The sequence below is a fragment of the Sylvia atricapilla genome, chromosome 6 (assembly GCF_009819655.1).
Source record: "Sylvia atricapilla isolate bSylAtr1 chromosome 6, bSylAtr1.pri, whole genome shotgun sequence".
NCBI lineage: Eukaryota > Metazoa > Chordata > Aves > Passeriformes > Sylviidae > Sylvia > Sylvia atricapilla.
The window spans coordinates 55,283,946-55,356,034 of record NC_089145.1 but is presented as its reverse complement, the minus strand read 5'-3'; the positions used below and the strand labels follow the sequence as shown (position 1 = coordinate 55,356,034).

General features: G+C 39.0%; 1 protein-coding gene across 1 annotated transcript; it reads left to right on the top strand.

Annotated features, from left to right (window-relative positions):
• The first annotated feature begins 30,895 nt into the window (after positions 1–30,895).
• Positions 30,896–58,447, top strand: LOC136363121 (neurexin-3-like). Its single transcript, XM_066322208.1, has 6 exons — positions 30,896–30,899; positions 32,861–32,980; positions 39,121–39,502; positions 40,914–41,104; positions 41,606–41,779; positions 57,698–58,447. Exons 1-6 carry the CDS (start codon positions 30,896–30,898, stop codon positions 57,823–57,825), a joined length of 999 nt encoding a protein of 332 aa, XP_066178305.1. The 3' UTR covers positions 57,826–58,447.
• Positions 58,448–72,089: the final 13,642 nt, after the last annotated feature.

Genomic DNA, 72,089 nt, shown 5'->3' with positions numbered 1-72,089 from the left:
AAACTAAACTTTCTGTTTTGGGAAATATTTTCTGATGTACAGCCCATCATGCAGGATAACAGCCATTCCTTAGGCATTCTGCATGGAACTGACATCAGAGATTGGACAGTAGAGGAGGATACAGTTAAATAATTCTTTGGAATGTATCTAGCAAACACAACTTTTCCTCTTTCTCTTTTATTTCACTTCAATTACAATTGTGCGTGGAAGAGAGTTTATCTATATTATATATGCCATCTGCTCTAAGAGAAGAATCCAACTATCTTGTTGAAGTTGACAATTTTGATGTTGTTCTTTAATGCATTTTCTTCAATATTCCTTGGAGGTAAAAACAGAGGTCTGCTCTTGTAGAAAGGAAGAAGAAAGTCCTTTTGCATTCTGTGTTTTACTGGCTCACTTTAAGAGGGAACATGTACAAACACCCACCCGAATCTGTACAATTCTTTTTTGTCTGTTAGAAGAGGAAGAAGGCTTCCCTAAACTGTCTTAACATCTTGTCACATCTCTTGCATAAATCAAATATTTTAACTGTTTTCCCTAACACATAGTCATGTTTGACTGTGGAGTGTATTTTATGTTATCACTTTTTTTGCTAAGCTTTGGATCTCAGCTTTCTTCATTTCATCATCTTGTCTTATTGCCTCTTTTTTCTACTTTTGATTTTGTCAGGTTCCTCTATTTATAGGTCCTAGCAACCATTAGTAATACACTCTGCTACTTTTATTTTTTTGGTATGTTTCTGACTGAGCCAGTAGTTTGTGAAAAGGAATGTCCCTTGTGTTATTCTGCTGAAATCATTGACTATTAACATGCTCATTGATGGCATATGGGACCATCAATGCAAGTTGTGCATCCAAGTGTCTTGCAACTCCTTGGAGAGGTGTGGAGAGCTTCTGTTATGCAGCATATTTGCTTGAGAGCAAAAGGAGGGGTTACAAGTCCTTGAGCAGTAGCAGGGCTGTGATGTCACCAGGATTGTGGAGGCATGGTGGGCTGGCTACATGGTGCAGGGCTATTAGCAGGAGAAACAGCATTTTTAAGGGCAGGCTGGGAAGGCAAAGGAGAGACTTGGCCTTGATATGAGAGCAGCTGTATGCATGGGGTGCTGCTTTGAGACCAGTTAGGACTCAGTCAAATTTATGGGTGAAGACTAGTGGGCAGACTGACGTGGTGGTGTTGGAATGGGTGTCTGTATTGAAAATAGGGCTTAGACTGCCTTCAGACCACTGGAAGAAGAATTTCATTCACAGGCCGTGGTTCTTGGGGAACCTTGACCGCTGTATTTTTTGGGAGGACAACTCTGTATGGCCCAAAGAGATTTCTTGAGTGTGTTCATGACATTTTCCAGACACAGACGATCAAGGAGACAAGGAAGTGTTCTCTGCTGGACTTGGTACTTGCAAACAAGGCAGAAGAGGCCATGGGTGGGAAAGTGGAAGGCAGATTTGGCTGCACTGACCATGAACCAGTGCAGTTCATGTTCCTAAGTGGAGGGAGTAGAACAAAAAGCAGGACACATCCCTGAACTTGAGTAAAACATGCTTCACTCACTTCAGAAATTTCCCTAGAAGAATCCCAAGGGATGCAGCCCTGAAGAGAGGGGTGTAGGTGAGCTGATGGAAATTCTAAGGTGACCTCCTCCAAGCTTAAGCAAGGTCTGTCCCAACAAGTAGGAAATAGAGCAAAACCAAGCAGGAGGCTTGCACAGATGAGCATACAGCTCCTAAGTGATCTCAGACAGGATTTGGGGAAGTAGCAGGGGGAAGGAAGAAGAGCTCAAGAGAGTCAGGACTTGAGAGACTAAAGAAGCAAGGTTTTTCTCAGCAGCACCCAGAGACTTAAAAACCAAAGAACTTTCATGGGAATGCCAGATGAAAAACAATTTTTTTTTATTTCTCACTCAGAGGGTGTTTAAACATGGAAGCAGTTTGCCCAGAGAGCTCATGGAGTCTTCATATATAGACATATCAAAAACCTGCGGGGTTATGGTTGGTAGGGGACAAACTTATACTGGAACTGCTGCAGACTCTTTATGGTGCTGCTTCCCTGGAATTATTATTTAATCTTGCTTTTAGTAGTCCTTTTTTTTGTCCTTTCATAACTTTTTAAATTAGTGCTTTCTCTTTGAAATTACATTTAGTTTTAAGAAGCTGTTTCTTTTGATCTTATCTAAATTTACTTTTATGTAGTTTTAAGGCTATTAGCTTTTTTGTTATGTTAATATACTTAATCAGTCTCTAATTAAAACTTGTTTATTTCAAAGTTCCTTGCTAAGCCACTTTTGGAATTTGGAAAAGAAAAGCTGTGGAATATATCCTTTAGAAATTAAAGGTGTGCCAGCCTCCCAGGATCATCTTCTTCCTCCCACAGTGCACCTTCTGACAAATAAAATGAGTCTTGAGAAAGAGACAGATACGCTTTTGCTTTATGTGGAGATATTTAGTGATTGCCGCTTTCTAAGATCAGAGAAAATTTTTTTGGATGCATATATACTATGGTGACAAAACCAAAAGAAGTACTGAGAGCAATGAGCCACTAATGCATATAAATTCCTAAAAAATTACACTAAATTGGCTGGACATTGTGTATTTGCTGCTTTTTATAGGCGTGGTAAATACGGCTGAGTAGTGGGAGAGAAAGGAAATGGGATTTTAGGTATGAAAAATGGAGCTAATGATTTCGTTATCTATGCATTATTGTTTTGTTGACTTTTTTTTAACACCATATTTAGTTTTCCTCATACCTGAAAGAACAGTCTGAAAGGCATTTTAGTCATGCAGGCTGATCTCAATTTAATATTGATGTAGCTTGGACTATTCTGTCTATTTTTCTAAAATGCCCCAGTGCATTGCTAACTTAATTTTGTTTTCTAGATGTATGAATAGATAAGTGCTTTGAGGGTCAAAGCAGAGGCAACAAGGACTATCATGTCCTGGTGTAGTGGTAAACTGGAGTTATTGACAGAAATCAGAGAGTGTCCACATTGTACAGCATCTGAATAGTCTGAAGAAAACCACGTGTGCTGGTTATGAAAAGCAGACAAAAGGACTGGATGGCAAGTGCTGTCCTAGCCTCCTGCAAGTTTCATTTTTTATACAAGGGTGAATAGACGTCTTACAACAATAAACGTTTGCTTTGGAAGGCTGAAGAGGGAAAAAGTAATTGCCTGTGTATATATAGGTTTCATGACCATTTTAAAAAGACTTCCATTTTGAAGCATAATGGGAACAGGTTCAAACTGAATGTTGAATGCAATAATTGAGGTACTTGTTAGAGAAATGGGCTAATAAAGGGTTGGGGCTACATTTTTTTTTTTTCTCATTTAGTATTCACTACTTTTCAGGAATATGTGCCTTTTTTGTGACGTCTGCATAGGTAAATGGAAAGAAAATGCTTAGGTTGGATTAAACAAAGGAAAGTGAGTGTAGTTTTTGGATAAACAACTTGAACCCTGGAAAGGAGGCCTGTGCAGATTTTTCAAATGCTGAGCTAGGTAATGACACATTTTTATGGTAGATGCATTAAGTGATATTGGTGTATAGGAAGACATTTTGCTGTCTATATGAAATTGTGAGCAGCTTGCAGGTTTTTTAAAGGAAAATTGGCTTTGTGTTTGTGCTGGTACACATTGTGCTATGATGCATTTTTTACTTGCAATGGATAGCTTGGGTCAGGTGAAGCATTTGTTTGCTTCTCTCTCTCCTCACCTGCCAAAATTTTACATTTTTCATTATTTTGAGTGCTTTTGGTTTGGTGGTATTTCTTTTTATTATTTCTTCCAGTGTTTTACTTGACTGGACTGATAGTGTAAAGGTGGTGTCTTGTTCAAAGTAACAAAACCTGCAGCTGGTGTTCCATCCATTGAGCCTCATCCAATGAGATGCTAAAGTTTTGATGAATATAATTTTGTTGTTCATAAGTGGTGGCTTTGCTCCCATTGTTGATATTCCAGTGCTTGATTGAATTTACCCATTCTCTGCAGACTGCTTAGGTGGTTGCAAGGAGTAACTGTGTTTGAGTAGTTTGGGGATTTAGAAACCTGTCATGAATACTTAGACCAGAGATTTTATAAAATACTCCTGAAGAAGGTTGAAGAGTGAGAGCAGAAGGTTGCCAAATACTGATTAAGAGCCACTGTCTGACGTAATGAAATGCATCTGCGTAGCGTTGGAGTAAAGGAGGGAGCAGTTGCACAGATGGTCAATTAGGAAACAATTTCCACTTGTAACTACTGAAATCAGTTGATATTGATGGCAATAAAGCTGGAGTCTCATAAGAGGGCTTGTTTTTCGTGTGTCTGCCATATTGTTCTATTAGATTGTTTGGTCCTGTTCTGATTTTCCGTATTCTTCTGAAGTGCACTCTGTATGGCTGGTAGTTGAGAAGCAGATTGTGCAACCACTCCGTGTAATTTCAGTGCTGAAGTTGGGGAGGGAAAAGGCAAGATGAAGTCTCTGCTAACTTTCTGCAGTGCTTTTCATAACTGTGACAAGTGAGTGTGTGTACATAATTCATTCTAGTGAAAATGTTGTACCCAGGTTAAGTGAGCATGGAATGCACATGTGGAAAAAACACTCATGTTCCTTCATGCACATGAGACTTATATAATGGCACCTTGCCCAGTGGGTGTTCTTACTGGCAAGTGAAACAATAAAAGCAGTTAATACACCAAATGTTCGCATCTTCTAAGTCCTTTTCTAACATTCCTGAGGCGTCAGCAGCTTCTAGAAGCTATTTGAAAACCTTCTGGAAACTTTAAGAGATGGTATAAAATGATGTAGAGCTCTCAGAAATTTCTAAAAACTGGTATTACTTACAAAGTGATCTTTAAAATAAATGTGTATGAATGTCTCAGCAGGGAAGTATTCTGTTTGAGTAGCAAAAATGCTTGTGTAAACAATCTGATCAGTGTACAGTGAGATAATGTATTTTGGAAACTACTGTGAATGTTTAAACAGCTTCAAAACTGGCTTCGAGATCTTGTGATGACTCATCTGCTGAAGTTTTATTTTATCAGTATTTGTAGCAGGTTCGCAAAAGGTTTCTACACAGATATAACCCCCAGAATAACTGAAGAAGTACAACTGAGAGCCTTGCAGCAAGAATACAAAAAGTAGATATGTGTGTGTGTATATGTGTGTACAAATATATAGAACTTGGTGCACTTTTATGTAGAATAAGCTGTCTGAAGGGAGTGAGTTGACATCCTAGGTATGGTGTTAAGTTATGCACAGAGACTTGGATAAAGTGTTGCCTGTGGGTTGTTCAGGCAAAGTGCTTTTTGTGATTTGCACATCAGAAGTGCTATCTGTGGGTCTGTTGAGAATGTCACTGAGCAAATCAGCTGTAAATGACAAGAAAGATGTAGTCTGCAGTGAGTGCTCTGTTGTGATGTGACCTATCTGAGTGGTTGCTTTATTTACCAGATCTTTGCACGTTATCCTCATTTAATTATCTTCAGATGTGTGATGAGAGTATCTTGTAAAAGGTAGATTTTTTTTTTTGTTTTGGTCATCCATAGGTCATTATTCCCAAGTAACTGGCATTCTTTCACCTGATCTGGAGTTGCATGATGTTTAGTGATAGTGGTGGTAATATTATTCAAAAATAGATTATATCCCTGTTTTGAAGATTGTGGTGTACTTGCATACAGACAGACATTGAACTTAGTTTTGGTCACAAAGTAGACATTAATGTCTGCATTTTATAATAATTAAGGATCATCCATCAATATTTGTTATCTAGATTGAGGAACAGAATGTCTTTACATTTAAATAATGTCAATTTGTAATGCTAGAAAAGTAATAGGATAAAATATTTCCCTGCAGTGTACAGAAGCTACTCTGGGACGGTTCCCTTTTCTGTCAGTCATAGGCACATTGCAAATCCTTCTAAATATTCTCATGTTGGACTGCTGTTGATAATAACCACTGACACTATCCTGCAAGTTTGTTCATTGGGGGTTTTTCTTTTTATTTTTTTCTTTTCTTTCCAGTGATTCCCTCTGCAAGCAAAGCTTCTAAGCTGTACTGCGTTTGTGTGTGATGCTTGGCTTCTGTTCACAGACCCTACTGCAGAAAACCAGTCAGTGAAACCTGTAATCCCACCTCAGAACCTAGCATAGGCAAGGTGGGAAAAAGCATAAGGCACTGGAGTGAGACATGGGAGTTTAATTGAGTTCCACTTTGTAGGGGTGGTGTTAACTCAGAGGGGAGATGGTCAAGTGTAGCTGAAAATTGTATTTATAAAGGAGGAATAAAGAGACAGTGGGATGACTCAAGAAGTCTAGTATTTAGTGATACCACAATTTATCATTCTCATCAAAGAAGAATGATGTGAGGTTTCAAAAGTGCATTAGCTTGTTTCCTATGAAGAAGTAGGAAGGTTTTCCTTAGTAAAGTATAGATTTAAACCAGAAACTTAAGTGAAAGCCTATTTTCATTAAGAAAGAGGTTACAAAACCTTTCAGTTATGCATGGGTAGCGACTAATTTGGCATTTTTGTAACAGTTCAAACTGTCGAGAGATCATGACACTTCATCAGCTTTATACTCTGAGTAAGGAAAATTGTCAGCTGTCTATGGGAAGAAGTTGCTTTTCGTTTTTTTCTGTCATTATATGTTACATTGGTAGACAGAGGTTAAGTGGATAAGGGATTCTGTGTTGATCTTTTTAAAGCAGAGTCGTGGAGAGGTAAATATGTGTGATAATTGGCTACAACTCTTCTCCCTCTAATTGCATAGCTTTTTAAACAAAAGGTGGAACCAATGGCAAAATTTCTGACTGGTTTTGTTTGAAGGTCATTCATGCTAATTTATTGATAGGAATTGCACGTTGCTGTTTTCTGCTATTGCTCAGTTTGATCAAATCAGTATTCAAACATATTCTAAACAAAATATTCAACCTCAGGCACATCACTTGTGTGAACTGACGTTTGAAAACTTTCCCTTGGAAAAAACTGTGTTTCTAGTATTTCTACCCAGCGTATCAAACATCAGTGTGAGCTGTCAAAGTGAAAGTAGCACTACAGCAGGGTAACTTTGAAAGGAAAAATTACATAATGTTCCTGTTTCACAGTATCAGATGTAATGGATACTGTGGATTGATATCATTCTGCTTTGGATAATCCTAGATTATGTGGGACATTAAATAGCACTCAGTAGTTGAGCTCAAGATGGGCAGTCAGACACATCAGACTACACACCTGATACCCATGTGTGTGAACATTCTCCAGTACAAGTTTCTCAACGCTGAGGTGCCCACTGATCTCTTACTGAAGAAATCTCTTTGATAAAGGAAGCCTGCATCTTGTCTTTCTTTAGATTCCAAATGCTGTGACAAAAAAAGGAAAAAAGTTTGTTTTACAGTGTAATCAGAAATTGTGATGTGAATTTGTGGTGATGGGACTGACCTAATTGTGCCCTACAGAGATGGTGAAAGGAGTCAGCATCTCTGATCCACCTCATATAGCTGTGGAAGGAGCATAGAGGCTGTGGGCCTTGCTTTTCTTTCATTATTTACAGAACAGCCCAAAGAAAATAATTGTTAAACATGCAGTCAATATGCAGTCTTTTTAAATAGCTACTGCTTCTGTTTTGCAATTTAAATAATCTTACCTCCTTTCAATTGGGGTATACAATTAATGTTAACTCCTTTGGGATCCTTAAGCAGCTCAATTGCAATTTTGATAATACTACAATCTATCATTGCTATTAGTAGAATTGTTGCAACTCTATGAATAGCAGAAAGTTAATCAAAGAGACAGTAATGCTAATTAACTCTGTGTATTCCATATACTGTATTTGTGAACAGTCTCTCCAGTGTCACAGCTTCAGTGGTGAACTGGGGAGTTGCCTTAGAACTAAGCTGATTTACAAGTAAGCAAAGGAGGTTTTATTGGTTATTCACACAGGGAAGCACCATGTACAAGTATCTGATGTTTCTTCAAAGATTAATTTGTATTCTTCCATTCTCAAACTAAACCAGTCTTGACATGTCCCTGCTGTTTTCTTTCTCCTTGAACAGTTTATATACATTGAATAAATGTTGAACAAGACTGTTCAAAGAATGACCATCCAAGGTTTGGTGGGATTTTTTTGTGAAGGCACACTTAAATTCCTTTAATTTCTCTATTAAATGGTCAATATGTTATTACCAAACAAATATTAAATTTGATAGGAATATAGGAATAAAGGCTTTATTCCTTTGGGAAGGAAGTATGTAATATTTAAAGGGCTTCCCTTCCCTTACATTTTATCCCAAAATGTCTTGGGCTTTTACCTTTGAAAGCACTGACTTTTTTTTGCCAGAATTGAGTTGTGTAACAAAGACACATGGATTTAGATTTAATAGATTATTAAAAAAAACCCCAAAAACAAGGCAGTAAGGATTTTGAAACAACTTGTCACTTCTCTGCCATGCTGCACTAAGAGTATTTATGAATCATGTAAGGGTCTTCTGATGAGGGCTTTATGAGGGTAACCTAGAAAAGGATTTTCTGGCTTTGCTGCTACAAGAAATTTAAGAAAAGAAAAAGCCCACAAAGAAAACCAAAGGAAAAAGCACAGCTCAAGTACAGGGTTGTTTAACTTCCTTCAGCCACCTTATATGCTGCATAATATAGTTATTTATGTAGTAACTTCTTCTATTTTAAAAAGGAACACTCTAAGTGGCTCTGGTTATTCTTCTTTCCAGGGGTTTTTTCTCCTGGGACTCTCATTTCTTCATATGTAGGAAGGAGGTGGTACTTTATCATAGTTTGCTTCTATTTGTAATCTCTTTCCAATGCTTGAATTCATTCTTGCTGTCTCATGAAGTTGATGGATACATTTCTGTTACGCTTATTTTCTCAAAACTGTTATAACTTACAGTCATGACTTGAGGCTGTTACGTTTCTTATACTTTAGAGTAATAGTTATATTTTATTCACTGACTGTGTTTCAAAGGCCTTTAGGAAGAGCTCTTCAGTGTCCCATAATGCTTCACTTAATTAATTATTGCTTGCAGGCAATCTTTTGAATTGATCAAACCTGCCCCAAACCAGCAGTTGTGTTATGAACTGTCTCTTTCTGGTAGTCTCAACTGTTATTAACAGACTGTTGTTTGCTTGTTTCTCTGTTTGTAAGGATATGAGGGTTTTTCAGAACCTCTCAGTTTCCTCACATTGTATTCAGAAGGCCTAAAAATGATTCCCATCCATGGTGTGCAATAAGTGTTGTAGAAAGAGAGACTAACGTGTCAAACCCCCTATTTCCTACTGGTGGTGGTAAATGTGTCGGTTGTTTTTTGTTGCTTTTTTTGTTTTTAATTATACCTATTTAGCTTAAACCAGCTCCTGTTCCTCCAAAAAAGATCAAATTGGTACCAGGTAGTGTTAGTAGGTACCATGGAGAGCCATGTTATGCCTGATTATGAGGCTTGGGTTGCATTCAATACCCTTCTGGACTGGATACTTGCTCAGTGTGCAGCTGAATGTGTTATTTTTTATCAGAGATGTCTCATGAGAATTCCAGGGATAGGGAGGCTGACAGGTAAATGAGATTTGCAGGATGAAGTGCTGAAGAGCTCTCAAAGAGTGAACGTGAGAGTTGCATGGAGAGTTGTGTAAAGCCCAGAGATTTGTATTGCTCAGGCTCTTCAATCCTATTGACTTTTGAGGCAGTGCATGTAATGAAGCACCTGCTGTGAAGGACTCTTGGGTCCAAAGATGTGAACATGAGGCAACTTCCTTTGTGCAACACTTTTTTTTTTTGCCTTTTTTCTCTTCATCACTATTGTCTCTCTTTGAGATGTCTCTTTCTGCCAGCAATTTCTTTGGGAAAGGAGACAGTTGCCTTCAAGTCCTGATAGGGATGCTGTCATGTGAGTGTCAAAAATCCTCATGTTTAGCTTCCATTATACTGTGGTGTCCTTTTGGGTTTGGAGCTCCATGGGACATGTTCTGTTGCAGTGTGCAGATGTGATAATTTCTTTTTCTGCTTTCCTTGAGCATTTTAGCATCTCCAGCACGATACTGTAGTCCGTTCTGGATGCAGTTCTGTACCATGTAGATGATAAGCTGCAAGACCTAGAAAAGCTGATGTTAAAAGGTGTTGGGAAAGATTGATATTAAAGAGAAGACCAGATAAGCTTTGCACAAAATCTTAAATAGCCCCTACTTAGCATCTCAAAATGCAAGATACAAAGGAGCTAGTCGCTCAGCTTCATGGCATTCCCAAGGTGTTTGCCTGGCTTGAAAGCTTTGGGCGCTGAAGAGTCTTCAGAATTAAAATCAGCCTATTTGTTACATTTCAAGCACCATGCTATTGTGACTCCTCTTCAATAATATGGTAGCAGTCCAACACTTAATTTGTGTTGATATTGTTGGGTTTATGTTAATTTTGTAGTGGTCCCACAGCATGACTTCATATTTATTTTTGTCTCCTACATTCCAATCCAATCTTTGTTGTTATTGTTCTACCTCTGTATATACTCAGTACTCTAAAGGAAGCCTTTCAATGGTTTCTCAGTGAGGTAAATTAAGCAAGCATACTGTCTGTTCTTCTGAAGTTACCTGTGCCATGGTGAGTCCACTCACATTTTGAAGTTCATTCAATATGGTTTCCATGAGACAAATTTAAAAATAGCAATAGTGGATTACCTAATAGTGGGAAACAATAATTGCTCTTTTTTTCCCTGCTTATTTTTAATGCATAGATCTTTGTGGCCCAAGGAATCAGCACATCTACATTTCTGTTAGAGAAGCCATAGAATCTGCAATGAACATCACAGACAGACAGATGAGTTCTGGGCAAAGTTGTTGCATGGTTCTCTGTGGCATTGACTGTAGGTGCTGTGTCACTTCATGTTTACAAGAGAGATATTGAGCACAATTAATCCTGAATGCAGCTTCACTGAAACTGGAGCTTGATTCCAACTCCAGTATGGTATTTTTGCTTAGCCTGCTGTGGAGAGGCGTGCTGTGTTTCAGGAGGGTTCAGTAAATGACTTATGTTCTGCAGACCAAGTGCTGAAGATGAATTCATGACTGGGTAGTTTGTGGAAAAGGAACAGGAGTTCTAGGTGATTTAAATATATTTTTCATCTAGTATTTTGTGAAAGGGATAAAAAGTTACTACCTCTCAGCAAAAACTGCAGTTGCTTTACTTCTGTTGACTTTTCTCAAAAGTGTGTACCTAGGAAAACAAGTTGGTTTGTCTACAATTTTCATGCAAATATCCAAGTATTTAAATCCCTGCAAATATTGTTAAATAGAGCAGTTAATACAGGATTCTAACTATGTTAGTCTTCTCAATACAACCTTTTCTTTCATTCCTCATCCCAATAAAATACTCATGCTTGTGGTCATGCAGATTTCTGATTATTTAGTTGTTCTTTGGCTGCTCCTGTACATGTGAGAAGGTTACAGTGACTTGGCTATATATGTGTTATGTGAGTGCAAGGGCAGTATTTCCATCTGAGAGCTGATTGAACACTGAGCTGTGCTTTGTGGACCTGCCTAGAAATGCCCAGGATGCTGCTTGCTGTACTCTCCTTTGTTGTTTGGCGCTCTGAAATATTTTCTTTAGAAGACAAGCTAGAGGTTATTTGCAAATGCTATTTTAAGCATGAAGGCTTGCAGTTTGTTGTTCTTCCTCAGCTTTGTTCTTTAAAAAAGCAATTTTCTACCTCTTTGTGTTTATCTTTTTTTTCCTTCCTCTTCAAATACCACGTTTGGACCACGTATCTAGAAAACTATTATTTATAGCAGTCTTTCAGCTGCTTTATTCCCTAGGGTTTTTTCAAATCATGTAGTCTTTTTTCCTGTCACCTATTCCATATCTCTTTTGTATCTCAAAGCCTATCTTTATTGTTTCTTACAGTGATGGTTCTTGCTGTGGGCATGTTCTCCTTTGTTCTAGTTCATGATGTCATTCTACAACCCCTTCTATTTCAGTGTATCATCTCATCTTTTATCTGTCTATCTGCTAACTTATTGTGTCTCTCTTGATTTCCAGCTTCTCATTAGTCTTCTAGATTATCTGTACTTTTTAAAAAAATCATTTTAGTGTACAGGTCTTGGGTTACTGGGGGTTGTGTGCTAGACAGGCCAGGTGGTTCTTCCAAGTGCATGGTGCTGTACCTGGGTTAGGGCAAACACCAATATCAACACCATTTGAGGATGAACAGATCAAGATTGAGGACTTGGAGGTGCTGGTGAGTGAGAGGCTGGACATGACCCAGCAATATGTATTTACAGCCCAGAAAGCCAGACTGGACTGCATCCAAAGCAGCGTGGCCAGCAGGGCCTCTCTGTTCTGTTCTGTTGAGACCTCACTTTTATTAGAGTTCTGTGTCCTATGGTTAGAGCCCCAGCACAGGGAGGACATGCACTTTTTGGGAGCAAGTCCAGAGAAGCATCATGAAGATGATTAGAAGGCTGGAACACCTCTCTTGAGAAAAAGGGCTGAGAAAATTGGGTCTGTTCACTCTAGAGAAGAGAAGGCTTAGGGGTGATCTAACTGCAGCCCTACAGTGCCTGAAGGAGCCTGGGGATGGGGAGGGACTTTTTACAGGGCACATACTGATAGGACAAGGGAGAATTGCTTAAAGCTGAGTAGATTTAGACTGAATATTAGGAAGAAATTCTTTACTTCCTAAAATCCAGGTGAGGGTGGTGAGACAGGAATAGGTTGCCCAGGAAAGCTGTGGATGCCTTATCCCTGGAAGTGTTCAAGACCAGGTTGGGTGGAGGTCTGAGCAACCTGGTTGTGTGGAAGGTGCCCCTGCCCATGCCAGGGAGGTTGGAATTAAGTGATTTTTAAGGGCCCTTGCAACCAAACCATTCTATGATTCTGGGAGACAAGAGAAATTTGAATAATTTAACTCAAAAGGGTTATCCTGAGCTATTCATCTGGGATGTTATGTGCAGTAGGTTTAATTAGGTCAGTCTGCAGAGCCTAATCCAGTAAAGTTTTGACTATCACTAAAAAACTCACCAGCCTGTGATTTCCCCCTTTATGTCATCAAAAGACTATTCAACACCTTAAAGACAGATACCAAAGTTCTCTCTCTTGACAACATTACTGTCAGATGCTATGGTGTGAGATCAAGTGCTACACGCAGGCAGCCTTGTGAGAAGTGGCAGAGCCTTGCAAGAATCCTCCACAGCTTTCAGATGATTACCTGTGGAATTGGAGATAAGCAGCTGAGAGAACATGCCTTGCAGCTCCAGTAAAATTATACAGATTTGCTTTCTCATAAGGAACTCATCACATTTATACAACAGTTATGTAAGTACCTTGCTGTTACTATTGGAGAAAAATCTAATCAAAGTACAGCATAATGGTAATGTAAGAAATTGAATTTAGAGGACTGAATGTATACGTCACATAAAAATGATGAAAGGATGCTGGGAGCTGTCAAGGAGCATATCTTGAAACAGTGTTGACAGTCACAGTTCTAGAACCAACTGAAAATTCTGTGCTTTGGCTGTTCTGTGAGAAAATCTTTGGTAATAGCACACAGTACTGCTCTTATATTTGTTGGGATTAAACATACCAGAGGCAAGCTTTGCTTTTCTAAAGTTATGCAATGTTGTTAGGACAAGAAGTGTGATATACCAAAAGTCTGAAAAATTTTTAAATAAAAGTGAACACATGAGAAGAAAGATGCCTGAAACAAACCAAAAAATACTCCTTACCCTGCCCCTCACTGAACAAAAAAAATAATTAAAGGGTCTTTGGTTATCTTTCTCAGTGAAGGTGTTTTAGGCATTTTCAGATCTGGAAATCAGGAGCTTATTGACATGATTATTCAAACCATAAATGAGTGGAAAATATTACAATTTTTTACTATTTATACTGTGTTTATTATAAATTTTAAAAGTGAATTGTTGTGAATTTTGGTCAAAGTAGACAGTTTCAGTCGTTTCCTCCTTGGAGGTCATCTTCTGTGTGTAGTCACTCAGAGAATGACTACTTGACTTGTCCAAATTGTCCAAATTGCAATCATTTTTCTTTATCAGTGATTTAATGAAATTGCTAAATACACTGATAAGTGTATTTAGTTAACATGAACTGTGGCCAATAATGCCTGATCATATGTGTCAGTCTTACCAGAGTTATTTGCTATGATGGAATGAATTTCTTAATTTTTATGCAAAGCCTCACAATTATATTAGTTTAGTATGCAAGACAGAACTCTCCAGTTTTTACCCAAATCTTCAATTTGTGTTGGTGTGATAGGTAGAAGCAGCTTTCATTCCTGTGTCCTGACAAAATCAGATGCTAAACAAAGGAGATTTGCTTGAATCCTAGCAAGCTGGGCAGGATGCTTGAAGAAAAGCCACCTTAATAAATAGAATGGCTGTTACAATCTTTTTCTTCAGTTTGTAGCTTCACAGTTCCTCCTGGATGGCCACATAGTGCACATAAATCATCTCTATTGAGTCAAAATGTTGAAGCCTTTCTGTTTGCTCTGGGTCATTTCAACAGTAACTTATGCCAGTAGCTCTTCCAGGTTGCAGAACTGCCTCTGAACTTCATAGTGGTAGCTATCTCCCTTTACTTTCCAAGAGTCTTCCAAAGTGCAATCCTCAGACTTCTGGAATTGTTAGATCCTGGCTCTTTAAGACTGTGTCTCTTCCTTTAGGACATTGTGGCAGTTGACAACAGTGGAAGTGTCTGAGATTCTACTTCTGGGCTTGAATGCAAGGGATCTGTGGACACAGGATCTTCTGGAAGTTGGGGTTTCATTTTTTCTCCTTGTCATATCACTAATTTCTGAGTTCTTTTGACTAGCAGATGTCTGTTTCATAACTTACTGCGCATGCAGACTTTCTCTGGGTGAAGAAGAGAGGCATTGGGTGGGGTAGCAGAAGGCTTTTCATTTTCCAGATAATTTTCCAGTTGATCGGGAAGTTCTAATACAAGTTTATATTGTACTTTTTTTTTTTTCCCTTATGAGTTTTTGAACTGCTTATGAATACAAGATGTTTGGGCTGTGTTCACTGCTGAGCAGACACTACTTTTAATTTTTGTCAGGGAGATCTCCCATTATCTGTAGAGGCTAAGGTAAGGCTGGCTGACTGACTACAGCTCTAGTGAGTGTCTAAAGAAGGCTTAATAAGAGGCACAGCAATCAAGGAAACATTAGATGTCTCAAGTACTATTTACCACCAGCTCAGTTGTGTTGTTTACAGAGAAGGCTGTGCTAGGAATCACTTTCATTTAAACTTTCTTGTGCTACCCAGATAATTCACTCATTCCTGACAAGAATGGTACTCCTGGATCACAAAGATACTATAGATGGGATTCGTTTAGTTCCAGCAATACATAAGCTGGGGACAAACTGACTCTTGCAGATGTACATGGCCTCCGCAGAGTTGCATTTGTGCGCTAAGCTCATGTTCACACCATTGCAAGTAGTTGCTTTCCCAGTCAGGCTTTCTTAGCATGGTAAACCTTGTGATTCCTCAGGAAACTTGTGGGGAAAGAGTCACATACATGGAAAGGAAAGTGACACAGAGTCAATGCGAGAAATAATTTTTGAACCAGATTTCTCTTTGTTTCCCCCAACGACTGTTAGGGATTAGAGGAGAAGTCAAGAAAGAGAGAATTTAGGTCATTCAACTCTGAAGAATGTGCTAGAACCTCCCAACATGTTTATAAGCTATTTCTTTGCTATGATAGTTACAATGTTGCCTAAACATACCTTGAGGTTACCAGCCATTATCTATGGAGCAAAATAATACTGATGGCACTTGAGAAATAAGCTACTTGTGCTTAGACTGATAAACAGTCATTTACTTGCGATAAACACCCATTACAGAGAGGCATAATATTTTGCAAGATGTCTCTAAATATTGCTGTAATGTAGGATAAAAACCTGTTAATCTGTTATATCCAGAGAAATATGAGTATGAGAACTTCAGACTCTTCTACCTCTCAGTTCTGTAACGCTTCTGTAAGAAGAAAAGAAATGCCTCTGATTTAGTCTGTGGCTATTTAAGTGTAAAGCTCTTTGAGGTAATTTTTTCCTGTATCTGTTATATATCTGTTGTGACAAGATAGTGTAAGGTGTCATCTGGAAATAACTCTGGGTGTTTGTTCAGTTTTGCAAGTTTGAATATATTTTGAATGTTCCCAAGGAATATATTTTGAATGTTCCCAAGGGCTCATGCAGTCTACTTGAATTGTTGAGGTTTTTCCCTCTAAGCCTTTAGAAATACATATTTTCCCTCTTATTATCTGATGCATAGAATTCTTTTGACAAGATAGGTGAGTGGAGAAAGTGGAAAGAAAATACTAAAATAATTTGAAATGATGAGGTAATTGATAGGTTCTTGATAGTTGTTAACATGGAATGTAATTGGTGGTGATTAATTCCTTGGCATTGGTGTACTTAGGTGGTAGTTAGAAAGCAGTTTAAGCTGTTCAAGTGGCTAACATCGAGCTGATTCATATTCTGTACAGGATTGGCTCAGTGTCATTCCACATGAAAGTGTTTGTGAAAGCAAAGATTCTTATCCATATATTTTAAGGTATTCTTTTGTCCTAGTTACTGTCCGCATTTCTTTGCAAGAAATTCTTGACCTGTTTTTCCGTTGTAAGGCTATCTGTGGTTAAGTTTCAGAGATAGCCAAGTTGTTCTAAATGCAGATGTTGTTCCCAAATATTTCTGATATTTTAAAGGTTCATAATGGAATTAAATCCTCTCTGAGCGTTGCCAGTCTGTAGTCATTTGCTGAGGTACTTGACTGTTGCAAGGGTCCTGACTATTAGGAGGTTGGACAGAACAGACGACACATCTAACTGATGCAGCCTCCATGTTGAATTCTGGTTTATTATAGCCCGTGGTGAGTTATAGAGGTCCACTACATAGTTTACAGTTACAGGCCACACAGAGAGTGCAAACAACCCTTATTTATCTAAGTATTAAGGTGGCTAAAGTGTTAGAACTACAACTGTACAGTTAGAAACCCATTATGTCCCAGAACACCTTAATATAAGCTGTGAATCTTCTACTGCGCCACAACTGTGAATTTTTTACTGCGTCATTGCGGCCTGCAGGCCCCATGGGCTCAGGGGCCCACAGGCTCTGCAGGCCAAAGGGCCCAGTCTGGAATTGCTCAAGTTTCACTCCAGATATAAATCATGTCCTTGTTATCTACAAAATTCCACCACACTTGACTGCGTCAGTCTGGTCTCTGTCATTTCAGAATGACAGAGGCTGTAAGGCAGGACTTTGCTGGCCTGTTGTGGCTCTGTTGCACACCCAGTGTGTTGCCCCATGAACAGAAGGTATGCAAACACTAGAGAGGGAGGGGATGGAAGAGAAATTTTCAGGATCAGCACGTTGGGAAAATAACAGTTTTTGCTTTGCACTTCCCCACCATGCCTTCCCACACCCATGCAAATGCTTCCTTTGCTTCAGAGTGGTGGTGGCTAGCAGAAACCTCTGGATTAATGAAAGCCAGACTGGCAGGCTCATGATACAATTTCACTACAAAGGCCAGTGACAAAAGGTGGTGCTAGTCCTATTCAGAAAATTAGTTTAGCTGTAGATCTTGCTCTCCTGAAACTGGATGTTAACTGAATATATGATGCATGCACAGCAGGGGCTCTGGCCTCAAGCCAGAGAAATGTTTGTGTAATATTAGTGGCAATTTTACAGCCAGCCAGAAAAGAAATTATCTTTCCTTGAATGCATATAGATTCTGGGCATAACAAAATAAATGCCTCCTATGCTAGCTGTGGTTATTTGCATAAATCATGTTATGTTAATAAAGGGGTTCACAGTAGGGAAGGAAATTGAAAAGTGCCACAAACAAAACCTTGGTAAGCAGATTCAGGCATTTCTCTGCACGGTCTTGCAGTCTGACTTTAAAACTCCTTCCTGTGTTTGTTCAGGGTGAGAGGGCTGCAGGAGAAATGTGTCTGCATGCCTTTTTTTTCTTGCCTTGTTTTGTTTTTTCTTTTTTTTTATATATATATTTTTTTTCTTTTTCGGAGGAAAGCTGTCAGATCAGGTGCACTGGAGATGTAGCCCATTTCCCTCTCCATGGGAGTACATGGAAAAGTGGAGGTGTCCAGGCTTCCTCCTGCTGAGAGGCCCTGGGGATTGCTCAATTCATGTCTAGTAACTGAGTGCAGAGGGCTTAAACTGAATCACTGCTGTGATGAAAGCAACCCAGTCCCAACCCAGAGAGATGGAAATGACTTAGAAGGGTTGCCTTTTGAGGGCAGACTCAGTTTCCTCCATGTTACTTTGCTGTGGTGTCAGTGATTGGGCTGTAGGAGCCATCTCTGCCATGAACACAGATGAGGGGTGCAGGAAGCATTTTTGACAAATCTCTCACTGTGAAGATGAAAAGGATCAAAATCAATTTGATAAGGGCAGACTCTCCCAACTGATAATTATATGCAAAATCTGCCTGTTTCCTTAGAGATCCTTCTGTAAGGGATTATACTCTAAGCATCTGTACCATCTTAAGAGTGCAGTCCAAAAGAAGAACTTTAATGGAAAAGGCAGCTGCCATTAGTGTGTTCAGAATGTCATTGCTCATGGTACAGCAGAGCTGCTGGTCAGCTTGAGTTCACAGACCTGAGTTTATAGATACAGACTTGAGGTCATTTGTTTTCATGTCTGATGCTAAGAATAGTTTTGTCTATGTTGATCAGTACTTTAGATTAATAAATATTGATAAATAGGGACATTAGTCTATAGGCTTTACCTGAGGTTATTAATTTTAGATGCAGGTTTTTTTCTGAATAGAGGCTTTTCTCACTAATGTTTTAATGTTTTGTTTTTTCCAGGAGTAGTATTGCTGAAAGCAACTGCCAAATACAACTAGATTAAGTGTTTTCATTTGAACAGTTTATTAGCTGAAACATGCAGATTTATATTGACTGCATCTATTTGTCAATTTAGTTTGAACTTGGCAAGTATTTATGAAAAAAGAAATGAGAAGCATAAAAATATTATGACATTTAATATAAAAATATTTTGACTTCTAATTTTTAACAATGTCTCAATGTTTAACTTACTCTAAAAGTATTTCTTTTCCCAGTCAGCAAAACCAAAAATGTCTGGTTGCCAGTGAAATAAAATGTTTTCATAGAAAAACTTAGGTTGGAGGGTGGTCCCTGGAGGTCTGTGGTCCAACTCCCTGAATAAAACAAGGCCAGCTTTTAAAAATATTTTTGTCACTTTGAGACCTCCTTCTGTGACTGCAGCCTTTCAAGGGGGATCGAAGGTGTTCTTTCACAGACAATGGCTGGCTCCCTCAGGATGTTTGGATGCAGCTTTTTTCATCTCATGAATTTATATATATGAGAAACTTTGGAGGCCTGACCTCACCATTGAATACCATAGCAAAAAAGGCGTAGTGTGAGTACTTCAGCCCCATTTGGATTTGAATTTAAAAAAACTTCATGGAGAACATTTTTTTGGATGCTTTCATGGGGTAATTTTTGGTCCAGAAACCAAGGACATTTTCTGATTGGCATGATACAATTTTCTCTTCCTTCTGCTAAAGTTGCCAATTTGTTCAGTGAACCAAAAATGCTTCCTGTTCTTTTTATTTTCTCATAATCTGTGCTGTGTCAGCACCTCTGTGGTCCAGTTCTTGTTCTGCAAACACGTGTTTGCATATAGTGTAAATACTCACCTTAATGTCATAATCTGCCATACATGGTATTTCTGGCAGTGAGCATTCTCCAGCAGGTAATCAGATGTGACTTAAAGAAGAGAAAAGTCACAGAAAGGGTGCATTTTCACATTGCATTTAGTTAAATGCTGAAGGGATATGACTTTGTGCTGGTGAGAGAGCAGATGTTCTTTGCATCATTTTTGACTATGTGGCTATTGCTTGTATTTGAGTATAAATATAAAAGAGTAAATTTGCTGATCCAGATGGTTGTCCTAGATTGGCGTTCTGATAGAAATACTCTTTTAATTGTCTTTTGCATGAAACCATGTGTCTGTGTTTGACACCTCATTAAAAGTCATCATTGGTATAAAACTAGAAGCTGTTTTGCTTTGTGATGCTAGTAATGTTGGATGAGAAATAAGAAGTCCTTAATTCCAACTCATCTCAGTAGTACTTGACATTTTTTTTTACTCCGTACCTGCTTGAAATTGCAACAGTGACATTAAGAGATACTGAATGTGACCCAGTTGCTTGCGGGTTTGTGCAGATGGGTTGGTTTATAGGTAAAACTTCAGCTACCAATTTGCCATCAAGCATGCTTTGCATTAAACAAATGTTTAGCAACTTTTAAAACTGGACTTGGGAGTGAATGAGAGATGATGCATCTGTAAATGTGTCCCTTCCTCCCTTCTTATAAAATGGCTCTACCATTTATTGAGACTTTGAATTTATATATCAGTTAATCTGGTTTTCCAAACTGATAGGCTTTACTGCTTCCTTTCAGCACCTCTGAAAATCAAGCTGCCATTGAATTTGTGCATATGCATTTGTTAAAACTGAGCTGCTGTCAGTTGGAGGTACCATTAATTAGTTTTTGCAATGAAAAAGGGTCAGAACTAGTTTCCATCTCTTCTTTAAAAAAAGGAGTAAATAAAAGAGGAAGCAAGAGGGGAACCTCTTCCAAGCAAACGGGGGTTCAGCCCAGAAGCAGGGTTGTTTAACTCTTGAGTGATAAACCTGGGCTGGTGACTGGGGATAATTGCTTGTCACTCAAGGAATTCAAGTTTCCAACAAGCCATCCAGCTCCTTCCCAGATTGCCGGTTGGAAATGCTAGACTTGATAAAAGCTCACAAATCAGTAAGAGGGAGTAGTTTGCAACCAGTAATCTAGAGCATCCATTAGCAGTACAGGCTAAACAAATAAAAAAAACCAGAACAAACAAACTAAAAGAAAAAAACAACCCCAAACTTGACCTGTGGTCCTACAGAGTGTTACCCAGTGTATTACTTTAGAAGACCTTAGTGAGATCAGGCTAATAGAACATTTACAGATAAAAGTATTTATTTCTATGAAAACCTGACTTCTGAAGAACCAGTACTTTAAAGATTAAGAAGCAGGAGTCTTCTGAGGTCTAATCCTCATTCTCCAGGCTTGGCTATTGCTTTGAATATTGTATCAAACCCTTACTTGACCACATCATTCATGTTTTTAGGGGTGTGATGAGCTGAGTGATGGCATTTGTTTTTTCTGACTGATTCTGCAGTGATTCTTAATAAATCATCCTGGAATGCCTTATCCTTTTGCATTTTAAAACAAAGCAAAAACCCCAACACCTCCCCCTAGCCAAAATCCTTATTGAGAGGAGTGCTTATTCCCCTTGGAACTGTGGGAACTGTAGAGAGCTTTAAAACCCTTGTGCTGTATAGTTGTGCCAATCATTTGTATCATGGGCTGTATTAGCAGTCTGGTGCTGTCCTGGGAATCAAGTTTCCTCAAGTGATTGACCCATGGGACTTGATGGTCTCATCTACTCACTGTGGTGTTTATCTTGCACTGATGGTAGAATCTGAACATCCACATTTTAAAGAGAATCTGTAAATGTTCTGTTGCTGTGATATTAAAATTATATTTGGTGATGGTATGGACTGTATAAATGCTAGTAGTTTTGCAGCATTTGTTCAGCATAGAATCTGAATGCTTTCTAAACATGCACGGATTCATTCTGAAAGTGCTCCTGTGCACAATAGAAATTAGAGAAATATTGGTTTGATGAGCATTGCAGCACACCATCTGTTCACCAGCTAGAAATAGAGACATTGTGGGGAGTAATATATAGAGAGAGGTGTGTAAAATCTACCCATGCCTGTAACAATTTCTACCCCTTTTTTTTTAACAGGCAGGTGGAGAGGGAGAAAAAAATTGTGTTGAGGGTTTGTGGGTTTGGTGTTGTGTTGTTTTCTGGGGTGTTTTTTTGTGTGTGTGGTGGTGTTTTTTTTTTTTTTTTTTTTTTTTTTTTTTTTTTTTTTTAAGTAAACGAGGCAACACACAACCTTTTCTCAGAGGAAAAGGATGTCTTTTCAAACTTGCAAAGGAAAATAAAATATGCTCATCACTAAGCTTTCCACTGGAAATGAAAAGCTTCAGATGTTATAGAGAGATGTTTGTGACCATCTTACACCATTAATCAAATTCTGCTGTTTTTATAACTTAGCCAGAGTTCAGCATATATACTATGACTTGACAATCAAGTAGCCTTATTCCTGAAATTATCTTTGAAAGAGCTTGAACTAATATGTAATCCAAATACAACTAGATTTTTCAATTTCTTTAAAAATTATACTACTATTTTAAATATGATGTGCGAGGGCTAATAAACTTTGATTGTAGTCAAGATGGCTGATGAAGAGGCACAGGCATCAGCTGAGCTCAGGAGACACAAAGTCACCACTTTCCTTCCTTGTGTTCAGCTCCTGGCTTGTGCACTGATGTTGCTGTCAGAGCTCCAGCCTTTTTAAAGTGATTATTAACTTTTCTCTGTGTTGGGCACCAATAGAAAATCTCCACATGCTGGTGGTACCTTTCCAGGAGTAAGTCTGCTTCCTGTGGAAAGAGATCTGCTTTGGTTCTCTTTTCTCTTTCTCCTGGTGTGTTTTAGGATGACTCTTTACAATTAATTACCTGGTGTACTCCTATCTTAATTTTAACGATATTAGGATTACATGTAGATGTTGTATGAAGCATAGGGGATTTTTGTGAAGGTATACATATGAAATGGAGTGACTCAGGAGATACAGCATCCTCTTGAGAAGAGGGATGACATCAGTTTGGATCTTAGGCTCTCTGTTATTGGGGACACTGAAGACAGAGAGATACGGATATGTTTAAAGCTGTGTGCTTAACTTTATAATTCCCTCTTCTTCTCCTGGGGCATTTTTTTTCCTTTACATGCTCCTTAGCTGACATGAAAGCTGTGACTTTTAAAATCTGAATTTCAAAGGAGTTCTCAATATTTCCTCAGATGTCACCTTTATCTGTAAATCCTCAACTATCCTTCAGTCTGCACATCTGATCCCTCAGCTTTCCAGAAGCCTCTGATCCTTCCTTGATAGCTCCTTAAATTAAATGAGTCCCTTGCCTGTAGGTCTACATTCCACTTGCCTTTCTCATCTGGGTTTCTCAGTTTAGGTAGAAAGGAAGCAGCCTGTGCTGTTGGGAGACTGGAGATTGGTGGTGTCCATAAAGCACCTGAGGAAGATTTTTCTTGAAAAACAAGAAGATCTTGTTGCTATCACAGAGGTGGTTTTCTGCTAGCAGGGTCCCAGTTCTTTTGGGAGTATGCATTGTGACTACGGTGAAAGGTTTTTCAAAATAGAAGGGTTAAGTGCCATTAAACAAACTATTTCCAGCTAGACAGGAGGGTCCAAGCTTTTGCTGGCAGCACAAATCTGTCCACATTCTGCCTCCTAAAACTTTATTTTGAGGTTACATTAGTGTTGTAGTGTCCTGGATAAATAAGGAATTCTGCAAATAATAAGATGAAAATGAAAAGCTTAGAGGATGGCAACCTAAAGGAAGTATTTAACTTGCAGCTCAAGAAGAGAAAGGATAAGGGGGGCTTTTGGAGAGAGTCTTCTCTGTCTTCTATGTCTCTACTCCTTGTATAGGTAGATTCAGCAGAACTTCCCCATGAAGTGTTTTAATTGGATTGAGTTGTTTTCTGCTATGTAACCACATTTTTATCCTAAATAGGAAAAATATATATCAATGCTCTAGCTATTATATCAGGAAAAGTTTCAGTCACAATAGTGTCATCAGTGTTGCTGTATGGTCACTATCTTGTGCTAGCCATTCCTGTTTTAAGAAGTGGCAGAATAGTCAATGACTCTTCAAAAAGTAACAGCAGCTGAGGTCTCTATTCTGTTCCCTGTGAAAGACACTCTTTGAGGTGGGTAAGCTTTTAAATGCCTTTAGCATTAAGCACTCCAGCCTGCACCACTGATCCCTCAGCTTTCAAGAGTATTTGATCTTTCCTCAGTAGCTCCTTAAGTGAAATAAAAAGACTGTGCCATGTTAAGGCCAAGTGCCACTCACCATCCTTCTCTCAGTAGTTTCTCTCTTCAGGCAGAGAGGACCAATGTGCATTTCCAGTTATGCACACACAGCTTGCCTGTAACATCTGAAAACAAAGGCTCTCCACTTGCAAGTTTTGGCTGCTGTTTGTACTTGTGAACAGTATGAGTTCTATGCATTTTGATGTTCTTCCTACCAACACACCCGGGGTTCCCAGTAGACGTAGACATACTGGTTAATATGCAAGTTATAAAACTCTAAAGATTGTAAAAAAGTGAAGCGACACCCTTCAGAATGGAGGTAGTAAAAAAAGAGCTAAACCTAAAGGACATATACAGCATTCTGTACCCCGTGCAGAGGTCTGGAATCCTGCTGGCTTTGGAATCAGTTAGACATAATTTCTGTGAAACTTTTATGCTCTTAGAGGGAGGCTGAAGCTAGTTCATGTCATTCTCCTAGCAACAATGAAGGTGTAACTCTGTGCATTTGTAACACCTCAGGCACCCAGGTGCCGCAGGGAAAGGCATTTTAATTGAGAGAAAAATTTAGGTTCTTTGAACAAGTGATGATGTTGTTCCTTGCCCTTCATAGCTGGATACAGAAGTGTTGGTACCAGGCCTGTCTTCTGTTCTACTGCTGTGCTGTTGGTTAGGATTGTGCAGTGTGTCCTAAATAGCATTAAAAACCCCAACAAACAAAAAAACCCTCCCTTTAGTTCAATATTTAGGAGTGGAGCTTCCAGAAGATTTTTTTTGTTGTTTTTGTCCCTGACTCAGCTGCCTGTTCAGCTGCCAAATGTGCCTTTGGGAAGAGGAGACCCTTTCTTTGGCATTATTTTCTGTCTTCTGAAAGAGGGGGACAAAGATATCCTATTGTTAGAAAGTGGTCTCAGATCCTTTTCTAAAATACACGTGTGCAATTACAATAAAGTGCTTTATTGCCATGTACTGTATGATTTATCCATCTTTCTGGTCTCCTTGTTTTGCAGATTTAGATGAGAAGTTGCTACTATAATACTTTTAAAAAGGCACCCCTCTCCTACATTAGCAATCATATCATTCCAAAATTCAAATAATCCTTTTAAAATGAAATAATATAGAGAGGTGATTAGGGCATGAGACCACTCACTAAATGGGCTGATAGGAGCTTTCCCATTCTGCTCCCTCCTGTTACTTGCTGTGTAGTAACACAGCAAAAGCAAGGATCTTTGAGAAGGGGTGTGAGGGAGAGGGGTCAGTTCTTGTTTTAAAGACTCCTACATTTGATTCATAATTTTCCCCCTCTAAGTGGTTTGAATCTCATCCAGGCAGTTAGCATTCAACTTATTTCATAGCTGCTGTCTGTGTGTCTGTATAGTAGACATAGCTCCAGTTGTCTCAGCCTCATTGCCAGCATCTTCTCAATATCATCATGATTGATCCACTTGCTTTGTAGCATTTATGGAGACATCTGAAACTAAACAGGAAGAGAAATTCAGTGATCTTACTGTTGGTAGCATAGTCTGTCTATGCTTCAAGTAAGGTATGTCAGTGGGATTACTGTGAAGCTGTTTGGGTTTGGTATCTCTGTTTATTGTATCTACACAGGAATAAAAAGGAGAATTAAGTCTCTAGCTTTGTCACACCTGCATCTTGCTTTGATTTTACTGCATCACTGAAAGGTTAATAAAATGTAAAGCTTCCTTTAAACAGAATCTCTTTTCCTCTTTATTACTGTTGGGGTTTACTAAAGTCTGTGCATAATTATTGCTATAATGGTTACTTTAAAATTCTCCCTTATAGTAAAACTGCATATTTGTAATTTCTGCATATACTCATTTCTTGGGTGACAAATTACACCCATTAAACAAATATACTTGAAACCAGTGAGTAGTTGCTATTACAGAGGTGAAGCTGGATTGAAGTCCTAGAACTATTATATTAATTGCTGGAGTGGAGTAATCTTTAAAGCAAAATATATCGGGAGGAGAAACTCTGGAAAGCCACACTGAGTACTGTAACTCCTTTTTACTCACCTAGGACTGTCTAAGCAGCAGTGTCAGGGAATGTGGTTTCCCTCTAGTGGTGCTCCCTGCAGTAGATGCTGCTCCTGTGGTTGTCTGGCTGCTGAACTTACACCAGGAGTCGTCTTGAGCTTTGCTCTGTGAAAATCTAGTGTGCACAAATAGTTCCTCAGGCAGGTTGTAGATGAGCCACAATATAGCGGCTTCTGAGTTCTTTATACCTACGCTGAAGCTTTTGTTGCCCTGATCTCATAGGAACAGCAGTTTTAAGGCGTTTGGCAAATGTGAAGTGGTTCATATGACAGCCTTATCTGAAAACAAACATAGAGTCACTGTGACTGAAATCACTTTGAAGTTAATTTAATTAAATTCTTGTAAATCTTAATTTTAAAAGCATGAATATTTGAGGTTATTTAACATACTTCTGTGTCCTTTTTTGACCTCCTCACTGGTTGTGAATATAAAATAAAATTCCTTCCCTTAAAAATGGGAAAAGCTCACTCAATAAAAATGGGAAACCATCTATTGCCATTAAAAATTAATAATATCCTGAATAGATAATAAGAAAAGCTACTTTTTTAACAGTTGATTTTTTTCCATTTAGCTTAAAGCTGAAAGATTTTTGATGTTTTCTAAATCAGAATGATTTTTTTGATGAAATAAAATATCCTTTCATTAAAATTGTAATTTCCTATTTAAACCCTTTTTGAGTGGATCAGATTTCTATTAACACAAACATTTTCCTGTTAGAAGTTATTCTGCACTAGATACACAATAATTATGTAGTATCTAAGGCATTAAAATTCAGCAGCAGTGAAGTTGAAGTAAACAAGGAGCATAACCCACTAACTTTGATGGTAAAACCTCCACATAAACGCTGTTTGTGCCATGTGTGACCTCTGTGATATATGCAATTAAATAATTTTCCTGTTCTTAATCACAGGTTATATTCATGTCACCAGAAAGACATGCAACTTCATTTGTGCCCTAAGTTTTGTTTCAGAGCCTTATGAAAAAGCTGCCACTGTGTTGAATGCTGCCTGAATCTGTGCTGAACCTTATTTCAGCTGTTGGCCAGGGTGTCTGCAGTGAAAATAGCAGTTACTCAGTATGGTGACGCATGTATTTATAGAAAAAGCAAGGACCTATGTTGTTTTTTGTTGGTTTTGGTTGTGATTGTTTTTTTTGTTTTAAATAAGGGGTTTAAAAACATTAAAATAGATTGTATACTAAACAATTAAACCTAGCTTATTTTTTGTCACGTTTATATGGAGATAGGAGTATGTTTGAGAGGGTGCTCTTGGTATTTTTCAGTTAGTTGCTGAGCTAATTCCATGCACCTTATTAGTCAGGTACTTTTGGGGAATTCTTACTTGCACTTGTGAGGCTAATTGACTTGTGGGTGTTTAAAGGACTTTGTGTATGCACTTACTACTGCTGAATGGATGTAAATAATTAAGCTTTGCTTCTGGGTAGGCTGATGTAAATCACCTCAACCTTATCGACTTTTCACAGTGAAGGCACTGTGTAAAGCTGTAAACATAAAAGTTTTCAGCGTGCCTCACAGAAAAGTTGTTTCTTAAGTGCATGCTGTGTTTTGTTTCACTTGTGGGGTAGTCCAAGGACAGGATCCCGTTCCCTGAGGAAATGGAAAGCCTGCTGCAGGTAAGGTCCCCAGTGAAGATAGTGAGTATCCGTGGGGGAGTGCAACTGCTTGTTCCTTGTTGGCAGCCAACATTTTCTTAAAAAGAGGAATTCTAAAGCCTGTATATGAGCAAAACAAGTGTGTGTGTGGATGAGAATATGGGTTGATTTGACTGGGATATCTTCATAAATGTCTGCAATTTACACAGTCTGGGATTGCCACTTGTTTCTTAGCAATTAACAATGCTCCTGGTGTTGAACAGCAAATCCTGGTCAAGGAAAAGACCGTCCCTAATTACTTTGTCCATACTAGTGCTGCCTCAAAGAAACAACAAAATTTACACTAGTGGTTTATAAATAACCAAGACTGAAAGTTACTGAGAATTTTCAGACCAGCTGCCAGCTCTGCTTTTGAGGCATTCTTCAGTTTTGATATTTGTCCTGTGCTTTGTAGGAACCTCTACATATGAGGAAGCCACAAAGGTGTGTGAAAAATTGCAAGCATCTTTATCCTTATACCCATTTCTTCCTTTTTTGAGGTCTTGTGATTCCTTGTCCAGTTTCACAAATCTCTGTGTACACATTTTGCACAGCAAACCACAACGTCTCTGGTCATTATGGGAAGGTGTAAGTAAAAACAACCAATGTCCCTCCTCCATCCCAAATGAAAAAACAGGGTTGAGGTAAAGAAACTTCCCCTTCCCAGCCCCTCCTTGCATTGGGATGCTAATGGAATTCTGACAGAATGTTGCCCTTTATAAAAGAGACACAGAAATGCATCTTTTCACTGAAAAAATCTGAGATGGTAGGTAAGTATTTTAGTGAAAAAATAAAAGCAGAGAATACCTTATCATTACTGAGGGTCTTTTTTGAAAAGCTGTGTTAGTATCACTGTAGAATTATTTATCACTGTAATTGTACTGCGGGAAGCACCTTGTCCATACTCATCAATGTGGCAACATCCCTTCTGTTCAGCTCTTGTGGCGTTTTGTAGCCTTCAATGTTCCACTTCTTCTGTAATGTTGGGTAAGGTATGCAAAGATAAAGATAGCCAGGTTTCATGCTAGTCATTTTAGTCTTACAAATGGATCAGATGAGGACAGCCTGCACCAAAGTAAAAGCACACTTTTTGATCCACCTGTGAGAAACTGCAGAGAGGATTAATCCTCTTTCTCCTTTATCTCATGGAGGAAATTTCCATGTGCTGTTAGCTACTGAGGATGAATAAGAAGTGAATTTTCAGAGGTATTGTCAGCATCCCTCTGACCAGTTGTTTGTTCTAAACAAGCAAGTTCTTGAGGAACAAGAGGGAAAGCAAGTTGGCATTTTTAGAAGGCATGATCTGCTTTTTGATTTTTTTATACTTGGAGCATATGTATTCTCACACTTTTATATAGTTTATTTGAGCCAAGCTATTAATTAGCAGCAGTGCACCTTTGATACAGAGGTAATGTTTGGGACACTCTGGGGAGATTGGATGGAGTTCTTCCTTCTTCCATGTTTGAAAGCATATACTAATTGCTTTTTATGAACAATCTGCATAAAAGTTTGAGATGTTGGAGGATTCATTGGAGAATGAGGAGGAGTCACTGTGGCTGAATTAAGTAAGATTTGCTCAAGAGGCCTGAACTGCAGCTGAACTCGTGTCCAGAATCTGGGGCTGGCTAAGAGACAAATATTTTTGCTTTTGATAAAACAATATTTGCCACTGCAAAGCATGAAAAGAATATTCACTAGCCTGCCTCGTTTAAGTTGGAAAATGAATCATAGGGATCAATGCCATATGATACACAGTTCCTTAGACAACATTAGGAAAGGGGATGGACTGACCAAGATGGTCAGAGACACCAACAGGAGTGATGGTCTGTCAGCTTTACTATTAAGTTATTGCGAAGCATAAAAATTAAATAAATTGTCTAAATGACCTAATGCCCAGTGGCCCAGAGTGTCTTAAATAGAAAGTGTTTCCAGGTGTGGCATTCATTGCTACAAGAGTTCCTTGTTTGCCTTTTCTTGTCTTTTATCATAAAAGAACCTTGTACAAAGGGAAGATACAAATCTCTGGATTTCTTTCTCTGCCCATTTAATCTTCTGTTTTGCTTCCTCATATGTCTGTTATGCTTTTTGAAGGATGATGTAGGTGCAGATAGCTTGAAAGAAGTAAAAACATAAACCTGCAAAACCTAAGACCACAGAAATGCGTGGCAGGAGATTGTTCGTAGGGACAGTGTTTTGGTGCAGGAAGATGTGCCCCATTTCCCTTCTATTTTCTCCAGCATCAGCAACTGCTGGATTAGGAATCTTCAAGTCCTTGTTTAAAAATTGATCATACATAAATGTCTGTATAGTAATGGCACATGTAGGAATCATGCTCAATGAATTAAATTTTGGCGTCCAGATGTGAAAGTCCCTGTATACACAGTTCTTGGAACTACCTATAATTCAATAGGGGCTTATACAAGGAGCAGCAATTCATTTGCACACTTCAGTTGAAAAATGGGGGCAAAATTTTGCTGCTTTTCAGGTCAGCTCACTGCTGCATTAATAATCTTGAAAGCATTTGAAAATAAACCAGCTTGAATAGAGTAAAATAACTTTTGTTTAATGCTTTCTTTTAAGATCAGATATGTTTGGTTTGAAAAACTTATCTAAATGCTTTTAAGCATGCTCTTGTATTGAATTTTTGCATGTAATTATTATTTGAGTAACCCTATTAAAAGAAGCCAATGCTCATTTTTGCAAAAAGGGAGGGTGATAAGTGACAAAAATTATTAAAAGGTTTTTTTTTTTATTCTGCCAATCAAATATAAAATTGGCTGATCAAGACATTGACTTTAATAAAGTAATTCATATCTATGATGCCTAATTTTCAAACTTTTAGTCAAAGCTATTAACCAGTTACTTCTAACTAGACAACCTTACTCCTTTGGAAAAAGTTGGAACGCTGCAACTTTCTATTCATTCATTTGTGAATTGCTTAAGCTACATTTTCTAAGAATGTATTTATATAACCTCTGTTGGTGTCACAGTTTTGTTTTGAAAGCATTACAGTAGGCATCAAGACAGGCCAACCTCCAGAGTGTTTTAGCTGATCCCTGTTTTGTCAGGGTGGAAAAATGGGAAGTAGAAGGTCAGCAATGGAGTTACTGTTACTCAGTTACTCAACTCTGCTGAACACAGAGAAAGCAGAGAAGGGATTGCATTGTCAGCTGAGCAGACTCCAGCACACCTGACTGCTTCTCTTGGCTGAGCCCTCCAGAGCCCTAATGGGTATGTGGAAAATGTGGGTTTTTTAGAAAACATTTGCCATCCCTCTGCCCTTTCCCCTGCTTTCAGATGCTGTTATATAAACACACAGTTCCAGGTGACCTCCTTCATCTTCCTGCCTGGGAGGTGGCCCTGTAGAACTATAATAACTGATGCTGTATGTTTGGTTGTAGGCAATAATTTTGCTGCCCATCCGGAGATGCAATTTTGTGAATTCTGCTTTAGCAAAAAATGTACTCACTGCTGTAAATCTTGCATAACTTTCTTGGATTCTTAGAGTTTTGCTTCTCTGGTGCCAAAGAATTTAAACTTTCTGGCCATGATCTAGCTACCTTGTTCAGCTGGATTTACATGTCTGGTATGTGACTTTGGCACATGGATGAGGGACAGCATAAGAGTTATGGTAATATTCTCCTGCTAAGGACATATTCTTTGTAACTTCAATATATGATTCCCCATCCTTTTAATCCAACAATGACTCTTATCTTTCAGGTCACTAGAAAAACATTTTTTTAAATCTTACTTTATGGCAAAAATAGCTGGCAGTGGTCTTTATTTGAAAAGGTATTGATCTCCTTTTTTTTATTAGCATGAACTGAACGATTTTTTTAAAATAATAATGGAATATTTATTTTGCTTTGATCTCTTTCTGAAGAATTCCTCTACATACTACACATTGAATCCTAGAATGAGACACCACCTTCTTTGTCCATGTTCCTTCTTTGGTGAGAAGCAATTACAGAAGGCACTGTGCATCCTGTGGGCTGTGGACTATCTGACAATAGTTTTACCAGTGCAGTACAAGGAGCTGTAGCAGTGCCTCATTGTCCCTATTCCACATCTGTCAATATCTTCAACATGTCTTGTTTGTTTTTGTTTTTTTCTTGGGTTCCCCTTTTGCCACTTTGGGCAGTGGGTCCAGACCAGTGTGCAACAAGTTTGGCTGTCCTCATTCTACATTTTCTGGTATACCTGGATCAAAACTCCCCACTTTAGTCCTGAACTAAAATGAGGATAGATGCTTCTAATTTAGCACACACCATTATTCAGTTTCACTTACCTTTTGACATGAGTGAGGTGTTCCGGTCCTGTAATCTGAACAATTAATTTTTTAAGTAATTGCCTGTCAACTGTGATGGGTGAGCAGCAAAACTAGACAAATACGGGTAGCACTAATGCTGTTTTCCCAGGAGCATTGTTTGCAAGGGCAACTGTGGTATAATCTTTTGGAGAAGGCGTGGCTTCTCTTTCTCTTTTGGCTGTAATTCGAGGGGTGAAGTAAGCACCTCCAATCTAGGTTCCTTTGCCAAAGAACCTTAAAGCAAACAGCAAGGTTGGTGAATGGTTTTCTTAATGAGATTTTATTCTTTAAAAAATCATTTTAAAGGTGGGGTATGAAGTTCTGTGGGGTTTTTTTAATTGTTTTTTGGGGAGATTGTTTGGGATTCTTGTTTTTGGAGGTTTTTGAGAGTGAAACCAACCTGGTGTTTGATACTGAAGTGTTGAAAGACCAGTGTGTTTAACTTTGTAAAGAATCCCAAGTACTGTGGGGATGTTGTAAATCCAGCTTCTTAGGAGAGCAAAATGCTACTGTAATGGCTCCACTTTAGAGACATATCAGTCATCAAGTTGTTTTCCTGTTACTGTAGTGTGCTGTGCAACGTGATGTTTTGAAATTAGTACAACAGCACAAGAGAGATTTCCACCCATTTTAAAGAGGATTTTAGCTGAAATGGATGAGCCCTTTAGGGCTCTGTGGAGGATGGCACCTGACTGACTGCAAGGGTTTGTGATTTCCTGAGCTGGAAAGGTGTAGGTGTGAAAGTTGATCACAGGTTCTTATATACCAGTACACTCTATTGGTCTGTATCACACCAAGTTGATTTTCATGACTTTTCCCGTTGAGAAAGTACTAAAGCAATTGTGAGTCTGGCTTTAACTGCTGCACCTATCACCCTTCCCAGGCAAGGGCCCTGAGACACTTTATGCTGGGCAGAAGCTCAATGACAATGAGTGGCACACTGTCCGGGTGGTTCGGCGAGGAAAGAGCCTCAAGCTGATGGTGGATGATGATGTTGCTGAGGGTAAGTGTGATGCATCAGTATTTTTTCATCACTATCTTGGTATCTCTGTTCCTAGGCTTTGTCATTTTGCTCCTTTTCCCTGTTCTTTTGTGTATCTTTCCCTCCACCCCTTCCTGTTACCCTTCATGTATTATTATTTAGTGTTGCTATATTGAAAATGAGTGTTCAGGTCTGAGAGACTTCTTAGCCAGCACCAGAAACTTCCGTGACAACTATAACGACCTGGGATACAAGTTTAGGGGACAGATAAGCTTGTACTATCTCAGACTGTAGAGGTGTTCAGCAGAACTTTCTTGTGGTCCAGGCTCTTTCTGAGGTAGACTGAGTACACTCCATTCCTGGGCTGCAGGTGTGATGGTTTCCAATGGAACCAAGGCCAAGGCTCTCTGGGCCATTCCTCTGCACAAACTTTTCCTTGACCATAAATGTGCATGCAGCATATGTGTTACAGAGCATGGATTTATGTCTCTGCTCTTCATTTTTGGTTTTTCTTTTATTTTTTGTAGTTTGGGCATTCTTGTTTATTTTTTTTATTTCTGTTTTTATTTTCCTGGTTCTTGTGCTCATTGTTTTGAGCCATCCATAAAAAAACAGCAAGCAAAGCAGTTTGAGAGGGTAGGGAGGATCCTGACTTGGCAGAGTGTGCCAGTCCTTATTTCTTTTTTTCCTTGATTCTTTTTAAACTATTTTCTGCTTTTCCTGACAGCTTTTTAGCTCCTGCTTCTTTTTCCACAGAAAGGTAGTTGAAGGGAGGAAAGAAAAAAAATCCATCAGGAAAGTTGATATGTCCCAGGTTAAGATTTGCATTGAAATGATCAAAGTACTCCAGGTTGATCCTTTTTTAATTGCAGAATTTTAGAGATTATACTTTTCAGGTCCATTTCCCCATGACTGCAAGAGTGAGAAACCTATCCCTCTTTTCTTTTGAAGGTCTACAATTCTCATAGTGGTATGTAACTTTAGGAACTGGGTTTTTGAGAAAAACATCGGCAATCTGGAGGCTGATAATAGAATTAAGAAACCAGGAACCCTGGATGATGAGGATATGATTGTTAGTTGACACCCATGCTGCTTTGCCAAAAGCTGAAATCCTCTTTTCTGAGCAGCTTCAGAATGCAGCTTGAAATAATGGCTGTCACACATAGTGCCAGAACACTCTATCCTATCTCTGAAAAAGTCTTTTTCTTCTGTATGAATGTGAATTATTTTAAAAAACTGTGGTAATATAGATTATTTGGAAAGCCAGGAGTCAGAAAAATTAAATAAGCCCAAAGAAGTCAGCATACGAGAAAATGGTTTGAAATACGTTTTCTATCTGAAGTAAATACATGCTGTCCTATATAGGCTGTCATTTTGCAAGAGAGAACAGGAAACATATGCAAGAAAAATCATTCCCTCTCCTTGTTGCAATCAGCCTTGGTCAAAATTAGCTTATAGGAAAAATGAATTTTGTTTAAGAGGGAACTTTTTGAGTTAGTGACACGTGTCAACCAACACTTCATCCCTAGGATTACTTCTGAATTGGAGAACAATTCTTCTGGATTTGCTTTTTTAGGAAGCACCACGAGGTGGAGCTCTCTGCATTACTGAGTCAATCCCCCGAAGCCATCTGTTTTTGAAGTCTCTTTTTCACGAAACTGAGTTTATAAATAATAATGATACAATCCTATACTAAAATAGGATACGCATATGTACGTGTATATGAATTACATAATTAAAGATGCATTACAGCTAAAAATATCTGGTAAAAGAATGCCATCATGGCAAAGTCAGAAAAGCCAGAGTTAAGATTTTCTGTGCAATCTTCATCCCACTTCCCTGGGCACTGGTGTGGTCACACAGATTTTTCCAGAGGATTCTTGCTGTCTTAGGCATAGATCACAAATCTAAATTTGGCCCCCAGTAAAAATAAACAGCCTGTTTAATTTCTATATTCTTATTGCTCGTTTGGAACAATGCATGCCAGTTGAATTTTGCTCTAAATTTAGACCTGCTTTTTTTTCTTTCTTTCTTCTTTTTTCTTTTTAATTTTTTTTTAATTTTTTATTTTTGTCTGTGTGTTGTAGGCTACTCATCAATATGTTTATACAGAGCTAAGGAGCTTTAAGTGGATTTGTTCCTATGTCTATGTTTTGTGAAATGAGTGGGCATATTTTCCCATTTTACAGGTTTGGGAACAAGGCACGAGATTAAAGTTGGATGTATTTGGTACCAATTTGCCATGTATTTTTAGTCATTTGCATCAGAAAGATTCAGCATGTCAGTATATTATATCCTGTAAATTAGTTCAATCCTGCCACACGGGGAATTAGATGTAGACAATTAGTGACCACCTAGGAAGGATTTGCAATGAAGTGTCTGACTTGGTTTCCTGTAGGACATCTAAGGCAGAGACAATCCAATTCTGGACAGCATTTTACTGTTTAATCACAAAACCTTTGTCCCACATTCCTCCCGACCTCAGAACAGACCATCACTGGTAAATGAGACACAAATACAGCAGGTATTTTCCTCTCTGTGCCATCTTCCTAGCACCCAAATACCACGGTGGAGGCTGGAATTTTTTTCTGACTGCTACCACTTGAACTAGAGAGCTTCTGATTGCTGTAGTAGGTACAGCACAGAGCACAGTGGGGGAGCTAGAGGTGAACTCTGCAGGTGGGGCTAATAGCTAATGAGATCAGAAAATACTGGACTGCACTCCATGATTTCCTAGGAAATTACATCTCTCTCCAGATTCTGATCTTGTATTGCCATGTCCTTTCCAGCTTTTCACTGAGCTACTCTTGACTTTCTACAGTACTGCTTCTAACACTATTTCTTTTTTATTAAGCCAGCCCCAGTTTTCTGATTTTTCACCTTTTCTAACATTCTGGGCTCACCTCCTCCAAACTTCTCTCACTTCATTTTTAATGCCTCCTATATTTGGGGTCCCTGTCCTGGTGTATACTCCAGATCTCCCAGTCCTGGTTTTTCTCTCCTGCTCAGGCCATAATTGACTTTTATTTTTTTAAGTGTAGAAGAAAAAAGGTGTTTTCTTGCCCTTGAGAACTGACATATCCTAATTTTATTATATTTTGAAGCAAAGAAGTAGGAATTTTTTTAAAATGACTTGTCTAATTTTAAGAAAATACACTTCTGATTTGGAAAAGTCATAAATTTTATAACAGTGAAACTGAAACTCTAAGCCTCTAAGAATCACAGTAGTGGGAGTGAGAAAGTTGTCTAAACAAATTTCCCCATGTACTATTTCAATTTCTGGAAACTTCCATTTTTCAAACTAAAATAATATTTCTGGTAAAGAACTGTTTCAGAATTTAAAAACCATTGCATTGGTGGTGACACTTGAATTTTTAAATAGTCAGAAAATTGTGACTGCCTTCAGCTGCTTCTAAGTTTGATCAGCTGTGTCTGCATCGACTGAAGTTTTCCATGGTCATTGCATTTATATTTAGATCCACTGGTAAAATTTGGAATAAGTAAAAAAGGTGAATTGATTTATATAACATTTTTTCCTTCATATTTTAAGTAGATAGCTGATTTTTTTTCTAGTAACAACTGTGCTTGTTCATTGTATTTGAATAAAACTTGGTCACAGTTGGACAAAATATAAACTGAAAAACTGCACTTTGTACATGATGATGAGAGGTGAGTTGGGAATATTTCACTGTTTCCAGAGTCTCTAAGCAAGAGAAGGACCATTAGTTCATTTATTCTGACTCTCTATGCAGTACAAGCCAGGATGTGTCATCCACGTGTCTTTAAAAGAGTTTTCAGGTTTTATTCTATCTCCAACAGAAACAAACAAAACCCCAGAAAACCAAAAACCAAACCAAACAAAAAGTTGCAATTAGTAGGAAAAGTCGAAAAGCCTTGAAAGGGCTACTGTTTTTATTTTTTTATTTAGTTGGGTTTTTTTTTTTGTGTTTTTTTTTTTTTGTGTCTTTTAATGCCTGGAAACTCTTAAGGTGAGAAATGCTGGGAGGCTTCAGGAGACAGCACAGAATATGAGAAAGCTTATAAGCCAAAGTTGATGTAACCTAGGGGCATTGGAGGAGTTTGTTCTGGATTCAGTTGTGGTGATTGGTATAATTCCAAGGTACAATCCCAGTGACTGACAAATACCTGGTCAATAGTGGTATATATACGCTTCTGACCAGCATGCAGTCAAGTCAGATACTGCTGCTAAATTTTGTCTGTCTATAGCACACTGGAAGTGTTTATTCAGGTCTGTATCCAGTTGTCAAATTTCACAAAACTAGTGTGAATTTAAATCTCTATGTTCCCTCTGGTTTTCAAACCTGGTAAATTGACCCAGCATGTTGAAATGTTATGAGAGGGACCAATAGGTAATGTGGCTGTTCTCTTTGGAAAACCTGAAAGAGAGGACTCTGCAGTGGATATAATCATGGACAAAACACACTTGGAGGAAATTAATTTAATTTATTGCCAATTAAAAATAGAGTCGAATGGTGAGAAATAAAGACAAGAAAGTAGAACAGTGTCTGCCACCCTTTTTTGTTGGATTTTCTCCTTCCTGCCTCTCCCACTGGCCCCCACTAGGCAGAGAAGGGGGTTGGAGAATGGTGACTGTGGTCAGCCTATTACAGCTCCTCCCTGATGCTCCTTCCTCCTCACACTTCTGTCCTGCTCCAGTGTCCTACCCATGGAATGCAGCCCTTCATGAAGTGCTCCAGCATGGGTGGTCTCCACAGGCTTTCAGGAAAACCTGCTCCATTGTAGGCTCTCCGGGGGCTGCACTTCCTTCAGGAAATATCCGCCTGCTCTAGCACAAGAGTCCTCCATGAGTTGCACACTATGATCTTCTCTGTGGATGCCAGAGAATTTCTACTCTGGCACCTGGAATGCCCCCTCCCTCTTTTCAGTCCTTGGTGTTCATAGGGGTTTGAGATGTTTTATATTTCCCTTTATTTCTTGTGGCTAGCATTACATCCTTTCTTGCACGTTTTCTCCCAGGCACCACTGTCTTGGCAGAGGGGCTGAGCTGAGCCCTGTCCTGGCAGGTTGGAGCCATTTGGAACAGGCTGTGTCAGGCATGGGACAGCCCCAGCCTGTCCTGAGTCTGCCCTGCAGCCACCCCACAGCCAACACCACGCTGAATAAAGACAATGCAGAATGGCAGAAAATGTCATGAGAGAAAACATAATGGCCTGTAGGTAGCAGAAGTTGAATGGTGGTTGTACAGTGAATTATAGGACACCAATTAAATTATTAGTATTTCATTCATTCCTCTTTACTAAATGGACCAAGGCCCACGCAGAAAAAATAGTTGCACATGTGACCAAATAGTAAAAACTACCTTAATGAAGAACTATGGAGAGATAAAATAAGGCTGGCTGCAAAGGTTTTCATTCTGATCTTGTCCAACTTGTTTTTATAGCATACTGTTGTATTTCATCTGTCTGTATAGGCTCTGTGTCTGCACTGGTGCCTAGCACACTTAATGATAATAATGCTGTACAAAGAGTCTGACATAATGATTTGGTATACTGAACAGCTGGGATATTTTGAGAGGTTGAAATCTTGATATGATGTGGTAAATAGCCCAAGCAGTAGGTTGATGATTTAAAATGTATGGAGGGCTTTTCACTTGTTCCATTTTTGTGTGTTCCCCTCCTGCTCTTAAAAGAAGAGGAATAACATCAGGCGCCAAAAGAGAACAAAGGAATAAACATCCGCAATTTTATGACTTTTCTCACTTCTCTCACTGCTCTATTTATATTAATCTATGTTTATCAAGTGTTTTCAGGAAATGCACTTGGAAAAGCTGTTTCAGAAGTGTTCAAGTTGTTTGGCAGATGGTTTGCTGCACCAAATAGATCACCATAGGCTTTAAGGGAGGTGCCTGGTTGTCTTCACAGACAACAAAGTCTATGAGGCACAGGGAAAAGTGCAGAGCTTGCTGCCCATGGCCCTTTAGGGGCCTGTCTTTTCTGCCCTGTTTGGCAGCTGCTTCACTCACACATCTCCACCAAGATTCTCTACATCCTTTCTTTCACAAGCTGCTGAACAGTGATCAGATAGGATTTAATTCAGCTATTAGTCTGGAAGCTGAAGTGTGAAGGGCTCCGTATTATCTGTTGCTGATCCCCATATTCCTCCTTGTTTCTGTCCTTCAGGCACAATGGTTGGTGATCACACCCGCCTGGAGTTCCACAACATTGAGACGGGGATCATGACAGAGAAGCGGTACATCTCCGTCATCCCCTCCAGCTTCATCGGCCACCTGCAGAGCCTCATGTTCAATGGGATGCTCTACATTGACCTCTGCAAGAACGGGGACATCGACTATTGCGAGCTGAAGGCACGCTTTGGGCTCCGCAACATCATAGCTGACCCCGTGACTTTCAAGACTAAGAGCAGCTACTTGAGCTTGGCCACCTTGCAGGCTTACACCTCCATGCACCTCTTCTTTCAGTTCAAGACCACCTCCTCTGATGGTTTCATCCTCTTTAACAGTGGTGATGGCAATGACTTTATTGCAGTTGAGCTAGTCAAGGGGTAAGTGGCTTTCTGTTATTTTCTACCAGCTGGTTTGTAGATAAACTTTCGTATAGGTGAGCTGAAAACGCTTGCATGAAGAGAAATTCACCTGATACTCGTGTTTTCTCTGTTTGCTGAGCTGTAAGACAAAGCATTTAAACAAAACTCCACTGAAGCTTGGAGCTCCTGATTTTATCACTGGCTTCCTCCTGTGTGAGGGACATTTTTACAGTGTGCAACGTGAGTATTTTAGGTCGTTTGGACATAGTTAGACTAACGTTTTGTCCTGTGAACCTCGCAGATTAGCACAGAGGAGGAGATGTGCTGAGGGCTCTGTATGTTCCTTCTTCCTCACTCCTTCTCCCCCCCTTTTTTTTTTCCATTGTAATATCTGTTTTTCTGCCATCTCCAATGTAATACTTGTTTTTCTTCATCTCCAATGAAAGAAAAAAATAAAAGCATATGGGCTTTTGAATTTGTATTTCTGCTGGTGATGCTTGATGAAAAGTGAACTCAGCTTGCTTTTGAACTGCTACACTCTTTTCAGAAGACCAATAGCTTATTAAAAAAAATCCTTTGTTAGCTGAACAAATTTTGATCTCTTATGATTTAGTCATGCTAGACATGTTTTCCACAGTTTACTAGTCCTGTTTATTTCAGTTCAATCTGTTTTCATTTTGGCTTTGCACATACTTCTCTAAGTGGGACATTGAGTAATAAAAAAAGCAACAGTCATGAGCTCCTGGTGCTCTGTTGAGAGTTGAATTTTGTTGTCTTTTTTTTTTTTCTTTTCCTTTCCTAAGTAGAATACTCCTCTTCCATCCTCAGGTGGATTTCTGTTTTTGAACTATATAAATAATTCAGAGTAACACTCCCATGACTTCCGTCTTTGTTACGGTCTCTATTTTTGCCAAAAGCTTTGCTAATTGTTTTTCAGCTGTTTGAATAAGTCTAGGATCTCATGAGAGTTTTAGTACAATATTTCAAGTGAATTTCCCAATTAACTTCTTATGGGAGTTATTCAAAACTCAGAATTAACCTGGGGAATATATGCCCCAAATAAGCATATCTAGTGTTACTCCCCAGTACATTTATCAACATTAGCAATTTAAAAAAAAAAAGATTGTATACATAGACAGTGTTTCTGTGGAGCTGAGAGAACTTTGTGAAAAAGTGAGGTGTTTTATGGTTCGTATCTGATTATTTGAAATGTTGTCATCTCAAAATACTAATCATTATACTATGGTGAAAAGGAAACATCTATATTCTTTCAAAGCAGTGGCTAATATTTTGACTTATTAGAACTTTCTAACCCAGAGATATTTCCCTTCATGAATTTTTAAAATTAATTTATCAGCTCTGGCTAGAGTAAGGTTCAGTAATGCTGGAGTCCTTCCAGAATTTTACCCAGTTCTTGCTATATTTACAGGTACATACACTATGTGTTTGACCTTGGAAATGGACCCAACGTTATCAAAGGCAACAGCGATCGTCCCCTGAATGACAACCAGTGGCACAATGTCGTCATTACCAGAGACAACAGTAACACACACAGCTTAAAAGTGGACACCAAGGTGGTCACTCAGGTTATCAACGGTGCCAAAAATCTGGATCTTAAAGGTAAACTCTACAAGATTGACAGATTCCCCCTTTATTCTTGTGGGGCTCAACTAGTGAATAAGAGAAAACCTGGAGTAGCCATGCATTACAGAACAGTCAGTCTGGGCTTTGCACATTCTGGCTTTCAAATTAATTTATCTTTTTTATTCGACAACTTTTTGTAGCCAAAGAGTTTGTCATATTTTGCTTTTTTAGAAATTGTCATTTTTCAGTTTTGCCTAGTTAGATAGCAATGAGAACTGGAATTATTTAGGGGATTTTGTGATGGGTTTTTGTTTGGGGTTTTTTTGTTAGTTTTGGTTTTTTTGGTCTTTAGTTTTAGGGTTTGTTTTGGCTTTTGTAGTAAAGGAGGCAGAAATTACTTCTTGCACAATACGTTACTCTGTTTTTAACTTTTTCTGAACATGTTTTCACTTTTCTTTATTCAAGTTTGGTGGCAAGAAAGGCGATCCTAGAAGGTGTGTAACGTCCTTCTCGTATCTTTACCCCTCTCTGCTCCAGGTGATCTCTACATTGCTGGCCTAGCTCAAGGCATGTATAGCAACCTCCCCAAGCTTGTGGCCTCACGTGATGGATTTCAGGGCTGTCTGGCATCTGTGGACCTGAACGGGCGCCTGCCTGACCTCATCAACGATGCTCTGCACCGCAGTGGGCAGATTGAGCGTGGATGTGAAGGTATCATTGATTTCAGAGAGGCTCCCCTCTGCAGCACTCACTTCACACTTCATGGTTGCACTCTGTGCATTTGCTGGTTTACCTTACTGTCCATTCCATTAGCTTGCTTCCATTGCAATATATCCTTCGCTACACTTGGGTCAACCCAATGCAGATTGAGGATTGACAGTTTCTGTGAGTGCTTAGCAGCTCTTTTCTTATACGCTCCATCCCCTTTGAGTTGGTGCTCTCAGTAGTGGAAAAGGATGATACTAGAGGATGGACTACTACTTACCAGTACTTTTCTCAGAGTGGTTTGTTAGCATTACAGTAGTCTTAAAATACTTTGGAAGGTGTTCTGAGCGTTCCATTCATTTGTGCTTCAAAAGCACCCTTTGCACTAATGTGCACAGATCCACAGAAGTAAGTCTTTTGAAAAACACAGAGAGATGGGTAAATGGAAGGTAGAAGGAGCTGAAGGGTAAAGATTGGACCAAAAGAGAAGTCAATTTTTGATGGGGTAGGCCTCCAGTTAAAGCACTGGAGGCATTGCCTCTTCTGCCTGGAAAACATTTCTCTTCAGTTGTTTCTCTTTTCCAGCCAGTTTAGAACTCAGTGGGATGAGTTACTTTTTGAAGCATGTTAACAGTAGTGATTTCTTGAAGCCTCTTCAAATAATTTGCTGTTCCTCTAAGCTCCCATTAGTTAAAAGAATATTGACTCAGTAAAATGCATATGGCTTCAATACCCAAAACACTTGGGATACTTGCCATCCAAAACTCCAAGGTTTTGTTGCCTAGGTTAAATGACAATCACCATTATGTCTAGAATAACTCAGTACCAGTCTGCTGTGTTGGCTACCAGTCATTAGAAGAAGATAGCTTTCTCTGTGATGTTTGAGTGTATGTTTGCTAAAACAAAATGTGTGTCCCAAACTGATCCTTCAAAAATTTCACAGTGAAACGACTCCTTGATTGTCTTTCCCTGCTGTGTCAAGATTACAGGTTACATTGTGATGGAGCCTTGCCACTTGTCAAGATTATTCCTTTTTAGGATTGAACGTATAATCTGAGAGATAACTTTGAGTACCAAATTGGCTGTCCAATCAGATCTGATCCTTTGCTTGTGTCTCAGTGTTCTGGTTGGCTGGAAGCCCCAGCCCTCCTTCCATACTCCCACAATAATACTCTGATTTGTCAGAATTTTGTGTCCTCTCACAGGAGCTCACTCCATGTCAACTCCCATCTCACAGCAGTGATGGGTAGTTGCAGGCTATTTTTCTTCCGTCTTTCTCCCTTTTTCATAACAGTGTATATTAACCACTTTGTTCCTTCTGGGAATAAGCACAGTGTAAGGGAACTTGTGTCTTTGCCTATTTGTGGCACAGTCAACATGCCAAAAGAAGTGCTCCTTTTCTATATAGTTGTTTATAAGGTTCAAGGGGGAAAAAATGCATTTGAGGTTTATGAAGAAGCCTATTATTTTTATATTTGATGCACTGAAAGCTCTTTAACATTAGTGCCTTTTGGATAACTCTTTTGTTTAAAATTATTGCAACCCATTGGCTCTTTAGCTGGCATGTGCTCTCTACCAGCTCTCCTCCTCCAGAGAACCACCCAGTTAGACTGTCCTGTTGTTCTGTGTGTGGCTCAGGAACAGAGCCAGGAGGCTTTCCCAGAAGACTGTCCCATGAAAGTGATGGTGCTTCCTTCTCCTGTACCCAGGGTAGTTCTTTGATTTAGTGTTGTGTTGCTGAGGTTCTGTAACATCAGTGACACTCCCAAAACACCTAACATGACACTTACTTTGTCACTGTGCCAGTGTGGTACCAGCACAGCTACTGCCTGGATGTGGAGATTGGTTCACTTTCCACGATGCAAATTCCCCTTCTCTTCTAATATCCTTCAAACAGGACTCAGAATTGGAAAGAGACCTAAAAAAATGGGTGATAAGGTCAGTGATGATCCTCATTCTGCCTTTGGAAGAACTTGGTCTTGGAAAGCTGTGCCCGTGCTACCTTCCCAAATGTTCCCTGTTCAGTACCAGGGAAACTGCTGAAGAGGAAAGTGTTCTTTTTGCAAAAATATTTAGGATTAGTAAAAAACCTGAGAACTTGGTCATTGTAAAGCTGTTACATTTGTTGTTGGGTTTTTTTTCCTACTTTTTGTATTCTAACAATGCTCAAAGCTTCATCTCAGATCTGTCTCTCTGCCTGCTGGTGCCTATTCTTACAGCTGCCAGTGGAAGTCACACCTATCTCCCATTCTCTAAGGAAAGAAAAACTCTAAGGTTGTTCAGTCCTTATTTACATCTCCATAGTTTGTTTCCATCTGAAGTGACTTTGGGTGCAGTCTTAATGTTTTTAAGGGCAGAAGTCCCAAATAGCCCTTGCTCCTTCATGATGTTTAAATGTGTTTTTATTAAACTATTGCAGGCTTTTTGTCTGAATAGTTGTGCTGTGTGTTGCTTTTCTGGGCATCTCCCTGCTTCATCATGAGGGGCAGAGGATGGGAGCATGTGATGGGAGCATCCATGCTTAAAGACATGCTTATTCCATTGCCACATAGGAATCTTGTCTTTCAAAGGTCACATGAGAGATTTCTGCTAATGCTTGTCTTCTGTTGTGGCTTTGCATTCAGAGGCACAGACTACAATGTGGTAGCTGTTTTCTTAGAAACTGTCAATTTGATCTCAGGACAAAATCAAAGAATATTTAAAGGAAGAGAGCCTTGAGAACAGTAGAATATGAGATGTAGGTCAGCAGAGAGCACTGTCCTGGCTAAGATGCACCAGTACTGCTACAAAGGGGTGATATTGTTGCATCCTGTTTGTGTTTTTTTATCTCTGTTCATGTATTTCAGTAACCTGTTTCATACCACCAATTAAGATTCTCCAGTTTCAATAGGAAAATAATATTCCTTATTGTTATGGTTCTGCTGCCACCTCCTTTTATTCAATTTGAGTAAGCCATTGAATTTCCTTGACCACATCATTCCTCTCATGCTTAAGCATGATTCAGTGTCCCAGTGCACCAAGGCACACACCGACCACAGAATGATCTGTGTTCCAGTGATGAGTAAGGCTTCTACTTGAACAGAGGAAGCACTTGCAATAATTTGCATTTATAGGACATCTTTTTCTTTGGGATCTTCCAAAACATTCTTAGTCATATGTAGAAGTTACTCTCGAAATGCAGCAGGCATCTGTGAGACTGAAGTTGGCTGGTGTTTAACAGTTTATAGCAGTTCTACAAAACCAGTCAATTCAAGACTTAAGGCAAGCATTACTTTACCACCGAGGTCCTACTGGTTCTACTGCTGTAATTTCTTTAGATTATGCATGGTGGGATTTGTTTAGGCTAGCACAGCTAAATAACCTCTTCATTGTATTTGCTAGGTGACATATCAGCTCCCTTTTGTATCATGCAGCATCCTTGTGCTGTAGAAACTTATGGTTTCAGCTTTTGAAGTCTATTATTCAATCACGAGTCTGTTTGACAAGATGATATTTACCACACTGACATGTTTTGTGTTTCAATGTGTCCTGTAGTACCATTGCTTTTGGCAAAGGATTTTGAGGGGGATTATCTGGAAGAAGGGAACCCAGGAGTGTCTGAAATGTCAAATGAGTGTATGGAGTTAAAGCTTCATATCACACACTTTTTTTTTTCTCCTTTTTTTTTGCATGTGGTGGTTTGGTGTATTTTCATTGGTCTTTTGCAATTGCTACATTCCTGGTTTTTCAGGAACAACAGGCAGTTCTTCACAGCTCTTACAGGTCTGGTCAGCTCTGTAGTGGTAGCTTGTTTTTCCCTGGAAGAAATGTGGCAAAGCCAGAAATCACCTTGATGCCTTGGTATGTTCAGGTGTGCTTCACACAGCTCTGAGAAGAACAAGTATATTCCCTTAGGGAAAATAACATAATATCAATATACTTGTTCATTTTCACCGTTTCTTGATCTCTTGTGCTCACTGCAGCTTTCATCACTATCTCTGATGTAACAAGAGGACAGTTCCCCTTACCACCACCTCAAAAATGGCATTGGTGAGAGGGCCGGAGAAAAGCTACCAAAAGTAGGGAAGTGGTTAAGACTTAAGTGGTCCTTGTGCCAGTGTTGCATCAGGGTATTAAACACAGTGAAGAGACAAAACAAATTCTCAGAAAGGACTCCAAGTGGGAGGGTCTTTTCTAGTGGAAGCTTGGAGGCAAGTCTGCCACCTACTTTGGGCCTTCCTTTCCCCACCCATAAAACTGATCTTCCAGTGTTCATGTATTTGTGATAAAAGCATGAAATTAATCTATGCCTTCCAAACTACTTGGAAATTGTTGGTGGAGGTTCCTGGACACGAGCAAAGCATTAGAAACTGAAGAAAAGTCTTCTATCAGGATACATCCTTTCTAGTTTCTCTAGTCTGTATCTCAGCAGTCTATGAAGGATGGTTGGAGACTTTTTACTCCTGAGTTTGAGTAATACAGACTATTCTATATCAGACATACACAGTTTGAGAGAAAAGATGTCTGCAGCATGGTGTATATGAAGAGTTGGTAGATAGAGGAATTTGTACCAGGTAACCTCCTTTCCCTTCTTTAAAGTAAACAATTTAAAATTCAGTTCAACTTCTTCTCACTTCTTGACTTCTAAAATGAGTTCTTCTTGCTGAGCTCCTTGTTCCCGGTCTTACTACTAGATAAATGGATCAGTTTATTCCATCCACAAAAATCTAGACTGAGTGATTGCTTTTTTTCTCAGTGGTCCTTAAAAAAGTTAAGCACATGTCCAACCTTTTGTGTAGTTTAAAGAGGATGCCCTCAGTATTGATGGGTGCTTTCTGCCTTTCAGACACTTTTTCATCCCTTTGTTGATTTACCACATGCTCTCCTGTGATTTCCTTTCTTTTAACTGGACATCTCTATATTGCTTACCATGGGCACTAGAGCTATCTGAAATTCATGTTCTAAATATTTTCACCACATCCTGTGCCCAGCCAAAAAACCTAACAGCAGTGGCCAAAGGACATTTTATTTCTTCAGTAAGGTAGTTCTCTACATGCTTTAGAGATGTTTCTTGTACCTCACCTGTTCCACTAACAGCTTCTCACAAAGGAGACTGATTATTATTAAACTGGCTGACACTATTCCAGATGTTTTGGGACTTTTTTTTTTTTGTCTTAATTTAATCTTCTTTCCAGATCCCACAGTAAAATCATAATCTTTTCCTACTTTCCATGAAACAGTGTAGTTAACCTTTGGAATTCACTGGTGCATAAGAAGCATGAATGACACATACAGGCTGGATAATCAGTAACACATTTTGCATACTAAGCAGTATGTGGAAAACAGCAAATCTAATCTCATGCTTAAAATCTCACAGCAGGATAATGTCAAAAAGGATTTCACCCTTCATCTGCTCAGTAGAGAAACTTCAAATCTGGTCATACTTCACTTTCTCTCTGGAATCAAAGGTTGTCCACTGAAGAGTGGAGCATTAATTTGCTCTATGATGCTTTGACATCTTTTCTTTTCCTTGCTTTTGTATTCTATTCTCATAGTGCCACTGGATTTAGGGAACAAATATGAGCTTTTCTCTCAGCTACAAAGAAAGTGAGGTGAAGGGAAGTAGGAAAAGTACTTGCTTGTTATAGATAAATTACTTTGTTAGAATATGTGTTGAAAATGATGCATGGAGAAACACATCCTTTTCTTTTTACTCCTTCCCCCTTTCTTTTGAATTTTGTTAAAGGAAAATTGGATTTTATAGCTTTATGTAGTAAAGCAGTTTCAAAAATGGAAAGAAAATTCTGACTATCTCAAAAGTCAAGGGAGGATGATTGCTGAGTCATTCATAGGCTGTGAAACAGCAAAGATTCAAATGTTAAAATTCTTAGGAAGCAGGGGAAATGGCATCTGCATGTGTCAGTTCTAATTTATTGGGTTGTAAATGTAAAAGAAGACAATTTGGAAAGGAGAGCTACCAATCTTTCTTCAGTATCAGCTGTGATATTAGAACTTTTTAAGTACAGGTTAAGAAGGTAAGTAAGCACTTCTTAAATATCCATCTATTGAGCAATGAGGTTGCTGATTTGGTGTTTTGTTGTTCATATTGTCCTGTGTAATAGAAATATTTAACCTTCAGAAGCAGAGGATTCAGGAGGTGCTGTCTGTGCTCCCATCTTTGTCCTCCACTTTACCCATTCTGAAAGAGAAAACTTAGAATTTAAGGTATAACACACCAAAAATCTATGTGGCTTCCTTGTGTACTGACTCTATTAAAAAACCCAAACCAAACCAACAAAATTAAAAAACCAAGGGACCAAAAATCCCCAAGCAAAATTAAAAAAAAAAAAAAAAAAAAGAGAGAAGAAACCCTGTGCCTACATGGAGGAGCATCAGTGGTATTGTTTTGCTTTTAATGCTCTTCAGTCTTCAGAAAGTGAATTTGGATCTTTAGACAGTCAGACTTAGTAGCTCTATGATTTTTTTTTTTTTGCCTTGTGGACTATGATTTTACCACAGATAATAAGATCATTCTGACCTAGGTGAAACAATGAGCTGGTACTCTTTGTTTTTTTTTGATTGCTCTGATGACTGATTAAGACTATCTGGGTCTAAAGCCTGAGCTGTCTGCTTGCCTGTTAATGTAAGTTTTTTTTAAGGATGTGTTGAAATCCATGAGCAGGTGACAGCTTGTGAGGGGGCAAGGTGTTACTGTCACTTATATCCAGTGTCGAGATCAGTTCTTTGGATGAATAGAAGTTTTTGTCTTATAGAGTTAACAGCCCTCTGTGGTTTTCTGGCAATAAATCCACTTTGGACAAAAAGCCAAACAAACTAAATAAGTATATGCTTTATTAAGGTACTGAAAGTCAAATAGATTTTTTTTTTTTTTTTACTTAAATGAATTCTATGTATTTCTCAAATAAGACAAAATCTCTCTAAAATTATTTTAAATGCTGAGAGATGGGTTAATGAATATGATGTTCTTTCTTCTGTTTGTATTATCTGTAAATGTTATGATTTTGTGTGTGCATGAATGAAATGCATTTCTTCTCTTTTTATTTGGTTTTATTATTTGTCGGTTGCATTAATGTAGCAATTGTCCCTCTGTGCCCTTGTTGCTCACATTGTCATTTCTGTGTGTTTTGGTTATGCATGTTGGCTGTGATAGTTATACCAGTTGCTTTTATTTATTCAAAGTGATGTTACCCTGGTTTATCTTCTTTTATACTAACCTGTTGTTTATTTGTTTATTGTCTTTTTTTTTTCTTTTTTTCTTTTTTTTTCTTTTTTTTTTTTTTTTTGCTAACAAAGTTGAGTTGACCAAAGCTGACCTGCAAGGTAGAGAAGGTTGTTCTTCTGTTCTTCTCCATTACTTGTTTCAATGAAAGATGCTTTCATGTAACATTTGGTGCCTTTTACTGGATGCAGTCACACCTCTAAGACAGGAACAGAATGGCAAACTCTGGCATCTCTGGAGGGGAATTCTGGGTTGAAGAAGAACATGGCAAACAATGGAGCTGCCTCTGTTGACCTGGGGGGTTTGACTGTGTCAGTCTCTGAATAGCCATAAAAGCACCAGTTGATTTCCTGGAAAGCCTAATGATCAAGGAAAATAGCTGCTGTGCATCAAAACATTGAAGGACCTTAGAGCTTTAAAAAACAGGAAGCTGACTTAGTTTCTTTAGTGCTGATCTTAAGGAGGGAGATAATTTTTTGGGTTTTTTTAAAATTTACATTTTGAAAAAATACCCCCCAGAAATGACTTCCCAGAATTTCTGGATTTTAAAATTAAAAAAAAACAAAACAAAACAAAACAAAACAAAAAAAAAAAAAAAAAAAAAAAAAAAAAAAAAAAAAAAAACCCACAAAAACAAACAAACCAACCCAAAAACAAACAAACCCACCAAAAAAAAACAACAAACCCCCCCCCCCCAAAAAACCCCAAAAAACCCCACCCACACACAAAAAACCCCAACCAACCAACCAAAAAAACCAACAACAACACCAAAGCCCCAAATCCCTAAACTACATACTTTGTTAATATTTAGAATTCTTTTTACAAGCCATAATCTGGGCAGCAAGGGTTCCTTTTTGTAGGAGGGTCAGCACAGTAGCAGAACCAGGGAGCAGCTGTCAACACTGACGGGATGAGGAGCCCCTTGTCCCCTGTCTGAGCAGTCAGTGCTGCCAGCATTGCACTTATTCTGTGCCACAAAGCTCCTTCTCCAGCAGCTGTGATGCAGTGATGATACACCAGTGATGTCAGAGGCTTTCCCCCAAAGAGACCTCCTGACCAGTCTGTGGGGCCCTGGTGGCACAGAGTGCCTAGTGCCTGACTGAGAAACTGGTGCCAAGTCATCTCTGCAGGGAAGGTGTGTCCTTGTTGAGGAGCTGTGTCACCAGGTCAAGGAGTTATTTGAGAAAGGCAGTAGGTTGAGTGGCATTTGTGAGAATAAGAAGAAAACCAGGTGTTCTCAGAGACCCTGTAAACTTTTTGCCTGGGACATAAGTAAGGAAACATGCCTGTTAGAAATTAATATGTCTTTGATACTAGTTTAAACAGAGAGATGTCTTCCATGGCATTGAAAGTGAATCCTTTTAATATGATAATAAAAGTGTACTTCCCAATTCATCTGTAAAGACTGCAATATAGACTACAAATTAGTTTATTCTGGAATGCCATGAAAGTTAAAAAGTTGTTCATCCTTTTTAATGGAAAAGGAGATAATGATCTCAGGTATGAGGGGAAGTCAGAGGCATTGAAAAATGTGTCTCTGTTTAGCAGTCCTGAAGCCACAGATGGCATCTGTTATGGGATCATCATAGTCACCTTCAAATTTTATGTCTAAGCCACTTTATGTCTAAGGTTCTGTTGTGAGACAAAACATACATGTTCCTGTTTCACCCTCTGAGATGGAGACTTCCTGAGATTTTACATATCTCGGGAATTAAGGTTTGGTAGCTTTAATCACATGATTCATAAACTCCTTTTCTATTCACTGTGTTTACTTATGAGGACCTGGTGATATTTTTGACCTCATCTAATGTAATACATGCCACTTTCAAAATCAAGTATTCTTGTTCTGTATTCCAGGTATAGGCAGGTAGCATTACCTTTCCTTCAGGATGTCATCTGCATTTTTAAGTAGAGTTTGGTGTTCTATGGCTCAGCAGAAAAGGATAAAAATAAATTTGGAAGAATAAGGATGTTTTACTAGGCAAACAGTTTATCACTGTGGCAGTTGTTGACAGGGGCATATTAAGAGATACCCTCTCACCCAACAGGTAATGATACTGACAGTCTGAGATAATTTTAGCAATTGGATCCATATGAGAAATTGAATCTGAATTATTTGACAGCGTTGAGGTAGACAGAAGTTAATGTGATGCATTTTGCTTTGTGCATGTGGAGCATCTAACTGCAACTACACTTTTGTTGGCATCTCTGACCTGTTCCCAACTGTAAAAAGTTGAAGTACTCTGTTTTACAGAGGTGAGTGATATAGAGGGGTGCTGCCCTTAGGGAATTTCTGAAGTTTATGTAAATGAAAGGGGTAAAAGATGAGATCTGAAAAAAATAAGAAATATATATGGACCAGGAGCAATGTGATAAGAAAAAACTGTCCTGGAAATACACTGGATTAAGGATTAGGAATAAGATATTTTATGCCATTGACTCGAGTTGTGGCAATGATTTTGGGGCTTACATTAGACATCAGCAAGTATTGTGTCTCTCTTGTCACAGCCACTGTTGTTCTCTCTAGTTGGTTATGTGTCCATCAGAGTTCAGAATGCATGCTCAGGAATTCCTGAGCTTGATTTTTGATGTTTATTGAAGTGGATGCATCACGAACAGGAAGTTCTTGAACAAAAAGATGTATTTTGATTTTTCCAGAATCCTCAGAACCAAAGGCATATTACAAGATTATTCCATCTCAAGCTCAATTTTTCACCAAGTTCTTAACTGTGTAGGAATATTTGCCCTTCAGATAGAGAGATGTGATCCCATTGAAGCCTTAGGGGAAACATTTGGCTGAGTGCATAAAGCTGATTATTGGCTTTTCAGGAAACCAACCTTGGCTAAATAAGTTTGGCTGTTTCAGGATAGACCATGACACCTCGTAGTGAAGAGCTGGACTTGATGATCCTTGCGGGTCCCTTCCAAATCAGACTGTTCTGTGATTCTTTTATATTGCTGTGATTTGCAGTGAGGAAGGATGTTTTTCCAATGTACTGTATTTTCTTGTTCATGTACAGCTCTTTCAATTTTCCTTTTTGCTTTTAGTTTCTGTGTCTGAATGTTCAAATGCTGTTTGCTTCCTGTGCTTTGTTTGCATCTCCCTGTCCCTTGTTGCATTCTGTGTGCAGGCACACTCCCTTTTATGCAGTTGACTTTTTGTTCTAGGGTTGGGATTTTTAATCTTTTGGCCTTTTTTTGTTCTTCCCTCACCAGTGAGCACATTGCTCATGACCTTTTAGGTTACTTAGAAATGGAGAGTGGAAGGGTGGCAAGAGAGAGGAAGATAGGTATATGCCAGCTTTCTTTTAGGGGAAGGAAATCCCACCACTTTGCGGATCCATTTCTATGGATTGCCCTTGCTGCTTGATTCCCTACTTCTGTAATCTTGAGATAGGTGTGCTTTCTTTGGGAGAAAGCAAATTTGTGCATGTTAATTATTTTAACTAGTCCCACTTCCTGAAGTTTTCAGACCAGCCACTTAGTTCTTCCACTTACTTGGAACAAAAAGACTCAGCACCATGACTTATATCAGGTGGGTGAGGTATTCAGGCTCTGTTGAGGTACTGAAAAAAATGGCTACATTTTTCCATAGGATAGAAGAATGCTGGCTTTTGAGTTATTTCCGACAATGAGTAACTTTAAATATGGAACCTGACAGATGCCTAACCTTATTTAGGTGATGAAAGGGATGATGAGTTCTTAACAAAGTATGAAACTGAGAGCTTGAAGAGCTGGCCTTGCAATCCTTGAAAATCTGTTTGGTTTCTGGTTCTGGTTTGCTATATTAGTCTGTGATATTCCTGCTTTCTGCTATCTGTGACTCAAAATACAGGCTCTAACTTTCTGAATCATGCACTGAACCGTGACTATAATTTAGTTTCTTGCATTTGTGCAAAGTGCTGATGTACCACCAACATGTATTTGGTAGTTACAGTATATGTGGTATGGTCCATCCCATAAAGTGATGGTTCCATGAGATTCAGATTTAGTTTTGCTCACTTTTTCCCCAGAAAAAACCCTTGTTTTCCAAGTTATTCTAACATTGGAAAACTATTGGGCATAACTTTGTTTCCTACTTAACCTGCAGGAGGAGTGAGTCCTGGAACAGGTTTATTTTCTGCCTGGGCCATATGGTTTCCAAGACCTGATGCCTCTCTGAGCTGAACTGCTACTGCAGATTGAATTTAAAAAGGCTGACTATCTCTGGTTATGAAAGAGGAATGCTGACAGAAGTAGAGTGTAGATTTATCAAAGGTGTAAATTGATTGTAATGTCTGACTTGTAGTGGTAGAGATATTTCATTGCTGGATGGCATTTGTAATTTAGGAACTATAGGGCTAAGGAAGCACCTTATTCTGCAAAGGCTGTAAAGATGTCTTGTGTATATTACTTTCCTATTGCTTCCTAACATCTCTGAAGATACAAGGAGAAAAGATGAGAGCATTTAGGGAGATAAAGAATGAAAAGGGAACCATATTGTCATTGAACTTCCATGTCGTTGATCCTCGTTGTATTGAAACAATAATATTAACACAAATGGTTGAATCCCTTCAAAAAGAGTGAATTTTTGACATGTGGAGGAAGGTGTTGTGTGCAGGACCAGTAATGGTTTGCTTATCTTAATATTTATTGCTAGTTGTGATTAAAGCAGTTGTGTTATAATCCTGCAGCTGCTGTATAAACTGATTTCACTTGTAACTTGAAAGAACAATACACTACTGTCTTTTATTTCTCAAGTTCCTTTTCCTGCAAAGACCTTTCAAAAGATGCAGAAAGAATGACTCTTCTTCACAGTTAAACATGAGAGTTTTAGCAACATGCAGCAGTAGAATTTATTTTCTTTTTTTTTAATTTCAGGGCAAAGAGAAATGTACCATACAACTGATATTGTAGGAAAGAGGGTTGACAAAGCAATTTGTCTAAGCAGAATACAGATATGAGGTCAGACTATTGTACTCTTCAAAGGAGATTTTCTTCAAATACTTAGTAGGAAAAAAATAAACAACAGTACATCTGGATAGTAGATGAAGAAAAGTGTAGTACTGGTCTCCTTCTCAGGGAGAGAGACCCTCCCAACAAATCTCAGATCATGCAAGTCCTCAGATTCTGAGCTGTTCCAGTAAAAATTATAGATGCAGACGTAAAGGAAAAAAGGATATTGTTGAAGAATCCTGGTTTGCCATTTCACATTCCAAGGAGATGCCCCTGTTGGTAGTCTTAGCCTGGATAGGAAGAGACACAGCAAGGCATGCTTCTGCTAGCAGGATTGCTTTTCTGCACTGGGGACTTTTTCACTTTTGCTTGGTATCTATTGCCCATGTGCATGTGGCATGAAGAAAACAATGCACCAAGCACAGCTACAAACAGACAATAAAACCAGAGGTATTTCAGATTATTATGTGAAGACTAGTTCTGAAACTTTGCTTTTAAATACTTTGTCTGCTCTTAGTGTTGCCAGAGGAATGAGATTAAAAATAGACCTGAGTCCTGATGGCACTGGTAATTTAGAAACAATTCTACTGCTTTATATATAAAGTTGTTTGTCATCTTCTTTCCTTGTTCGTTAGCACTGAAGGGCATGTGCGTGGTAACACAATCTTCATGTTTTATAATCCTTCCTGTGCTTCTGTCACTTTGCTCCCTAATCCAAAATCATAATTCCCTGTGACATCCCTATTGGTTGCTCTGAAGAAAATTCTGTTGCCACAGAGGATTATGACATCAGGCAGTGACTGTTAGCAGCAGGACTAGATGAACTCCCTGAGACAAAGATCCTTTTATGATTCAAATGGCCCATAGTACTAAGAAGTGAGGCCAAGTACCCAGCATCTATGCTGTGCTGTCACGACTGACTCTAAAGATGGCAGATCAGGCTTCAAGCTTCCTTGTGGTATTGTCAGGCTTTCAAAATTCCTCATTGCTGTGGGTTGTTTTTTTTCTTTTTTCTCCTCCTCTGGCTGCTGAAAGTGCTCTTCCCATCTTCACAGTTGGTTTCTGTTAAATACAATTCAGATACCATGATGCAGGCCATGAATTAAAGTACTTTGGCTCTCTGGGCTCTATCATATGAAGACCTCAAGCTGCAGATACTGGACCTCAAGCAGTCTTATTCCTTGAATGGAGTCCTTTCTCTTGCAGCATCTAGACAAAGGATATGCCCATTGTCAAGTCCAGTTACTGATTAAAGCCTTCTCAGAAGAATGAGGGAAGAGTGGAGAAACATTGAAAATGGTGTTCTGCTCTGCTTCTGTGTAATGGTCTTTATAGATTATGCTGTAGCAAGTTTGCATAGAGTCACAGTTGCTTTCTGGTTTAGTTTTTAAAATACAGGTATAGATGTCTTACGTGTTCCTACCTCTAGGAGTGCTGGCATTCATGTTAGAGGTTAGATAGTGGGATGGTGATGTGCAGGAGAGGTATCAGTTCCTCATTCCTTATCCTCAGATAATTCAGACTTTTTAGGCAAAATGACAACTAATATTCTATTTTGGATGGTTAAATGTCATCCCTTCTTTTGCTTGGGCACAGTAAGTCTGAAGCAGGTATCAGACCACACCTGATGAGATATATATATATATATATATGTATATATATATTTATTTCCGTGATTTTTACAAGAGTAAAAGCAGGAGGGAGGCCTGTACATACGTGTGCCTGCCGGCCCACGCTGAAAAGTCTGTCAGCTCTGTTCTAATCTAGAAGTGATCTGTTAATTTCACACTGTGCCACTGAGACCACTGGGATTCATATGGCTGCAAATGAGAGTCAGGTGGGTGGGAAGGAGAGGCGGAGGGGAGGAGAGAAGTGTTGAAAAGTGCTGCTCAACTTTCCTTCAGCATGGCAACAAGGGGGTTTCTTGCTGTGGTTGCTGCTGTCACTTCTTTTCAATAGGTGAACTTTCCTTCAGGGATTTTGTTGTCGTCTTCTATTAACCACACTTTATGCTTCTACCTGGAGGTTTTGAGGTTTGTTTGGTTTTGTCCAGTGTAATAAATTCTGGAAGAAGCTCAGGTTTTTGTTAACGTTCAGTCAAACTCTGCTTACTGAGCCGCATGTTCATTCTCATTGCGGGAGAGATGTAAAGAAAAGCAGATAGCTGAAAAACTACTGAAATTCATCCCTTCTGTTCCTTCGGAGAGGAAAGATGATCTGGTGGTGAGAGCAGAAAATCTGCATCAAAGCTTTAAGGGTCCATTCCTGGCTTGGTGGTTGAATTCTTGAGAGGCTCATGGCCTGATGTGGGACTTGCAGTTAGATGTGGGTTCTGCAAGGGCTTGTAAATATGGAAGTGCCCAGGTTTGCAATCTCAATATCAAAGATGCTGAATAATGATGTGATTTAGTGAAATCACTGTGGATAGTGTCCAGTGGAAGTTGAAGGGTTTCATTTTATGTTAAAATATTTAAAAATGCTGTCTCCACTTTGGTCTGTCCTATCTAATCTATAAAATACAGATGGTAGTGTTAATGTGATGAAGAAATAAGCAGAAGAATTGAGTCTTGTGGAATTGCTGTTGCTAACAAAGACTGTGGATAAAGATGCTGGGATGGGTTGAACAGTTGTTACTTTGCCCTTACAGAATTCTCCTAGACTGGAAATGGTTAATGAACCGATCTCAGGCAGCCTAGCCAGTTGATCCTTTATTATCTGCTTTAATTCTTTAATTTCTTCTTTCCCAGCACATAGAGAATATAGCATAGTAGGTATGTCAAATATATATGTATTTTATTTAAAATCCTGCACAACAGGGGCAACATACCTTTGTCTAGAATGCTGAATACAAAATACATTCCCAGGAAGTAACTTGTAAACTCATGTTCTTGTAATCTATGACTTGCAGCTTCACGCCTGCTCTCAGATGATTCAGAATCCAGCTACCTCCTTGTGGATGACATAGTAGCTGTCATTCAGACTCTCTCTGATCTGAAGATTACTTTCTTGCCTATTGCTTGGATTTTCTTTGCAAGGCTTATCTGAATAGAATAGCAACTTTTAGCTGCAAATCATGGAACAGTGAGAGGCTGTTCTGTTGGTAGTGGCTGCTTCCTTCTCTGCTTCCACCAAAAGCATGGAAAGCAGTCTAAAAAGAGAAGTGTTGTGAATAAAAGTAATTCTCTTCTGAGGACTTTATTAGCATGTTTCCAGAGGAATATCTGTAATGAGTCAGAGTGTTTGGTTTTTTGTGTGGCTGACTTTTATTAACCTGTAAAGCCAAACTGAGGCCAGCTGAGGCTTGAAAACTTCACTTTGAGTCTACATTATCAGTTCTTTCGGTATGATGGGACAGTGTTCATGGGCCTATTAATTAGCTTTAATTTCTCTAAGGGGATCAAACTTCTAGGGAAGCACAACAACCTGGCCATGTTTTTTTGCCTGGCATCACCCCCTTTTTACTGTAAAATTCTTTGAGCAAGTTGGGAACATATAAGTTTGGCCTGCCTAAGAGAGAATATGTTGCTGTTCCCTCTTCCTTGCTCTGTGTTACAGTTTGCTTTTCTGTTGTGAGGTGTACACTTGTCTTTGTGCTCTTTTTACCTGAGTTTCTTGCACGTCCAGGAATGGAACAGTGTTTGGTTTGTGCTTTCTCTCTTCTGCATGAGGATCCTGATAGTAATGGTAGTGATTAATTGAAGCTTTTGAGGGCCTGACCAAAGTGATTCTCTCAGCTTAATTTCACTCTTTCCTTGTCATCCTTTCCCTAGGACCGAGCACTACCTGCCAGGAAGATTCCTGTGCGAATCAGGGCATCTGCAACCAGCAGTGGGAAGGCTTCACCTGTGACTGCTCCATGACTTCATATTCTGGGAGCCAGTGTAATGATCGTAAGTAGACCTTCCAGTGTGTTGGTGACCTCTGGGTTCTGATACATGAGACCACAGAGAACACGATTCATTGTTCGTTCAATTGCAATGCAACTTCCCAGTGTCAAATCCAAACGGAAATTTCTTTAAAGCCTGCAGCAGGTTATAATTTTTTTTTTCTCCTTAAAATGCAGATATACAATTCAGCATGTGTTGCTTTTATTTGGCTGGATTTTTGGGGGTTTTTTAGGTTTTTTCCCCTCTTCCTTTTGGAAGCTAACTTTACTGTTCCGATGGTAATTGATGTTAATTGAATTCCTGGTTTAGAGAAATGAGGAATGACTTGCAGATACTGTATATAATATTTTAATAGGTAAAAAAATGTCTAGGTTTTGTCTAATGAATTATGTTTTGAGATTTTCATTCAAACCTTGGTGAAAAAGACACGAGATGCATGTAAAATGAGTAGTGTTCTAGACAGTCTTCTACTGAAGTACTAGCTGTATGCTGAGACTCTGGGTAGTGTTTGCAAGAATGTTCACTTAAAACCAATGATCACTTAAATACACAGCAGGATGGTTGTGCTTCTTGCTGTATTGATTTGCTTAATCTCAAAACATTGGATATTCTTGGCCAATTCTACAAGGATCTCTGATAAAATAATTGAACAAACCCCTTAAGTATGCCTTCAGGGGCAGATAATCAACTTTTTGACATTCCCTCTGCTCATTGTGATTTGGCCTTTGCTCCTGCCTGCAGGGAACAGATCACTTCAGCTCTACTGTTTGCCTGCTTCTCTTATTTGAGATGACTGTCCCCTTCTCCCTCACTTGCTCCAAGGCAGGGAACAAAGGAATACGTCATGAGTGCTGTAATAAGCATAACAGTAGGCTTCAATAATTTGGCTTACTGACTGTATAAATTTTAAACCCCCAAAAACCTGCTTTTCATTAAGATATTTGTGGTAGACTTAATTAGTGGTACCAGCAAGGTCATGCAATATTGGTACCACAGCACTGTCATATCTGCAACCCTTTCCTTAAAACTCTGCGACATGACTGAATTGAGGACACATGTGACAAGCTGTGTAGCATATGGTGACAATCCATTTTTGCTGAAGGCCAAAATGCCTGCTTTTCTGAGTCATTCATAATGTGTAGTGTTGTTTGTGTTCGTCTCCCATTCCTTCCAGCATATTTCTCTCAAACAGATATTGGAAAGGCCTATCAGCATTCATACTTTGACAGGGGCTGTATAAACAGGGTACTACTGACACAGATTTATAGACTGTAATGCTATGTCTGGTTTCGGGTTGCTTTGGAATTCAGAATGTTTCCTTTGGGTCCAGAAGAAACATTTCTTATTGGAGTCACAAGATCTGGTGCCAATTTTCTGCATTTTTGTTTTGGTTTGCTTTTATCAATTGGACACCCACTTTCCCACTCTCAAACTACTTGTTCAGTCAATCAGTTTAGACTTGCTAAGCATGGCACACAAACGTGTGAAAGAAACACTACTTTGAATTCTGTTGCGTTGCATTTAAATACATATCCAGGAAATCTCTTGTATTATTGATACTGTGGGGTTTATTTCTAGTGTGTTTGACTTCACAACTCCAGAAAACTGCAGTGCCCTTGATAAGCTGTTGCTAATAGCTTAGAATGGGCCCCAAAGCATCAGGAAGAGCTGGGCTCCTGTGTCTGTAATTGGGGATTCCTTGCTGCTTTTTAGAGCTGGCAGCTGGAAATAATGCAGAGAATGGAGCTTGAAATGAGTGGGGCTGTTGTGTAGCATAGGAACCAGCCTCCAGTAATCAGACCTGGCTGGTAATTCACAAATGCACATAGAAGGATGTGGGTTTCAAAATGACCTGGAAAGGTAAGTTGTGTGGACTCCTTCTGGAACATGCCAAGACTTCATCCTGGACCTTCAAAAAGTGCGTATAACCTTTTTTTTGTTGTTTTTTTTTTTGTTTATTTTTGTCTTTGTCATGTATCGTGACATTGGAATAGAGTTGTACTCCTGACTTCCTGAGGTACTTGGGATACACTCTGTGTGTGTAGTTGAGAAGGCTTGAGTCCTGTTCCTTCCTACCTTTTAGATATGGTTGCTAATCATGCTAAACAAACAGTCATCTACCAATCGAAACAAATACTCTAGACTGGATTTTAGCGCATGTAATGGCAGGGGGAGATACCTTCTGTGTAACCTGAGGCCTTTTATTTTGAAATACATCAGGCTCTTTGGTATAATGTCTTTTTGGCCACAGCAGTTCATTCTATTAATTTAAAAGATGGCTGTTTTTACCTTATGAGCAATTTGTGGTCCCCATTGGTGTAAATATGGAGTATTGAAGTAAATAGAACAGGTAGAGTTTTACACAGTGAAAATGATAGCAAAAGGCTTACTGCACATCTTTTGCCTTTCTGTTTCTGTTAATCAAGTGTGTGCACTGGAAATTTGCATTTTCATGTATTTGGTGAAGAATATTTCTGTGTCTCTGAGACAGATAAATGGAAAGTATAGTGTCCTCTTCAATTATTCTTTATGATCTCCTAGATTATCCCAAATTAATTATTGGTAGGTGTGATTGATGTTTGGGTTTTTTTTTGTTTGGTTTGGTTTGGTTGTTGTTTTTTTTTTTTTTTTTTTTTTTTTTTTTTTACTAGGGCAAACTTTGCAAAGATATTCAGTCTTATCAGTGCTGAGTAAAGCTTGATCTGCCAATACGGTTTTTGTTTTTAGTTTTTTTCCCAGGTCTAGGCCATTAAACTTAATAATTCAGATGCAACTGGCTTGGAACTGCTGTTTCTGAAGGGTGAAGACAAAGCACCTGTAATTCCCCTTTACCCTTCAGAGGTGGCAGAGACATTCTGTAAATCTATAGGCATGTTTATCCATTTACTAATATTGCTTAGAAAAACAAGGATTTAAATTTCCAGTGGAAATTATGATATAGCCTTTTATTTTAGCTGTTTGTCTGTAGCTCTGTTTTAGATGTTCTTTACTTTGTAGGAATCAAGATTCTTCAGAATAAGAAATTAATGGGAGCTATGGGGGCACAAATTCAGTTTTAATATGCTTCCTTCTGATTTGTACAGCTGTATTATTATGTTAAAAAAAACCAAACACAGGAACAACCCACAGATACCCCTCTTCTCAAAATTTGAGAAGGTCCATTGTACAGAAGTGAAATTAAAGGTTTGCCCTTCACATTGGCCAGTACTAACACCTGAAATACAAGGTAGAAATAGAAGCAGTAGTGATATTTGGGATATACTGGTTCTATTCTCTGTGCCATTTAAAATAGATTCTCAGATTCTTGAAGTTGTTCCATAATCTTCAATCTTTATAAATGTTTCAATCATTTAAGCATCACATTTAATAAATGTGGGCTTTCAACTATTTTTAGAATTTACATACTACTCTAAGATGTAGGAAGACAGTGTTAGTGTATTGCAGTTAATATTAGAAATATTAAACACCCCTGGCATGCCAAGCTGTTGCTTAGACTGTTCAAATGTGCAAGTTTAAACACGTAAGGTAGCAGAAGTAAAGCCAACCCACAATGTTAGTGAAGTGTCTTGCATCTGAGGTGAATTCCATCCTGTTCATATTAACCATGGTATGAGATGAAAAGCATGGTAGTTAAGCATTTCAACCTACCTGAGAAGTGACCTGTATTTAAAATGTTGTCCAAGAACAGCTTTACAGATTCTTTAGTTAATTCACATTCTTCTCTGTCTGATCAAACAATAACATTTTCTGCTCAGAGAGAATGCATAAGAAGAGGCATTGGCAATCTAGCTAATGAAAGTGGTATATCCATGTCAAACTAGATCATAGAAAATGCTGCTTTTTACTCAGTGCCTCGTGCAGATGAATAACAGTGAGGGTCAAACTTTCCAAGAGCAATTGCCAAGGTAACACAGGTATATAGTAGTGGAGGTGTTTGCCTGTAAAAAATCAATGATTTGCATCAATGACTAGTGCAAGTAAAGTATAAAACACCTTTTCAAACAGGTTTTATGTTGTTGAAACAGTTAAATCCATCTGCTGACTATTGACGGGCTTTTTAGAGGGGTTATTTATCCATTTATTTATAAACTTTGGGTTGTAATAGCCTGGTTTAAAACACCTGAGTTGAAGTCAACTTTTCCATTTGATTGGTAGAGAGAAAAGGCAGCCCAAGCTTTTTGTCCTCTTGTGTTGGTATCTTCATATGCTTCCAAACTCCATGCTTTTCAAGGATCCTGGTGGTAAATAATCTAGTGAGATTGCTTGGCTGAGTGATGTTTGTTTTTGATCTGGGAGAGAAGGGCTGTTGGGGTTTTTTGGTGTAAAAATTGTGGGTTTTTTCCCAATCCCTTTCCGTGTGATGCATAACCTATATGCTTTTACTGGCTTTATGTGAATCACATTTGGAGGAGGGAAGGATTAGAGGGAGAGAGGGTTATGGTGACTTTGTTCCATTGTTCATTAATTTAGTACCATCACAAGAAGAGCTTTTGATAACTTCAGTTATGTAATCACAGTGAGTGAGGCTTACCAGCCGAAATCTTTTTTTTTACTTGACATAAAAGGAAGGATATCAAAATCAGCCAAACACATCTAGGACTTATACTTCAGAGTAAAGCACAGAGTATTTTTGATTGATTAAGGAAGACTGAAGCTGGCCTTAGCCCCACATGTGTGAGATACCAAGGCTGTCAGAGCAGGCCCATCCCTCTTCATTAATGACCTTCTTTTTTGCACCCTACAAAGTGAATGAGTATGAAAGTGTATTGATGCCTCTGGAGCATAGTCTGTAAACTAGGTTGCAGTGGCAGAACTGGTTTCCCTCACACCTGCTTTAATAGCATAGCTGAATAATCACTAGGAGACACTACTAGCAGGGCAAATGGCTGAATAAGTAACCCTTCCTTTATGATGATGCCTTTATTCTGATGTGCTCATGAGCCATTTGCACCCCAAACTTTGTGAGTCACTGAGCAGTTACAGCTTGTGCTCTCCATTGCAGGACTCAGACCCCCAGTTGGGAGATGAACTCTGTTCAGCCTGTCTCAGTATTTTGTGTTTTTTACTATCTGGGCCAGTTATTGTCCAGAATTCATGACCTCCTTTAATACCAGTGCAAACAAACTCAGCTTGATTTACTTACAGAAGCATTCTTTGTTGCTCATGTTCAATTATCACCCATTTGTTTCTAATGTGGCCAGCTTACTCATTTACTGAGTCAGAGAGCAAGAGGTTGCTAGTGTGTAGAAAATAAATCTGCATAGACTTCATTAGTCATGCATGGCTAAACCAGTCAGCTGTTTAAATATCAGCATGCTTGGGGATTTGCCTTTGATACTACAGAGACATCCATCCTACATGAAGCAAGAGTCACCTCTGATTTATCTTGAGTGAATCATACTTCATTACAACAGGTCAGACACACTGCCTACTTCTTAGTTCTCTCCTCATGCTTTGTTCTTGCTTACTTGGTGGTCTTTCACATATTATAACTAATGTTTTCTGGCTGATGGCTCATTTGGAGTTCCTAACTTAAGCCTTTGGTGTCTTCTGACAGTGAATGACCTTACCCTCTGAGAACAGGGATAAAAAAGAAGTGAAATGCCACTGTGTACTTTAGAACATGATGTAAATTGTACCAATGTGATTTGGGTTATGAACCCTCCTTTCATCCTTCTTAGCAGTGTTTATTTTCATTTGCCCTGCAGGGCCAAGAAATGTAACATCTTTAGGGCAAGGATCTGGTGCTACTTCTTACTAAAGCACCATACACTTTTCTGATGGTTAGAAATAGCCCACTACATAATTGCCTTAGCTCTTCAGTGATTTAAGAATGCTCATTCTTTTCATTGTACTGAAAGGCACTTCCCCTCCCCTGAGTAACAGCTGTTAAACATCAGATCAGACTGCAGATCAAGAGCTTGTTTGCCCCATGTTCCCTTTGGGAGTTATCTGGAATGGGCAGTGCTGTCAATGTTAGAGGGAGAAATTTGTCTGTCCCTGTTTTGGGGGAGAAAGAGGGAATTTGAGTGACAGGTGCTTTTTCAAATTGCTTCTTCTACACCTTTCAGCTCCTCAAGGTGCCCTGACATGAAAGCGTCTCCTTTTCTTAATAGTGAAAGCTAGCCAGCTTTATCCTTTTGTGATCCCCAAAATGCAGCTAGGTCTCTAGTGAGTAATTTAATTAGGATTGCTTCAACAGCTTGGCAGAAGGAGCATTTAGAATGAGAGCTGTAATCAGTCACTGATATCTGTGCACACCTGGCTGCTGTCAGCACATAAGCTATGGTCCAGCCGTGCTACAGGCTTCAATAGCATGGAAGGAAAGAGACTTTTTACAGGTGGGAGTAATTACAGCCTCTGTTATCAACCTTTGAGCAGTTCAGGCAGTTAATTCTCTTCCTGGCGCTGCTCACCAGCTAGGCTATTTTCATAAGCATGTCACAAAAGGCTCTTGCCATAATTTTGTTCCTTGTGATCGCTGCTCCCTTTGACAGTATTTTTCTTTAACTTGATGCTCTTTGGTAGTCATGGCAATAATTTTCACTTTTCATCTTAAAAGTAGTCGAGTGAGTGGTGCCGTGTCCTACGTATTTTGCCCCGTGAGAGATTTGGCCTCAGAAGCTGTTCCTTCAGTAATGGCACACCCAGGGTGTAATCACTGATAAGACCCTGATGTAAGCTGGCAGCAGAAACAGAAATGTTGCACAGCAGAATAAGAGTCTCTGTTCTGTCACCCCAAGCTCCAGTTGTCGATGATGATCTGTAAGCACATCTTTTGTGTGAATGTAAGATAATAAAGTGTTCAAGATCGTCAAGTGCAACAAGGATTTGATTAATTTTAAATTTAGCATTTTCTTTGTAATATCCTACACATGTTCACATTTGTTTTAAGAAGCAGTCAGTGTAAAAATTCAGAAAAATACCAAAAGTCTTCAAACATCAATTTTACTCTTTAAAGATTCTTTTCTTCTTATAGTAGCTTCTTCACAGAAGATGGTACAGAACTGATTTTGGAAAACAATGAAAAATGTATGCAGGGTTGGATTTTATAGGCAAAAATCACCTTGAACTTGAGTACATTCGTTTTAAATTGATCTTTTCCCCCACACAATGCTTTGAAACTTTTCCTCAATTGTATTGTCCAAATAGTTTTTATAATCTCACACCTACCATGGTTTCATCAGCATGAGTTATTTCAAGTGCCATATGGTATGCAGATAGTACCTGTTCTTTTGCAGAGAAGGAGAAAAAAAAAACCAACCCTTTGCAAAATCTGTTTGGTCTTTTAGCTGTTGTGATTGATCTGCAACAGGATACCCAGTCACTAGTCCAGGTGAGCACACAGCTGGCTTTGATCATTCCCTCCAGACCCCTATGGGTCTGTTGTAAATCTCACTGTGGATTAGGAAAATATGATTTCCACGTTGGGTTTACTGTCCTGGATGGAAGCTCGAACTTGCTTAGAATAATCCTTAATCTGTTTTATGTCCCATCTGGGTTTTGTGTGCTCTCCCATCTTTGCATCACTCAGCTGAGTTTCTATGCGTGCCTTTTAGCCATTGATCCAAATCTGATGTGTGATAAGTGGGGTGTAATGGTGTTAATGAGATGGGGTGGAGTTCACTTGGTGCTTTCCCAGGCAGCATAGAGCTGTTTGCCACAGCACACGCTATTTTGCCTCCTTATTCCTATTGGGTCCTCAAGGTGATTATTGCTTATTTCCCAGGCTGTCTGCATGGAGAACAGTTTGCAAAGAGGAGATTATGTAGATTACTGGGTAAGAACAAATAGATACGGACTGAAGTCAGTCTTTTCTATCTTACAGATTAGACTTAGTTTGCAGTAATATTTATAAATACAAAGTAATTATTTTAATTCCATCAGGTAACTTCTGATTTATGCCAGTAGTTGCAGAACAGAATCTGGTATGGTATTCTCACAGTCCACATATCAAATGTGCCTAATTGTTTTGTTTTTGAGATTTATATTTATTGGTTTTATATACCTTAGACTAAAAGCTGCCTTTAAGATTACAGTCATTAAGGTGGGCAAATCTATGTCATAAAATATTTACAGTGTGGATAGCTGAGAGAATGCCAACATGCAGGGAGATTCAGGCAGTACTAGAATTTTTGAACTTCTTAATTCTTGCTGATTTTTGAGTCTGCAAGTCTGGGACTACCTAAGAGAGGAAGCTGGGGCTAGTTGGGATCCAGAGACAGATCTTTCACACTTATTCCATGTTTTGCAATGGAAATTGTTAACAGGAAAACAAAAGCAGGAGGAGTCAGAGGTCCTGAAGGAGATTCTTTGTTCACTATCCAAGCTGCCTAATGTACTAATTATTTCCTGTCATTGACAGAAGGCCACTATTGATCTCCAGTGGAGTTTAGCTGCATATAGGGACATAGCTTTATTATGTTGCAATCTTGTTACTCAGGAGCTGGTATAATAATCTCAGCTGTAGAACATTGGGGATTAGATGAAAAACCTTAATTACAGTTATCTTAATAATGATCCCTGAGGGGCAGATTGAAATTGGCTGCTTGGGTACCTGTGAAACAAGCTTTGCACAGGAGAGCACATTTTGGTGGTTTTAATTTATCTTTGTGGAGGTGTTTCATTGTGTGCTGGCATCTGAGGCCTTGTCAAATGCTGGAACAGGAGTCTGGGACTTCAGTTGCCTTTTGCTGTCCTTAGAGATTGTGGGACACAAAATAGCTTCTCTGATTGTGGGAGGAATTAGACTTTTCAGTAAAACCCCTAAGAACAATCATATAACTTGAATTCTTTTGGGATGTAAGTGTTAACTGAAACTCCAGTTAGCTAACAGCTGTCTGCAGATGAAAGATTTTTCAAATCTGTGAACGTTAGTTCATTTTAAAGTCTTGGGCGTATACAGAACTGGTGGAAATTTTTTATGGGTGGTAGTTTAGTCAATGAAAACTGCACACTTAGAGCAAGCAAAATTTTGCATGTATCAGTGAAAATCTTAGAATAACTTTGTGCATAAAAAAGCAGGATGTAGTTGATGTCATCATTTTCAAAACAAAGCTCAGGATTCATTGACTGCAACCTAAGGATGGATTTATTGTGAAAGTTAGCAGAAAACACTTAAAAATCTGAGAAAGAAGACAACTAACCTTGGTTTAAAAGCATTGACCTAAGTTAGTTCATCCTCCTCTGCATAGATTTATTTTTTAATAAGCTACTGGGTGTGACTTCCTGAGGCTCTTCACAGACCTCTGTGCTGGAGATGCAAGGGCTTGTGGTGACCTCCCTAGTCTAGGATATGCCTTTCAGGATATGGCCAACACAATGCTTGAGAGTGTGGTCTTGAGTAGGATGGAGAAAGAGATTTGAAAATTACTCCATCCCTAAGAAAGCTGAGTTTGATCTTTGTAGCTTTTGTTCAGGTGTCTCTAGCCTTAATGTGAGTGTAGTTGTGCTCATGTCTATTGAGTAACTGTCTCAGATACCATAGCTCACCTCTAGACCAGAGTGTCTTGACTAGACTCTGGCTTTAATAATATAACTGCCAAATATAAGCATATTTTTCTTCCAGAGAGACTCCAACATTTATTTTGAAGGAATTGTGGTTGGGGCTCTATTCTTCCTCTTGTCTCTGGTCTGAAACCTATTTGCAGTGCTTGACCACAGCAAAACTGGTGTCAGGTTTGCTGGCTTCCCATAACCATCTATCATACTTCCTTTATTTCTTTCCTTTTTTTTTTTTTCAGATTGTACTAAATGACCTTCTGTCTGTTACATTTCTGCCCTCTGATCTCAGGCAAATGATGAGGATAGATAGCAGTATCACAAGCCATCCATCATACAATTTATAGGTCCCATAGAAGCGTCTGTGTCTTTAACAGTTCATCTGTCACAGATAGTTTCATAGTTCAACACCACAAAATACTGGAGAGGGCTAATATTGGGATTTCTTTTTATTACTAAAGACTTCAGCCATCATATGCAGACTGTCACACAAAGTGCCTGTGCACCAGGGTTTACATGACGGATCCCAGCCAACTGCATGTTACAGAAGGCAGCACGGTTGCTGACATCAGCAAAGGCTCATTTTCCTGCTTTGCTCTTGTAACACTGGATTGCTTGTGTTACCAGTGCAGAATGAACTGAGCAGAGCTGGCTCTGTGCAAATGAGCCAAAGTGCTCAGAGGCAGTGTCTGTGAATCTGACTGCCAGCAAATTGTTGTAGGCGCTCCTGCTGTGTGATATGGGACAAGAGAAAATGTGTTGGAGTGACTGTACGTGTGTGTGACAGGCAGAGATACCAGTATCTACCTTGAGGTCAGTGGGCATAATATTTGACAGAAACATTTAAAGTTACCCAATAGGGCATGATTTTGGTGTCTTGTAACTCTAGTGCAGCATGTGCATTTGGTAGATGAGTTGCCATGCAGAGATATCTGAAATACCTGTGTGAACTGTTGCTGAGGTGTGCACATTGACACAGTGTATTGAGCTAGGCAGGCACCATGTTAATCCTACATGCCACATGATACTGAAGCATTTAGTGCTGCAGCATGGAGATTATCCTGCTAATTCATCTTGTTATAGTTACCTGGAAGCTGGAAACTGAGATCAGACAGAATTGTCTATGCTTCACATTGTTAAACACAAATCATAGGAGTTAAGGGTTTGTACTGTCAGAAAAAAAACAAAAAAAACCAAAAAACAAAAACCCCAACAACCAAAACAAACAACCCCAAAACCTAAACTGTTCTCTTTTTTTCTCTCCATTTTTTGCACTTGTTACCAGTGGGATTTGTCCTGTTTGGAAGAGGGTTAGAGGCTTAAATCCCTTACTTCATCATGCTGAAATAGAGATGCTTCTGATGGACACTTGAAACATAAATTTTTGCTTTCTCTTAAGGGATCCTCACAGAGATTCCCACTTGGCTGTGGTATTGCTGCTGGTGGCTCATATGCGCGGAATATTGGTAGTTCAAGTCGTTTAACCTAAATGTAGGTATGCTAGAAAACCTACTTAGCCCAGATAGCTAATTGAAAATACTAAAATTGAAAATTGAAAATACTAAAAAATACTAAAATACTCATGGAAGCTATTTGAAATGCATAGACAATATATATATAGTGCTTTCTGTTACTAAACAACTTTCATACTGGAGACCAAGATGAACTAAGAATAACTTGGAAGTATTTGCTAAAGTGAAGCTGGGTATAACACAGTAATTGAGATGGAGCTGAAACTAAGACAAACTACATCACTTCTGCACAGAGACCCCTGTATTTGCCTACCTCCTTTAGAAGTCAGGACACTTAAATGCTTTCTGTTGCACAGATGAATTTCTACCTGTCATAAGGTAGAAATGAATCAGATCTTCGTGCTTTCAGTAATAAGGAAATCCTTATTTATAACCAGTAAGATGTGAACCAGCTGGGTACTTAAGCTGTTCCTTCTTCGACACTCTGTAGGCATATCTCCAAATTTGGGAGCAAATACTGGGAAGGGTGGAATAGCTGTTTTTCTGAGTTTCTTTCTTTTTCTACATGGAAAAGGGCTTTTTTTCTTTTCCAGTACTTAATAGAGAGAAGTATAGATTGTTTTTTCTGGCAAGTTTAGTATTTGCAGACTTGTTTTCTTTGCCCACCTTGAGTACATGAGATTCAGACTTGTAAGAAAAGGGTGCTCACAGCTGTGCTAGGCCTGCTGGCAAATAAATTCAGTACAGATGGTTGTCTGCCCACACTCTATTTATGAAGAGGCCTGCAGTGTTTATGTTAACGGTGATGAGTTTGAGAGATAAAAATAGGGAGTTGTTGTTCATTTGTTCTTTATAGATCTGCAGTGAACTTTTTTTATAAAGTACAAATTCGATAGAGGGATTTGTTAACCTTCTAGAAGAGCAGCCTGTCAAAAAGCCAAGCTGCAGACGTCTCAAGTGCTGGAATCATTCCTTGTTTTTTATACTCCCATTCGCTCCACGAGATGGTGCTGTGTCCTCACAGACCTTAACCATCCTTTGCTTGAGTTTTCCCAGGTCGTTGGTGGATATTTGGATTATGAAAACTTGAAATGAAGTTAGAAATAATCTCTATCTTCCAGCTGTCTTTTTCTCCTCTCCAAATTAATCTCAAAGAGAGGTTTTCCAAAATCACCTAAGGCTTTGTGTAGTCCTCTACAGATTATGTCTTCCTTGATATTTATTGAGTCCTGCAGCTTTGCCATGACTTGAGGGTTTAGGAAACCTTGTGGAGGCTGCTTCCAGATGCCATAGTTTCAGGGCAGACATGCTAAATAGCAAAGAGAAAAACTGAGATTGTGTGTTCTTGTCTGTGGCCGTTCCTTGTGGATACCTTGCTGAGTCAGGAATGTGTTTGCATGTTGCAGGGGTCTGCCTAGTTTCACATTTATTTATTTATTTAAGTCTTCTGCAAAATGTTCCTGGGCTTCAGCCCTGGAAACTTAAATTATGTGATCTTGTCACTTAAAATAACTAGCAGTTCTCATTCTCCTACCATGTGCTTTCCTATTTATGGTTTTGGGAGTTATTTTGTGTTCTATTTCTCCTGCTCTCAGTTAGATTTGGAGTAGAGCACTACTGAGGGTACTGTCTTTGCAAGGAGGAAACTTTGGAAGCTTGTCTTTGAGATGCCTGAAGTCCACTCATCTACTGCCACGTGGTGGAAAGATATTTCTGGGGGGAAAAGAAAAGTCACTTTTCACAAACTTGCCAGGGTGTTAGCCTTTCTTGGTTGCTAAAGCAAGTTTTTTGTCCGTGTGGAAAGTAAAAGAAACAACCTACTAGTTATTTTTTAAGTCATGGATAGAGAACTTTGCTTTGTTCTGTAGAACAGATTCTTTCTTTACAGAAGCAGGTATTTGGAGTGAAAGGCTTCTTCACTCATTGTGTGTCCCTGGAGTCTGCCCTTTTAGCATCCTGATTATGATGCATATCTTTGTGTGTCTGTAGACGTGTGTCCAGTGTTTTCACAGCTCTGCCTCTCATTTTCTCATGCTTCCATAAAGAACAGTCTGACCTCACTTTTGTTCTTAGCAATTTTCAAAAGCTTCAACTTGTACTTTCCTGTTTTTATGCTGACTGAGAGCAGATTCCTGATTTCTATCTAGTCTCAAATCCCCATAGGTGGTGTGGAGGTGGTTAGTAGAGAAAAGATACAAAATCTTTAGGTGCCTAAATGAGGCTGAGACCCTCTCCACATTTTAATTCCTTATAACTGGTCCTGATTAATGTGGAACAACTGCAACTCTGGGGCAAGTCAGTAACAGCTTTCCATTTCAAATATCTAAATGCATTTCAGCAGGACTTCTAATGCACTTATTACAGTTTTCACAGTTATTACTTTTTGCTAAGCCTGGGAATTTTAAGACCTAACTACATTGATGACATCATTGTGTAAGGATTGTTTCTTACTCCCTTAGCTCAGGACACATTTTGGATATAAGCAGCAGTTTTTTGCCAACAGACATTAATCCCAATAACTGTGGCATGGAAATTCCATGTCATGCAGGTTCTCCAGGGCAAGAGAAGCTTCTTATCTGGATACCTCTAGCAAGTTTTTTAAGATGCTAGTAAATGTTCCAATGCTCAAAGCTCATCTCTGATCTCTCATTCAAATTTTAATTTCCAGATACAGCTTCAGAAATGCTTCTGTGTATCATCAGATATACACCAGAGGGATTTTTAACCTCAGAAGTGGTGTTTCTCATCACTTTTTGGAGTCCTGTCTCTGCTACCATGAAAATTTACTGAACAGTAAAAGCTAGGCTTCACTGATAGGTTTTTCTCTTTAAGTCCTCCCCAGATCCTTGTCTGGGGTTGTCTTATCTTGAAGTAGTAGTTTTGACTTCAAGGCTTAGGGGATTGAGAAATATGATCAAGATTTTATGAATAACACTGTAATGGTGTTTTTTTCATTCAGTGTGATGCTTGCTTTGCCCTCCTCAAGAGTATGCATGGTAGCAAATAACTGAACTCCTGCTGGTCCAGTTAAGTGATTCATGTTTATTGCATACAGATCATACTGAGCTTTGGAGACCAGACTGGGTCACAATGCACCAGTAACTTGAGAGCATTTTGGATGAGAATGCAGGGGCATGGATGAGGTAGACTAGCTCAAAGCAGGGCCTGTTCTGCGTGGGAAATAGCTGATGCACCTCTCATTAGTTTGATAAGTACAGCTTTTGCTCTGGCTCACCTTGTTATTGCTGTTACAAGGCAGACTTCTGGCTTCAGAGTTGGTATCATCTTTCTGACTTGGGATT

Excerpts from the sequence above, each read along its gene's own strand:
- LOC136363121 (XM_066322208.1), top strand. Across the intron at positions 41,105-41,605 it reads CAAAAATCTGGATCTTAAAG|GTGATCTCTACATTGCTGGC; the intron begins GTAAACTCTACA and ends TCTCTGCTCCAG. Across the intron at positions 41,780-57,697 it reads GATTGAGCGTGGATGTGAAG|GACCGAGCACTACCTGCCAG; the intron begins GTATCATTGATT and ends TCCTTTCCCTAG.